Here is a 72,089-nt window from a genome sequence, read left to right on the forward strand (position 1 = left end):
GTTGAGGTAGCGACAAGTTATAAATTGAGCTGTACAGATGACGGAACAGTTGGGGTTGTAGTAAGAAGCAATTATATCCCATAGAAATTTGACATTTTACCAATAACGACAGGTTAAGTAGTGAAGTCCCTAGAAGTAATGCCAAGAGGCAAAGCCACTGGTGCGGATAAGGTAACAACAGACCTGCTGAAAGATGGCGGAGAGATTGTGTTAGAAAAACTGACTCCCTTGCGTACGAAGTATCTCTTGACGGGAAGAGTAGCGGAATCTTGGAATAATTCTAACATCATCTTAACCCATCGAAAAGAATACGTCGAAGTTCTGAAAAATTATAAGCCGATCGGCTTACTGTCTGTTCTCTACAAACTAATAAAAATAATAAGTGTATAGAAATAAAGCGACATTACAGGTCAATCAACCAAAGGAGCAAGCAGGATTTAGTACAGGTACTCTACAATAGGTCATACTCGTACTATCAATCAAGTGATAGAGAAATTCGTGGAATACAACCATTCCCTATACATAGCCTTCATAGATCAGAAGAAAGCGTTTGACTCAGTCGAAACGTCAGCAGTGATAAAGGCACTATGGAATCAAGGCATCGACAAAACCTACATAGACATACTGGTAGAAATCTACAGCGGGCCCATAGTCACTATTGTCCTCCACAAAGAGAGCGACAGAATATGAATAAAGAAGGTGTAAGGCAGAGAAACGATCTCTCCAATTAACCGCGTGTTTACAGGAGGTTTTCGGGGCCCTAGATTGTAAACAGTTAGAAATGAGAGGTAATGGAGAGTATCTTAGTAATTTAGAGTATCATAGAGAAAACTTGGTATAGGCAAAAATCGGATGTATGCCCTAAAATGGACAAAGAAGGCAGAATAACTACCAATATAGATAAGATAGTTAAAATAGCGCAGGAGTTTTACAGAAATCTGTACAGTAGCCAGAACAACCACGACTTTAATACTATAAGAACTAGCAGTAACCCAGGTGACACCCCACCAGTAATGATAGAAGAAGTCAGAAAAGCTTTGGAGAGCATGCAAAGAGGAAGCTGCTGGTGAGGATCAGGTAACATTAGATATTCTGAAAGATGGAGGACAGATTGTGTTAAAAAAACTAGCCAACCTGTTTACGAGGTGTCTCCTGACGGGAAGAGTACCAGAGTCTTGAAAAACGCTAACATCATCTTAATACATAAGAAAGGAGATGACAAGGACTTGAAGAATTACAGGCCGATCAGCTTGCTCTCTGTAGTATACAAGCTATATACAAAAGTAATTGCTAACAGAGTAAAGAAAACATTAGAATTGAATCAACCGAATGAAGAAGCAGGATGTCGAACAGGCTACTCAACAATCGACCACATTCATACTATCAATCAGGTAATAGAGAAAAGCTCAGAATATAACCAACCACTATACATAGCCTTCATAGATTACGAGAAGGCGTTTGATTCAGTGGAAATATCAGCCGTCATGCAGGCACTGCGGAATCAGGGTGTCGATGAAGTATATATAAACATCCTGGAAGAATTCTACAGGGGATCAACTGCTACCACAGTGCTTCATAAGAAAGCAACAGAATACCAATCAAGAAGGGTGTAATGCAGGGGGACACAATGTACCCAATGCTATTTACCGCGTGCTTACAGGAGGTTTTCATAAACCTAGAATGGGAACAGTTAGGGATAAGAGTTAATGGAAAGTACCTTAGTAACCGGCGCTTCGCCGATGACATTGCATTGCTGAGTAACTCAGGGGATGAACTGCAACTCATGATTATGGAGTTAGACAAGGTGAGCAGAAAGGTGGGTCTTAAAATTAATCTGCATAAAAAGAAAAAAATGTACAACAACTTCGGAAAAGAGCAGCGCTTCGAGATCGGTAACAGTGCACTTCAAGTTGTAAAACACTATGTTACTTAGGGCAGGTAACAACCGCGGAGCCGAACCACGAGATTGAAGTAACTAGAACAATAAGACTGGGGTGGAGCACATTTGGCAAGCACTCTCTAATTATGACAGGTAGATTGCCACTATCCCTCAAGAGGAAGCTATATAACAGCTGTATCTTGCCGGTACTTAGCTACGGAGCAGAAACCTGGAGACTTAAAAAGAGGGTTCAGCTTAAATTGAGGACGACGGAGCGAGCAATGGAAAGAAAAATGGTAAGTGCAACCTTAAGAGACAGGAAGAGAGCAGAGTGGATTAGGGAACAAACGGGGATTAAGGATATCATAGCTGAAATCAAGAAGAACAAATGGACATGGGCCGGGCATGTAGCGCGTAGACAGGATAACCACTGGTCATTAAGGGTAACTAACTGGATTCCCAGAGAAGGCAAGCGGTTTAGGGGGGAGATAGAAGGTTAGGTGGGCAGATGAGATTAAGAAGCTTGCGGGTATAAATTGGCAGCAGCAAGCACAGGACTGGGTTAACTGGCGGAACATGGGAGAGGCCTTTGTCCTGCAGAGGACGTAGTCAGGCTGATGATGATGATGATGATGATGATGATGATGATGATGGTGGTGGTGGTGCTGCTGCTGCTGATGATGATCTTAGGAACCTGAGATTAGGTGAAGACATTTATTTCAAGAGTAACTCAGGTGACTTCAGCTCATGATTACTGAAATGGACACGGAGTTAATATGCATGAAACAAAAGTACTGTGCAACAGTCTCGGCAGAAAAGAGCGTTTCACGTGGATGTTACGAATAATTTATAGAAACACATGGCTTGTATGGAAGGAACAGGCTGGTAATGCTGATACCTGAGGTTTAACGTTCCGAAACCACGATATGGTTACGAGAGACGCCGCAGTGGATGGCTTCGGAAATTTTGACTACCTGGGTTTTTTTAACCTGTACCTAAATCTAAGTACACGGGCCGTAAACATTTGCGCTTCCATCAAAAATGCAGCCGCCACAACCGCGATTCACACCCGTGACCCTCAGGTTCCCTAATTTCGGATCAGGAGCCTCAGCTCTTTTTTCAAACGCGGAACGCGTGCGCGTGCTAAGTACTTTGTCGTAATTATATCACACGGTAATTCTGGCAGTAGTGAATTTGCAGTGCCGTAGTAACTAGACCACGGCGGCGGCGCAGAAAGGAGCTGTTGAGGCCTATAAAACAGGTGGTTAAATCACGCGCAGCGACCTCGTTGCCCGCTTTGTTAACCCCTTTACTTCAATGACACTCGAAAAATGGTTTGTATGAGGGGTTGCTGTGTCAAGGGAGTTTTACTATATGTTAGACTACATGTGGTTACTTGAGGCATCTAGTGATGGTGGAGATGTTTCATGTGATATTCGTTGTGATTGCGGAAAATAAAAAAACTTAGCTGCACGATAACGTTAATGACCGAAAAAGAAAAGAAGGACAAACGAACGAAATGCAGGTGCCATGTGTTGTTCATTTGTTCTCTGTTTTGTCTTTTTTGTGTGCATAACCAGTGCCTAATGTGGTTGCTGCGTACTTTTTTCGGCATTTCCATACTAGTGACACAATTCTTAACATAATTATCCACCAAGCCAATACCAAGGAGTAACCACAATCTTCTGCACACAAGAAATGAGGTGAGCAGTCCAAGTGCGACTGAAATGTTTGGATGAAGCGGCTGCACCCCCTTTCAATCACTCAATTTTCAGTATAAATACAATATAATATATAGTAATATATATCATATAAAAGTAAAGCATTTTATTATATGGGTGTGATGTACACGTAATTTTCCAAAAAAAATGAACATACAACTGTCTAGAGAAGCGGTGGTCGTAACAGCTTTATTAAAAACTCCGATAAACTCGTCGTCTGGACCTAAGCCACTCCAGAGGATGACCGGAGACACACTGCATTCTTACCGTATCACGGATTTGCTGGATGGCCCCCAGTTGATGCTGGAGGTTGGTGCTGCGCAGCGCGGCCGTCCACCGCACCTGAGATTCATCTTGAAAGACTGTGTTTTCTTCGCTTATAGCCGCACATTCCGAGAGAATGTGCCTAGATGATGTGTGAGTCCAGCCGACTAAATTGAAGTTATCGCTTCACATAAATCTGCTATTTTTAGGTACCAAAAGCACAATGTGGTTGTGACGCACGCCGTATTGACACTTTCTATCGTTCGATGTTTCTAAGCTTATCAGCCGTCCGATCCTTATTTTACAGGCGTGTCGGCATCTTCGACACCTTGAAAGTGTGACTGAAGTCAGCCAGGAATTGGTCCCACGAATGCTTTCTTAGCAGCGAAGCTCTGTGTACTCATTATTAACGAAGAAATTGTTCGTACGAAAGCTGGCAGTCAATGACAGTGGTTTGAGAAGGTGTCCATACTATGGCATAAAGCGTTTGGGAACAAACGCAACTGTAAACTCCAGTTACTACGGCGGTCTAGTGGTTAAGGCACCCGGCTGCTGACCCGCAAGACGTGGGATGGAACCCCAGCCGCTGCGGCTGCATTCTCAATGGAGGCGAAATGCCCGAGGCCCATGTACTTAGATTGATTTGCCCGTTAGAGAACCCTAAGTAGCCGAAATGTCTGGAGTCCTCCACTACGGCATCTTTCATATCCACATGGCGGTTTTGGGACATTCAACCCCAACAATTATTTTGAACTGCGAGCGCAGTGTAATGTTCTTTGTGTCACATGAAAGTCCCTGCTAAGTGCAACATTTATGACTTGAAATACGCATATTCATTATAAATATGAATGCTTACATTAACAGCAACTTTGACAATGTACTCCGTATAATGTCCTAAACGATCTCAACGAGCATCACCATAATTACGTCATTTATTTCTAATACGTCAAAGGCCACTGAGGTATTGGGTTTTACATGAGTGGGCATAATCTAGTGCAACAGGTCTTGTCGTATTTGAAGACGATTGAGTCATATTGAATCATACCTTGGTGGGGAGTAGATTCCGGCTTTTTGATGTGTGTATGAAGAATCAGGAGGCATAGAAAGCAGCGTGAGTTTGAGGAAACTCACGGGGAAGAGTATAGCTTGATTGGCGATTCGCAGGAACAATGAGGTATCTTTCGACTGACTTGTAGAAGAATTGGCTGAGGAGGGAAAGACAAGTGACTTGACGGCGTGATGCGAGTTGGACAAAGTTGACACGAGGTTTCATTTCGCTGAGCTGAAGGTGTAGAGATACCCGAAAAAAATTGAGAAGAATGGCATATCTCTGCGAAAATTCAAGCATGTAGTGTGCTTACGTGGGTAAAGGTACCGTGAAGTGCATGAACATACAAAGCCAGGTATGGCTAAAGAATAGTAGGTTTGAAGTTTGACAGAGGAGGGTGGTCACTTCAGCACTTTAGTAAACAGGAGGCGTGATAGACCCCCTTCTAAAATATTTCAGTTTTGCAGTTTTGAATACATGCACATATATACGAATGCTTGTGCAGGGACCGTCAAAATTTCCCAGGCCAGGCTGACATAGACGTACACGAGATCATGACTTGAGAACTTTTGACGGTCCTTTACGTACATACACAGACAGCTGAACGCCTGCCCTTTCCGCGTCAAAGCTGATGATCACGCCATCAGGTGTAAGAAACCAATAAAGCAATCGGCAGCGCTTGTAAAGCTGGCTATGTATGGGTGCCATGATAAACCAGCAGTTGTAATAACTCCTGCGTAGCTGCTGCATTTAACAGAGAATATTACAGAGCCACGTATCATGCAATCGTTAGTAGCGCAAGACTTTTTGCGATGCAAACTAAAGGAAACGTTTTCTTTGCGTGTTATGACATCAACCGATTGTGGCACCAAGCGTTGATTTGACGGAGGTCAGATTGTGGGTTTAAAACAACGTTACTTTTGTTAATAGCGCGGGAAAGTACGCAGTCATCTGCAAACAGCTGCATTCTGAAAGAAATTTAACTCGGAATATTGTAGACGTTCTTGAGAACGGGAAGAGACTGCTGTCCGTGTCCTGAAGGACTGTGGTGGTAATTGATGAGAGGAGAGAGCAGCGTCTATATCAGCACAAATCGCTGACGGATACTTACGCACTCAGTCAAAAGGCATATAATGATGGTTTAAGAGCAAAAGTTACAGCAACATACGTGGCTAAGCGGCGTCTTAACGAAATCCTTTTCAAAATATAGAAAACAAAAAGCCAACAGGAGCGTTACTTTCAAGGTTAGAACTACTTTCGTTAACGAGTAAAGCCTTTAAAATGTCATATGAAAGGCCCTTCTGGAAATCATACTCACTTGGAAGAAAGAAAGAACAGAGGGAAGCAGCTTCGCATTGAGCAAATTAGCAAATTTTCATTCATTTTAAATTATACGAACTCGCTAAGGTGATGGAATGAATTTTCTAAGTGGAACCGTTAGATATAAGCAAGACAAAAAGCTTACCATCCATGCGCCTAAATGGCGCACTGATCTGTACCGTTGCTCAAATAAAGCTGTTGAAGCACCGGATGCTAACGTTCAGACAACGACCCGAAAGAATATTTTTGTTCAGTAACGGAACACATGCACTGTAAGCCAACTCTCTAACTAGCGTGCGCTGCTCTGACCTTTTTTTCGCGTCGGTGAAAAATAATGGAAAAGATTAGCGAAACATTTTATGCGAGTACGCATTTGCCTTTGCGGTTTTTGGAAATTAATTCAGACATATGGTGACAACACACAGAAAATATTGTCGCTTGCCCACGATATTTTAAAGATTTTGGTGAAATATTCTTCGCATATAAACATGCACAGCATGAACTTCAAACAAACGTTGAAACTTCGTTAAAAATATTCAACCTAAGTACGAAGGTGGGCAGCTTCCTATTCTGCAGATTGATCTAAGGTGTTGCGAAGCTCCTTCAATCAAAATTCAACAGCAACACAGACAGCAGTACGCTGCCAGGACGAACTCTGCATAACTTTCGCGATCAATCAAAGCAACAGTTTGAGCCACTTCATAGCTCCTCTACTGTCCCATCATCTTTACCTGGCATCGCACCATGTTTGTCACTTCGCCTGCCTAAATTAGAAAGCTTGGCATGTACGTTGTGGTAATCTTCAAACGAACATCGCAGCACGACAATGAGAAGCTTTAATGGCAAACATTGTTCTCGAATGAAAGATACAAATAAAAGTACTAGAATGAGTTACAGTAATTTACAGAGCAGCAGATCAATGCCAGCCGCTTAATCTGTCCGAGTTGTCGTCCACTTTTTCTGCCGCCTTCGGTCTAAAACAGACAGTAGTCCAAACAGGGCGCCGACGAAACAGTGTATACCAGCTTGAAGCTGGTAGAGACCGTCGTAGCTTCCTCGTACATCTCGGAAGTAGCCTGTAAAAAGAACGACAAATAAAGAGATGATCGGATGTGTTTGCTTGTGCCAACTGCATTCACTCCGTTTTGTCTCTTCACGAAACGGTCTTCTTAAATAACGTGCATCTCGCATTTGTTCGTTTAGTGTAAAATACGTTATTTTCTTGAAATGAAGGTTCACCTCTCAGATTCAACCAAATCACGCATACCTAACCTGCAATGTCAATATATTGAACGGCAAATTAGTGGTCTTTGGACGTGGACTAAGGAGACAAGAAGGACACACTGGCTACATTCTCAATTAGAAAAATACTTCATATATATGCATATAGAACGGCAAATTAGTGGTCTTTGGACGTGGACCAAGGAGACAAGAAGGACACACTGGCTACATTCTCAATTAGAAAAATACTTCATATATATGCATCCGCGCCCCCTTTAGTCACGCAGAAATGAATCAACAGCCAATGCAAACTTATCAAACAAATTTCAATTTTGTGCACACTCAGGCGATATCAGGCATCTGTAAAGACCCTTGTTACACAATTGAGCTTAACCGCTTTTATGCCCAACCACAGTTAGTGGAGGTAACCACACTTATCGTAAGCCAGAAAGAGGCGCTGTCAGACGTGTAAAGCACGGGGAAAGTTGAACGCGTAAAACAAACTTAGTTTTAACTTTAGTTGGTGCTGACGTTGAAAATGCATATCGCCATTAGTAGCAACTTATTGCACTAGTTCAAGAACTGCGCCAGTCAGGTGACAGGCAGTTGTGTGTCCCAAGCATGCATCGACGCTGCGTCAAAGACTATGAGGTAAACAATGAGCAAGAATTTTTATTCAATGTTTTGTTTGTGTGTTTTTTTTGTTTTTTAAGCAGTCTCACAGCAGGTACGTCATTGACGTGGCCCGCGACTGCAGAACAGGCGCAGCTGGTGTGTGCAATAACCCGCGACAGTACACGCAACGATTCATGCGAAACATATTCATGCGAAAGTGACGTGCACCTCATTTGAATGTCGGTCACAACAACAATAAAACGAAATACTGCCCTGAAGTAGAACATTGTTTTTATCATGATGTTTTTTTCTTCTTATTGAAAGCTGACAAAAACGAAATGCTAGCATTTCCTCTATTATACTCGTCAGCAGTTTAACGGAGAATATTAGCGGAAATTAATGAGAACGGTACGCTACCGCAAGACGCCATTCTCGTCACACTAGATGTTCCCGCTTTATATACGAGCATACCTATCCCCGAGGGCTTAGCTGCAGTTGAGCTAACATTATCCCGACAGATCGCACAACAATGTACTGAAGCATATTTAACACTACTAGAATTAGTACTGTCCCATAACTACTTCGAATTTGAGAAAAACTACTACCTACAAATACAGGGAACAAGCATGGGTACACCATTTGCTCCCACCTACGCAAATATATTCATGGGGATTCTAGAAACCGAATTCCTGTCTCACTGTGAGAACGAACCTCACACATACCTTCGGTACATAGATGGCATATTTACAATATGGGGACATGGGCAGCACAACCTAGATAAATACACTTCATTCCTAAACTCATTTCATGCAACAATGAACTTCAACTCTGATACCTCAACTCAGCGCAACAGCGTTTTTTTTTCTTTTTGCTTGGGGAACCACCAACTGTTAAGTGTTCGAAATAAATAAATAAAATAAATAAAAAACTTTTTAGACACGACCATTTATCCCAAAAAATGGTGTACTAAAAACAACTCTGTATAAAAACCGTTTGACAAGCAACAATACTTAGATTATAGAAGCCACCACCCAAGACACTGTAAACGGGTATTCTCAAGAGTCAGGCAGCAAGGTTCCGCCGCATATGCATAGAAAACGAGGATTACGTAAACAGACTTACCGCCCTAAAAGGAACACTATCAGAAAGAAACCATCCTAACACACTCCTTGACAAAGCCTATACGGACGCACTGGAACTGAACCTCAATGAAGCACTCAAACCACGCTTTGAAAGCACACCAACAGCAACTACGCCTCTTTTCACTACCAAGTTTTCTAATACACTCTCGATGATAAACAACATCCTCACAAAATACCATTAAATTCTAACAACCATCCAGAAACTTAAGAAATCTTTCCCGAACCACCTAAGGTCGCCTACAGACGCAACGCTAACTTCAAAGACATGCTTGTTCACGCAAAACTTGAAGCAAAGACTAGGACAACGTCTGGTCCCTGTGGCCGGTCCAGATGCTCGGCCTACAAGGAGAGAAGGAGGAGAGGAGGAATAAATGAGGAAGGACAGGGAGGTTAGCCAGTTCTCAGACCGGCTGGCTACCCTGTACTGGGGAAGGGGGTAAGGGGGATAAAGGATGAGAGAAAAGAGACGTTGTAAAAAAAGAGAGAGAAGGTCATCAGACGATCCACGACGCTGTTTACAGTCTGTCTCTAAGACCACTTGCCCGCAGAAAGCGCAACAACGCTCTCAATGCCTTGCGTGCAGAGGACGGTCTCGGCCAGTGTCCTAATACCCTTCCTTTCGACAATTGGCAATTGTCTATTCTATCTAAAGCTTTTGACAGTTCTTTTCTTGGCACGCTGAAGCGGGGACACTCGCAGAGAAGATAGGAGAAAGTCTCTGCGCAGCCGCAGTTGTCACATGTCGGGCTTCTGGCCATTCCGATTCGAAACGAATAAGCATTCGTAAAGGCCACCCCAATCCACAGACGGCACAAAAGTGTCTCCTCTGCTCTGGTTATTCCTGATGGAAGACGGAGCTGTAGGTGTGGGTCCAAATTATGAAGGCGGACGTTGGTGAATGCCGGTGAATTCCACTGAGCGAGTGTCAGTTCTCGTGCAAGTGATCGAAGCCTTGCAGCGGCGTCCGTTCTTGATAATGGTATAGCTACACAAGGGGCATCATCATGAGCAGTTTGGGCTGCTTCATCTGCACGGTCGTTTCCATCAATGCTGCGTGGCCTGGTATCCATTGATACGCTATGCCATGTTGTTTCTCTATAGCACGGTGATGAAGCAGTCGTATTTCAGCAATTAGCTGTTCGTTTGGTCCATGACGATATGGCGAGGCAATGCCCTGGAGAGCTGCTTTGGAGTCGGAGAATATTGACCATGTCTGTTGCGGTTCTTCAACTATGAACTCCAGAGCGGCACGAATGGCGGCGAGTTCTGCCGCCGTGGATGATGTCAAATGCGAGGTCCTGAACTTTATCGTGATGGATTTCTCCGGAATCACCACTGCGCCTGTTGAACTTGTGGTAGTGACCGACCCATCCGTGAAAATGTGAATGCGTCCACTGTGTTTCTCATGCAGAAACAGTAATGTTGTTTGTTTTAGGGACAAGTTTGACAAATTTTTCTTCTTTTGCATTGCTTCCAGTGGATGTAGACACCACAATGGTAACGACGGTCTTGCTGCGTGCCTGAAATTTGAAGCAAAGACTAGGACAACGTCTGGTCCCTGTGGCCGGCCCAGATGCTCCGCCTGCAAACATATACAGCTGGCTACCACCATAAAAAGCGCAGCATCTGATTACATTCACAAGGTAACATCGAGCTTCAGCTGTACTTGAAACAACCTAATATACTGTCTTGAGTGTGCCACTTGTAGAAAACTATATATAGGCGAAACTGGGCAGCCAACGCACGTAACACTGAACGGACACTGTGAAGACACAAAGCACAATTTACGAAAAGACGTAGCTGGTCACTTCAATCAGCAGGACCACAATTTCCTCCAAGCCCAGCTTTAAGTTCTACAAACTGATTTCCGTTCACCACGAAAAAGGAAATACACAGAATCATATTTGATACACAAATTTAGGTCGCTATATTTATCAGGAATCAATGTAGAACGTGGCAATTTGGAATCACCGAAAGCCATAGCATAATTGCGGCAATATTCACAAAAACAAGATACGTTCAGCCTTCAAATAGATATAACAGGTATTACATGAAATCTCTCCAAGCCAACATATCGTACTATTAGTATTCTGTTTAAATTTGTCAATTTCAAGTATAGATATGCTTGTGTCTACATACAACTACGAAGTTTTATTTTCTATAACTTTTCAACCACTGCTTTCTTTCCTCTTTCCTCGCTTCTAAAACCACTCCTGCCGCGCATCGTTAACGTTATTGCCAACCCAGAAAGTTCTCTGTGTCCACCCCCCCCCCTTTTTTTCCCCGTTTGTTAGCCCACCTACCCCCACCCCGCCTCTTCCTTTCGCGTTTTATCTTTTTTTTCTTCTTGTGTTTCTTTCGTCGTTGCTCACTTTCGTTGCATTCTCAATTTCCCCTTTTCTTAGCCAACATGCCGCCAAATTCTTTAGGTGATTCCACTGAGCGGGCCACCTACGAGGATACCGAAAGCACGTTTTCGCCAATGACCATCCGCATTAAACACGTACTCTTCCAACCCCATCCGGCATCGCTTACCTTCGACATCTTGGCATTTAAAAGCACGCCACCCGATTCTACCTCCCCCGCACCCCTTTTTTTTTGTAACCACTTCCTTGCTGTTAGTACCACTCATAGCTGTTCGGGAACAGGCGTAAGCCGCTATCCTCGGCAACCCTTTGTAGTGTCCGGACGCGGTGACCGTCTGCAGGCTTCGAATTTTGAAGTCTCTTTTTTTTCGGGTCTATAGCGGACACTACTTTGCAGCACACCCCTCCTAGTTTGCGTGTTTCTTCTTTCTTTTTTTTTACCTTTTTTCCTCCTTCCCTCTCTTTCTTTTTTCTCCCCCACCTTCAAGAGCATTTTTATCTTGAAATAAAGCGAGAGCAGCACTCCTCTGCTGTATAGTTTTTTTCTCTTTCCAGACGGCGATTGCCAACAGGAACACACGCCACCCCCATAAGATGACGTCACTACTAATCCTCTTAAAACTAACAGGCAAATGATGACAAGGTGCTTTTGACGAAGATAGGTTCTCCTATCGAAGCGTCCGCCAGCCTATCTGAGGCACTTCTACTCTTCAACCTGACCATCACACTACGTGTTTCCATCTATCGGCTCCGATATATATTTTTGAGTACAACATAAGTACTTTTCAGGAAGGTGGCTTTTTGATGACTCAATGAAACAGATGATTGACTAATGCAGCCGTCTGTCGCTTTCTTAGTATGATGCTTCTACATTTTCAGCATTAAGACGAAGTTGCGGCTTGGTTCATGTTGCATTGGTGATTCACTTGCGATAAAGCAACGTTACGAAGGACTGATTACAAAGAACATCTATAGGACACAGTGTTAACATTATGAGCGCGGACTTAAACAATTTTTTTTACTCTTGAGCAGTAGATATAGATAAAAATTCTCAAATGCTCGTGGAAAGAGATTTGTACACTCGACCCCGCCTACGACATCCATCACGAAATTGATTTGATTGAGCAGGATCTGAGTGTCAGTGATTTTAAATGAAAAGAAAAGAAGAATGAGCCCCGTAACTGTCTCTTAGGAGAAGGACACCTCAATAGTAGCTTACGAGCGATGGGTTTAAATGAGGGATTAAAAGGTGATGATTGATTGATATGTGGGGTTTAACGTCCCAAAACCACCATATGGTTATGAGAGAAGCCGTAGTGGAGGGCTCCGGAAATTTCGACCACCTGGGGTTCTTTACCGTGCACCCAAATCTGAGCACACGGGCCTACAACATTTCCGCCTCCATCGGAAATGCAGCCGCCACAGCCGGGATTCGAGCCCACGACCTGCGGGTCAGCAGCCGAGTACCTTAGCCACTGGACCACCGCGGCGGGGCGAGGGATTAAAAGGTAAACAGACAGATAGACAGAGGAAGGAAAGAGCGAGGCGCAGGTACAGCGAACGCCAGAAAACGACGGAAGTAAACAGGAGATAGGAAAGATGCACACGGTCGCAGAAGTCCGAGGACGGAGCACTACTCGGCGAGAGCTCTTGTCGGCGTCAGGATACGGCGTAGGGTGAGCCCAGTCGGCCAGAGCTGCGCTGTCGTCGGAAATCGTGGGGGCACAACTGGTCGGCACAAAATACAGCGAGCGATTCTGAGCAGGATGGCTCCCGGACGCATGTTTCAGCGCTTAGTGTTGTCTTCGCAGCGCTTTCGAAGCGCACGAGAGCTTGTAATAAATACATTAGGAATTCACATGCCAGACAGGCTATACTCAAACGCCAAGGCGAAACGTGCGTGAGTCCCTTCTCCCACGCCGTCTTTTTTTTTTCTACAACCAGGCACGCGCATCTCGTGGACGCGCCAGCAATTTGAGAACACAGACATGCCATAAAAGCACCTTCGTACACTATTTTCTCTGTGTCGCACCTTGTCCTCTGCACAATTGTTGTTTTTCGAATGCAAAGCATTTCTTTGCGTACTCTAAGACTTTTGGTGTCTATCTATCTATCTATCTATCTATCTATCTATCTATCTATCTATCTATCTATCTATCTATCTATCTATCTATCTATCTATCTATCTATCTATCTATCTATCTATCTATCTATCTATCTATCTATCTATCTATCTATCTATCTATCTATCTATCTATCTATCTATCTATCTATCTATCTATCTATCTATCTATCTATCTATCTATCTATCTATCTATCTATCTATCTATCTATCTATCTATCTATCTATCTATCTATCTATCTATCTATCTATCTATCTATCTATCTATCTATCTATCTATCTATCTATCTATCTATCTATCTATCTATCTATCTATCTATCTATCTATCTATCTATCTATCTAGTCGCTCACATGTTAGTGCTCTCGTAATCACCCCAATATTTTGGCGTGAACCAAAATTAAGCATGAGTGGGTAGGATGGTTCGACGAATATGACGCGCTGGGCAGAACATGAATAATGTCATCCCGTCACGTACGTCGCCAAACACTTCCCGCCTGGCAGTGGCACCTACCCGTGGGCGTGCATGTACCACTTGTATGCGAGTATATGCCACAGGTGATTGAAACTTGGAATCTACCCATGGATGACGAGAATGCACATGGGTAATTTTAACGTGTGAGCGTTCAGAAAAAGCATACATTGGCAGTGTTGACTGAACGAATGCGAAAATTATATGTAATGGTACCAGCAGGAACCAAACCCACTAATTCTGCGTGGTGATCGAGTATTCTACCACAGAGCCACGCCAGGTCTCCGCACTACTCAAATAGATCCTAATGCTCGTGAAACGTCAATTGTGGTCGCAGTGCTGGCTACCATATTTTATAAACATTACATGTGTAGTTGTAAGATACAGCTGTCAAGTCGGGTTGATGTCATTGTACTTAGGTGTCATGCGCTAAAGTTGATTTATGTAGCAGTGTCCAAGGCTGCCATCCTTGCGAGCACCAGCATTTCACATCAGCTTATCGTTTCTGGTGTTGCTAATACTCATGTTCCTGCTGGAATTGTTACGCAAGTGCAAAAAACTGGTTATATAGATATGTGAAACACTTCAACATATATCCGTGCGTGCAAAATTTATAGATATATTTATTTATTTATTTATTATTTATTTATTTATTTATGTGCAAATACTGCCAATCCCAAAGGGATCATAGCAGGAGGGCATATACAATCGTTGAATACAACATAACACAAATTGTGGTACAATGGAAACACCAAATAATTATAAAAAAGTGCAACACAAGAGCGATTAGTGGCACAATATTATAAAGAAAACAGGCTCGCATAATAAAAACGTAGGCAAGGGAAGAAAAGAAAGGAGAAAAAGCGAAAAAGAAAAAAAAACATTGTGAGACTATTGTGTAAGCATTTTTACACAGTGGTGTTTTAGAGCGAGGCGACAAATGCATACTGTGAGGTTTCTGGTATTTCAAAAGAAAAAAGTAAGAGAGACAATGCATGAAGAACTGTGACAGGTGTAGTTTCATACATCAATAGGAGGGGGAAAACGACAACAAAAACAAAAAAAACTGTCTGACAGGGTTCAAGGTACGCTTTCAAGTGCAGTTAAGAACTGTGTTAGTGATGTGCTTTCTATGATATGTAAGGGAAGGTTATTCCATTTTCTTATGGTCAATGGAAAAAATGAATTTTTGAAACAGTCGGTATGGAAGGTGTATTCAGTGAGCATCTGCGTATGGTTATGTCTGGTAGGGCGTGTTTGTAAGCTTGTTATGAAGTTTGTGGCATCAATATTTACTTTGTTATGAACTATTAAGTACATAAATTTCAGTCTAGCTATTCTGGCTCGGCGATGAAGAGTATCTATACCAGTAGTTTCCATTAACACCGTAGGTGATTCGTGTGGCCCATACTTGTTAAAAGTGAACCGTATTGCCTTTCTTTGTACACCTTCAAGTTTAGCGATGTCTTGTTTAGTAAAAGGAAACCATACTATGTTTCCGTACTCTAGTATCGGTTGGACAAATGTATTATAAGCCTACAGTTTGGTATCCATGGGGGCTAAACGGAGGCGGCGTCTGATGAAAAAGAGTCGTTTGATCGCGGTCGCTGTTATGTGGCTTATGTGGCTACTCCATCTAAGGTCCTCAGTTATTGTTAATCCCAAGTATTTATGTTCAGTAATGGCGCTTAATTTCGTGTCATTAATTATTAGGCGTCATTTCAAGAGGTGTCGCTCAATAAGAAAATTACAACACTAGTCACCTTGACTCCACATGCTTCGAATAACATCGGCTTCAAAGGTACGTGGTGTATGCCGAATTTTTCGAACTGAATACGCATGTGGATTGATTACAGTGAGTAGTCAAATCCCTGGGGTGGGTGATCTTTTGACATATATATTTGTGTTTTCTTAGCAGGCTAAGAAAACACAGGTTTTAGCAGGCTATAATATGATGGTGGTTTAATATAAATAACCGTTTTACCACCACGATGACACTACCGTTTTACGATCACTCCACTGTGGCTTAAACAGCTCTTGAGGGCGTTGAAGTTCAAGACTTGGGTGAATATTTTGAACCATAATCTAACAGGACGTCGTTTCTCTATTTTAGATAGCTGAGCAACTATGAAGAGGGGTTTATCAAAACAGAGTGAAGGAGGGCTAGTCAGAACCAGTGAACCAATACATCCTTGGAAAAAACAATTTGACACTAAATCAATTATGAAACCCACATAAATAACGTGACGTCATTGCTCATAAAGTGTGCTTCTGGGAAACTGCTACGATTCTTATCATTTAAAATGAAACTACTGGCATGCGCTAATATGATTCAAACCATACTGAAATATGGTGTATTCCTCTGGTTTCCACAACAAAGAAATTCATAATTCAACTAGAAGGCGTACAACAAACGGTGATTCCATTTGCATTGAACAAACATAAACGTACTGATTCACTAACAGAACTGCTAATAAAAGCTAGACTTCTAAACTTAGAGAGCATAAAAAAATAGCGAGAGTTAAGTCCCTAACGTCTTCGTTTTTATGGATTAAAACGATCTAGGCGTTGTTCCAAGATTCTGTTACCCTTCCTGTCAAGAGACACTTTGAATATAAGTTGGCCAGTTTTTCGAACACAATTTCTCAGTCATCTTTTTGTAGGTACGTTGTTACCTTATCTTTACCAGCGGCTTTGCCTTTTGCATCCCTTCTAGGGTTTTCTTTACTTCCCCTATCGTTACTGGTAGGATTTCGGATTCCTCTGGGCTATATTGTTTCTCACGATATCACCCTGGTTGTTTAGGCTTCTGTACAGCTCTCTGTGAAGCTCTCCCACCACCTCAACTGTCCTATCATTATATAATTAGGGGAACATTAGAGTTCAATCAACCAAAGAACCAAGCAGGACTTCATACAGGCTGCTCCACAATAGACAATATTATTATACTATAAATCAGGTAGTAGAGAAATGCGCGTAATGCAATCAACGTCTACACATAGCTTTCATGGATAACGACAAGGCGTTCCACTGAGTCGAGACATCAGCAGTAATGCAGGCACTACGGAATCAGGGCATCGAAGAACCCTACATATACGTACTGGAAGAAATCTACAGAGGATTTACAACCACCATTCTTCTCCACATAGAAAGTGTCAGCATCCCAATAAAGCAGGCTATACATGTAAGACAGGGAGAAACGATCTCTCCAATGCTATTCGCCTGGTGTTTACAGTAGGTTTTGCCTAGATTGGGAAGAGTTAGGGATAAAATTTAGCGGAGCCTATCTTACAGACCTGCGATTTGCTGATGACATTGCCTTGATGAGTAACTCAGGAGACGAATTACAGCTCATGTTTACTGAACTGGACTATGGAAGCAGAAGAGTACGTCTGAAAATTGATATACAGAAAACTAATACGCAACAGTTTCGGCAGACAACAGCTTTTTTTGGTAGGTGTAGATACGCTGAAAGTTGTAAAGGAATATGTCTACTTTGGACATTGCGGAGCCAAACCACGAGAGCGGAATAACGAGATGAATAAGAATGTGGTGGATCACATTCGGCAAGCATTCTCAAATCATGAATGGTAATCTGTCACTAACACTCCAGAGGAAGGTATACAACTGCTCCATCTTGTCGGTACCTACGTACAGAGCAGAAACCTGGAGGCTCAGTACAAAGAGGGTTCAGCTCAAATCTAGAACGACGCAGTGAGCAATGAAAAGAAAATGATAGGTGTAACCTGATGAGACATGCAGAGAGCAGAGTGGGCCAGGGAGCAAACCGGCGGTAATGACATCATAGCTGAAATCAAGAAGAAGAACTGGACATGGGCCGGGCCCGTAGCACGTAGTCAGGATAACGGCTGGTCATTAAGGGTAACTGGCTAGATTCCCAGAGAAGGAAAACGCATGAAAGGGAGACAGAAAGTTAGATACGAGAAGCTTAAACAACTGCACTCTTAAAGCTCTTCTATAGTGTCCTATTTTCTCTTTTTAAAGGGGCCCTGTAACACTTTTTGAGCAAGGTGAGAAAACACTGCCGATCCATAGACAAGGCTATCGAGAACATACGTTCCAAATATTATAGCGTTGCATGGCGACTAAGAATTTACAATAAATTCTGGAAGTCACCTTAAAATCGTTTTCTCTTCTCGTGACAAATGACGCTACAGGCTCAAAATCACTATGTCCCAGGAGTAAAATCAGTCATTCGCTGATTTAACCAATGGTGCACTCTGTCGTTGCGGGGGCCACCGCAAGTGGCCGCACTTGGCTGCGTATGCGCGCGCGATCCCATGAAAAAACCGCGCATTTGAAGAAAAAAAGAAAAAAAAAGTGCTGTAGATTACCAGGCATGCTACACACATTTTTTGCCACTGCGCCATCTTTCCCTGCTTTGCTTCCAGTGCTTTCGTCGGGACGAAAAAAGAAAAAGATGAAATTTCAGCGTGCGACAAATATTTGTAACTCTGCTCGTACTGGACGTAGGCTGAAAATTTTGTGACGTCAAAATTGTGAGGCACAAGGCTCTTTTACTGAAATTGTCTAATCGCTACTTGGAAAACGATTGCACAGCCTTTTTAAATATAAAAAAAAACATAAACGGTGCTTGCGTGACTCGGGCCTAGTGACTTATGTGTTGTTGTTGTTGTTTGATGTTTTATGGCGCAAGGGCCATTTCACGGCCAAAGAGCGCCAGTTCATCTTACTAAAAAAATGGGCAATGATTGTGATAAGCAGCTGTATAAGGGCCATAAAATTCCTCGCGGTAAGGCGGGTAAAAACATACAAGTAATAAAATCATGACCATGCCGTGAAAGGTGTGTGTGGGGTGAATAGATGACAAAAGTTGGTGATAATAAGAGACGATGGTGGATATGTATGGCATTAGCACAAGTGCCTCACTCGTTCATACCCTTGCGTCCAAGGGCCGTGAGGCAAGTGCTTTCTTGTGTAACCACCGCAGCAAAAACCTCTCTGGAGAGGTCATGCTACGGGATGCCCGGGGATATGATATGAAAACTATGAATTTCATTAAAAAACGCTAACAATGATTTGTGGCTAAAAAGCGGTTCCCTACCGACGAACATTGCAGGGTGTAAAGGTATATGTTGTCGGTAGGGTAATGGAAAGTGTTGTTTTCTTACAGTGTCCAATTGTTTGCACTCAATTAAAATGTGAAGGACTGTCACTGCTTCACCACATCTGTCACACAATGTTGGATCGCCACCAGACAAAAGATATGTGTGTGTCGTGTATGTGTGTCCTATCCTGAGTCTCGTTAGTATTACCTCTGTATGACGCGATTTCGATACAGGCAGCCAATGACCAAGGTGTGGCTTAATAACGTGTAGTTTGTTTTGTGTGTGTGTATCCCACTTGCTCTGCCAGTAGTCCCGGAGGTTTCGTTTGAGAGACGGCTTAAGATCAAGGGCCGGGATTGATATAGATGTAATGGCGGTGCTCTCATGGACGGATGCAGCGAGCTGATCCGCCCTCACGTTGCCTTGAATCTCACGGTGCCCTGGCACCCAGCACACTACAACATGTTGTTTGAGTGTATAGAGTGTGCATAAAATAGAGTAAAGTGAGACAAGGACTGGGTTTTGTGTTTTTTAAGAGTGTGCAGAGCCGTTACTACACTGAGGGAGTCTGTATAAATTACTGCTTTTTGTATTTGTAATTGTTCGATGTGTTTAGCTGCCACAAGTATCGCGTAAGCTTCCGCTGTGAAGATACTTGTGCGTGGATGTAGAGGGCCAGCATCCGAAAAGGATGGGCCGACAGCAGCGTAGGACACAGAGGAGATAGTCTTAGAGGCATCTGTGAAGAACTCAGGACGTGTGTATTTGTGTTGAAGTTCCAAAAAGTATGTTCGGATATGGGCAATGGGTGCATGTTTTGTAACTTCTAGGAAAGACACATCGCAGTCTATAGTCTGCCACTGCCACGGTGGCGGGTATGCTACAGGAGCCATTAAACTGTGTTCAAGTGACACTGCAGTTTCTTGAGCTAGACACTTCAGGCGAACTGAGAATTGATTGATTGATTTGTGGGGTTTAACGTCCCAAAACCACCATTTGATTATGAGAGACGCCGTAGTGGAGGGCTCCGGAAATTTTGGCCACCTGGGGTTCTTTAACGTGCACCCAAATCTGAGTACACGGGCCTACAACATTTCCGCCTCCATCGGAAATGCAGCCGCCGCAGCCGGGAATCGAACCCGCGACTTGCGGGTCAGCAGCCGAGTACCTTAGCCACTAGACCACCGCGGCGGGGCAGGCGAACTGAGAAGGGCTGCCTCATCGAAGGCCTGTTTTGAAACAGAGTTGAGCTCGACAAATCATTAATTGTAGAGTATGAGGGGTGCTCCTTGTCTGCTTTCACCTTAAGGAAGTAAACAAAGGACATGTAGGTTCTTTGCAGATGAAGCGACCACTCATTTGACTCAACGTAAAGGCTTTCTACGGGGCTGGTGCGAAAAGCACCCGTAGAAAGGCGGATGCCCAAATGGTGTACGGGGTCCAGCATCTTCAAGGCACTTTGAGTAGCAGACTGATAGACAACGGCCCCATAATCTAAGCGGGTGCGAATGAGGCTTCTATAGAGGTTCATGAGGCATTGCCTATCACTACCCCAAGTAGTACGTGACAACACTTTTAAAACATTCATGGCTTTTAAACATTTTGTTTTTAGATACTTGATGTACGGCACGAAGGTCAACTTGTTGTCCAAGATTAGGCCTAAGAATTTATGCTCGGCTTTCACGGACAGACGTTGCCCGTTCAGTCGAATGTCAGGTTCCGGGTGCATGCCTCTCTTTCGAGAGAACAAAACACACGTGCTTTTTTGTGGGTTCAGTCGGAATCCGTTTTCCTCTGCCCATTTGGAGAGCTTGTTTAAACCTAACTGAACCTGCCGCTCACACAATGCCAGATTGCAAGACCTAAAGCCAAGCTGGACGTCATCGACATATGTGCAATAAAACATATTGCGAGGGATGGTCAAGCGCAAGGAATTCATTTTTATGAGAAAAAGTGTGCAGCTAAGTACACCACGTTGTGGCACGCCTGTTTCCTGAACAAATGTTTGGGAAAGAACCGTGCCCACTCGGACACGGAATGTACGGTTTGACAGGTAACTTTTGATTATGTGAAACATTCTTCCGCGCACGCCAAGGTGGGAAAGGTCTCTTAGAATTCCGAAACGCCATGTTGTATTATAAGCCTTTTCGATATCGAGGAACACAGAGAGAAAATATTGTTTATGGACGAAGGCGTCTCTGATCTGTGCCTCGATACGAACAAGGTGGTCTGTGGTGGATCTACCTTCTCGAAACCCGCACTGAAATGGGTCGAGCAAATTATTTGTTTCAAGGAAATGTTGTACAAGTCGGCAGTTTATCATTTTTTCGAAGACTTTGCATAAGCAGCTTGTAAGTGCTATAGGCCTATAACTCGAGGGTAAAGAAGGGTCCTTGCCCTTTTTCAAAATGGGAATAACAATAGCCTCTTTCCAGAAGGTAGGAATAGTGCCAGAAGACCAAATAGCCTTTTACAAACAAAGTAAGGTTTTTCGGGTTTCGTTTGGTAGGTTTTTTAACATTTCATACACCACACGGTCAGAACCTCTGGCAGAAGTACTGCAGGAGTTTAGAGACATTTGCAGCTCAGCTAGACTGAAAGCTTGGTTATATGCCCCGGATCTAGTGCATTTGTGTTCAAGTTTCTGCTTTTCTATTCTTGTTCTGTATTTTTGGAAAGTGTCAGTATAGTGGGATGAGCTGGACACCTGTTCGAAGTGTGCACCGAGGAAGTTTCCCTGATCTTCCAAGGTATCACCCCGAGTGTCCACGAGTGGAAGTGTGTGTACTTGTTTTCCTGCTATCCTACCGACCATGTTCCAGACTTTAGCCTCCTGTGTGTATGAATTGATCCCTGACAAAAACTTCTGCCAGCTTTCTCTTCTGGCCTGCCGACGCGTTCTCCTGCCTTGGGACTTTATTTTCTTGAAGGTGTCAAGATTTTCAGCTGTCGGTGAGTTCCGAAGCAGCCTCCAAGCTCTGTTTTGCTGTTTGCGCGCGTTTCGGCATTCAGAGTTCCACCATGGCACACGCCGTTTTCCTAGGTGCCCATTTGTTTGTGGGATGCATTTTGTTGCAGCATCAATCAAAAAAGCTGTGAAGTAGTTAGTCGACAGCAACATCAATGCTTAAAGTACATATGTCACTCCAATCTATACGAGCGATGGTATGAAACCGTTCCCAGTCGGCTCTGTTTATGAGCCATTTGGGAACACGGGGTGTACACTCAGTTGCTGTAGTTGTGCTCAAAACTACGGGAAAGTGGTCACTTCCGTACAGATTACTGACGACTTTCCACTGGAGTAGAGGCACAAGAGATGGAGACACTATGCTTAGGTCTATGGAGGAGTAGGTGTTATGTGCGATACTATAATAGGTTGGTTCTTTTCTATTTAGGAGACATGCGTTCGACGAGAGAAGGAATTGTTCAATCAGTCGACCTCGCGCGTCGCAACGAGAGTCTCCCCATAGCCTGCTATGCGCATTGAAGTCTCCAAGGAAAACATAAGGCTCCGGAAGTTCATCAATTAAAGAGTGTAGATCACGTTTTTGCAGCTGATAGCTAGGAGGGATGTAAATAGTGCAGATTGTGATTAGTTTATCAAAACGAACCGCTCGAACAGCCACTGCCTCAAGGGATGTTTGGAGTTGTAAGTGTGTGGTCCCGAAATTGGGTCCCGAAGGGTCCCGAAATTGGGTTCCGAAGGGTCCCGAAAAAGGGTCCCGAAATTGGGACCCTTTTTTCTGCCTGTGAAATAAAAAAAATACAGCTCCTTCGCTATCGAAGATACGAAGGTGAACAAAGCTTTGTACAATACACACACACACACACACACACACACACACACACACACACACACACACACACACACACACACACTCTCTCCCCTTATTTATTTACTTACTCATTTATAAAGAAATAAATAAATTTATTTCTACCGCATTGCGCAATGCCCCTACCGAACAGTTTTCTTCATCACACGGAGAGTCGGACCTTCATTCAGGTGCAACCGTGAAGCGCAACAGTTCACCTCCCACAGACATCAATGACATGCAATACACCTCGATAAAACATCAGACTGACGTGCCAGAAACAGCTTATCAGGCAATCAGCTGTTTAAGGCTGTGATCAATAGAGCACCAATTATGTAAAAATGGTGCATACCACTTTCAAATAGCCCCGCCGCGGTGGTCTAGTGGCTAAGGTACTCGGCTGCTGACCCGCAGGTCGCGGGATCAAATCCCGGCTGCGGCGGCTGCATTTCCGATGGAGGCGGAAATGTTGTAGGCCCGTGTGCTCAGATTTGGGCGCACGTTAAAGAACCCCAGGTGGTCAAAATTTCCGGAGCCCTCCACTACGGTGTCTCTCATAATCTTATGGTGGTTTTGGGACGTTAAACCCCACATATCAATCAATCAATCAACCACTTTCAAATACTTGATGCTCTCACATACGAGTGCAGCTCATGTGACCGGCGCACCTGCAGAAATGTGCAAGTTACAAAAGCTTCGTTTGAAGATACTGCGTCGCTTTACAGAGTTTACTGAGGGGGAAAGGTGGCGGCCCGTGCAACTCTATTGCGCACGTCTCTAACAAAGCAAATACGTTGTTTCACCTTCAAGCCGTGTAAGAAAACTTGATAAAAAGATCCATCGAATTTTTATTTAATATTTATTGTTTTTGAATACTCAGAGGAAGCGTCCCCATTTTAACAGCCAATGCGCAGAGCGCGCTACGAAGGCGCGTACGAAACAAGAACGCTATGAATAAAACAACAATGAAATAAAATAAAAAACAAGAGCTGTACTATACTATGAATCTCCCATCCCGTGCAGTACTCGTAACTTTGTTAGTTTGCCCATGAGATCGGCTACTTAGATTTATTCGTCTCTCAGTCGTTGTCATTCAGAGAGCTGGCGAAGGGAACAAAGCAAAAATGGACGTGAGACACTCACCTATGATATATGGGTTGCACAAGAGTAGAGGTAACAGCGTCACTCCAGCGAATCCCCAGCCGGTGGCGACGCTTTCGATTCCAAAGTAGTCGGCGACAACCACAGGCTTCATGGCAACCAAACAAGCGAGCAGCATTGTGGCGCAAGCACTGACGATAATATAAGCAAGGAACGAAGGAGTAGCCGGTAGAGCCAGCATCGTCACTGCAAGCAGAATGAAACTCGCGGACACCAACGCTGTTCTGCTCACATATCTGCTGTCGCCAATTAGTGGAAGCACAATACGACCAACGAGTTCAGACGGTGAACAGTAAGTCACAGAAAGGTCGGCGTGGCTTCGGGAAGCTCCCTTGTCAAGCGCATAGTCTACGATGGTTGCTGGAAATACTGCCACAGTGTAGTCAATAGCCACAATTGCCAACACGCAAGCGTAGAATTTGGGCTTTATTACTAGGTTACGGATCTGTCCAATAAACGAAGAAGGAAGATAAGGTTCCTGTCGAGTACATTGATTTGTTTGATTTGTTTGTGTGACTTCATACGCAAAAGTTGCAGTTTGTGCTTCTGTGCTTCTAGCTTCCGTAGCCACCACTTCGCTTGTGTTTTCTCGCTTTCCCAGACGCTTCAATTTTCGGAGCCAGCTTTCGAACGAAATCATGTTCTTCGCATTGCTAGCTAAGTACTTGTTCCTGCTGTTACTGGACGAATGCGTCACAAGCACTTCTGGTCTTGTTGACCGGTTGCACATGTTCTGATTAACACATACACCGTTCGGTGTGGCAAAATTCATAAGCTCGGTGGTCCCGGCAACGACAATTGTGGCACCATCAGGGTGTGTTACAGGATTAGTAAATGCGCTTTCTGGTGGAGCAGGCTTAATCCACGAAACGCTCGTCCGTTGTTGCGCAGATGTTCTGGCCTCATGATTCCGAGAGTTCGTTTGCCACGGAGGTTCTTTCAACAGTAATGTCAGGGCTGTTACGTTCATGGTGAGCGCCGCGTACACCAGCATGCATCCTCTCAAGCCGTATGCATTTCTCAGCGACGTGAGTATCGTGGGAAACAGCAACGATGCCATCGAGTATCCAGCAAACTTGATGCCGCTGGCTACGCCGCGGTATTTGTCAAAATACATCATGACAACGATGATCAGGGTCACGCAGACGACGCCCACGCCCAAGCCTGTGGCATTGAGAACAAGAAACGACAGTATGTAAGTCACACTGTTCTATTAATTTGCCTTTGTGGTAGCATGTGCAATGGTATAAGCTGTCATCGTTGGTTATTTCGTAAATGTGGAAGCGCTTTTGCGGCACAGCCCGTTGAATTTAAGTAGAAGTCACTGGAAATCACATAGATAAGTAATCAAGCACTTCTTAAGAAGCTTTATTTCTCACATTTTGTTGTTTCCTTTATTTATGCAGCATGTGCAAAGTTTGAGTACTTCTCGCTTCGGGAAGACAAGGTAAGGCCATTGTGTGGTCGTCTGCTGTTCACTATCTATCTATCTATCTATCTATCTATCTATCTATCTATCTATCTATCTATCTATCTATCTATCTATCTATCTATCTATCTATCTATCTATCTATCTATCTATCTATCTATCTATCTATCTATCTATCTATCTATCTATCTATCTATCTATCTATCTATCTATCTATCTATCTATCTATCTATCTATCTATCTATCTATCTATCTATCTATCTATCTATTTATCTATCTATCTATCTATCTATCTGCTTTCTCAGATACAGGTGATATTCAACGTAAAGTAAAAAGACGTGTGATAGATGTTCACAGATTTGTAAGGTTTTATTGCCGCCACCCTTAGTCATATCACTTGTTCATTAAGCAATACAGAATTCTTGAACCAATGCGTGCTGTGTCCGAATGAAAGTGTTTGAGCGCGCGTGACGGATGCTAGCGGAGAGGAAGCGCACCGGCCGTCTCTCATCGCGTGAAAGACTCATATGAGGACGGGCCACGAGCCTTCGGCTCCACACTTGGTACAACCGGAGGGTGTCTCACGCGCTCTTTACAGGGATGAGCACGCGGCTCATACCTTTGTGTGTGCTAGTCGCACCACTCATTTGGCGATCAAGTGATTGACAGCGCGAAGATAATGTCGCTCGCTGCAGCAATCATGCTTTCTCAGGCCACCGTTCTGTTGAGCCAGACTAGTTGTTCGGGTTTTAAGAACCTGAAACCACGACGTGATCGTGAAAGACACCTTAGTATAGGGGCTCCGGAAATTTCGACCACCTGGGATTCTTTTACGTGTACTTCAATCTAGGTACGCAGGTCACAAGCACTTTCGCCTTCATCGAAAATGCGGCCGCCGTGGCCGGGATTCAATACTGCCACCTGTGGGTCAACAGTAGAGCACCATAACTACTAGACCACCGTGGCGGGTTACGCCAGGTGTGGTGCAACAGGAGTGAGAAGCCGCTAACTTCACTCCTAATAACATTCACATTTGTGGCTGTCGCACTCAACGCTCTTTCCTCGTGGCGAAGCATGTGAAGTGTTTATTTTTTAGTGAACTGCATGCTGTTTTGTCTAGGGAGTACCAATCTAAATTGAAGCAAAATGGAAAGGCGAGCTACTTGGCACTGAGTCATACTTACAATGTATGAGCACTAAGACGGCAGGGACAAGCAAGGGCAACACACGAGCTCTTACTCACAATTGAAGGATTGATTGCTTCAACAGGAACTACAGGCCAAAACTTTATCCTTGCCCGTCACTCGCGCATAGGCCCCTTTGGTCAAAGCAAAACGCTGAAGATGTATAGCATGTGCTCCCCTCATATCTCATTTGCTCAAGCAGTGTCATTTCTGTCAGATAATGTCAGATGAATGACTGATGCAGATGGACGCTCTAATTTTACATGAAATGTTTCCGTATGTTTGCGTCTCAGGCAATCTCAGTTTTTCACATCCGCACTCAGTGCAGTGCGTGGGCAAAAATACAGGCGGCCTTCCTTGAAAGGAAGACTAGTTCTACCTAAAGCTTACATTCGCACATCGGTCTGTCTGGCCGATGTAGGCACGTCCATGAGACAGAATGATGCAATAAACAATGTTCGTGCTACATGGGATGAATCTATAACGTGGGTAATGGTGCAACCACGTGGCAAGACATATTCAAGCTTCTACCGACTATCAGACATAGCCTACTTATTTTTTTACTATCATAAAAGAAAAAACAACTTTAACCCACATCGTTGAGCTGATTTTTTAATACGATGCGATAACACGTGTCACACTACCCTAGAGCAGCAGAGCGCGTGGCTGTCGACACTGTTGTTTGCTAAGGCTTCTACGTCACGTCAGCTGCAAGCTTCTGTTCATGCTTTAATTTTAGCACAAATGCCTTGCACACAGTATGACCACATTTGGTACAATTATGGCGTCAGTGTTTACATATTTCTGCACAAAGCGGCAGCTGGTGTGGCCGGTTGGGTGCTGTAGACAAGTGTGATTTAATCTGCACATGTGGTATACCCGCCACCTGGTGGATTTGATCCGGAATATACGAAAATCAAGACCTTTTATGTTCTTGGTGAAATTTTGCAGCCAGCTTGTATTAATGTGGCAGGAACAGCTGCATCTTTCAGGTGACATACTTTTTTCATTTAAGCTGCGCAGAGCAAAAAGCTGGCATGACCGATCATTTGCCGATTTCAGTCATGACAGAGCTATTCCAGCTTTAGCCTTGTGTGGAAGGAACTGCCGCTTTGGAGCGGTTTGGTAGACTACTGGCAAACGTGGATATACAGTCTGTTGAGTGCTGATGAGAAGTGCGGTTGGCCGAAACGGAAGTTTTGTTGAAACACCGAGATCACATGGCACGTGATCTTTCGATCACACAACACGTGCAGCATTCATATTACCTTTATGATGTCTGTCTGCATCAGTCACCCATCTTTCGTCTTATCTGTCAAATAAGTGACACCGCTTGATGAGAGCAGCTTGTTGGAAGGGGATTACATCCCACGTATCTTCAGTTTTTTTCTTTGATCAATGGCGCACAAGCGTGGGTAAGAGGCGAGGATAAGGTTTCGGTGTATGTTGATTTTTGGTGTACCCTTAAGTGACAAGAAGAGAGTGGAATGGGTCAAGGAACAAACAGGGGTGAAGGATATCATAGTTGAAATTAAGGAGAAGAAATGGACATGGGCTGGGCACGTAGTACGTAGGCAGGATAACCACTGGTCATTAAAGGTAAATAACCATTCCCAGACAAGGCAAACGCACGAAGGGGAGACAGAAATTTAGGTGAGCCGACGAGATTGAAAAGTTACAGCATATCCACGGAGTGAATGACGATGAGTGGGGCGAAGCTTCAGAGTGTTTTATCGGTAAGCCGTGAATTGTCCATCCGTCCACCCGTCTGTCTGTAGGTCTGTCTGTCTGCGTGTCTGTCTGTCCGTCTGTTTCCACGTTCGCACCTGCTGAGTGAGTCATACAACTGGGCGGTCACGTACCAAGTGAGGCATGCATGTACAGACCCACGGCTTAGGGAGCTTCACCCCTAAATGTTCGCAGGTAATGATATTTGCGATTTAACATCTCAAAACTACCCTATGATTGATTATGAGAGACGTCGTAGTGGAGCGCTCCGGAAATTTTAACCATGTGGGGTTCTTTCCCGTGCACCCATGTCTGAGCACATGGGCCTAAAGCATTTTCGTCTTCAACGAAAATGCAGCCACCGCAGCCAGGAATCGATCCCGAAACCTGCGGGTCAGCAGCTGATTATCTTAGCCACTAGACTACCGTGGCGGGGCAAAAGTTCACCGGTATACCATGGCAGCAGAAAGCCCAAGACCGGGTTGATTGGTGGATCGTGGGAAAGGCCTGTGTCATGCAGTGGGCGTATATATAGTCAGGAGTGGTGGTGGTGGTGGGGGGGGGATGATGATGATGATGATGATGATATTTTTGTTGTTGAAGCAATGAAGCCTTCAGTTCCGTGTAAGCGCTTATAAGCACTGAAATAACTTGGGGTAACAATACAGGTGTCGCTGAAATTTTGTTCAAAACGAATATTCTCTGCTTATGACCTGCTTCAATTCATGCAACACGTGCTGAGAAAATGTTATGAAAGATGGTCGATACACACTATTTGTTATTTAGGTGATTATGTATTTGAATTTCTTCAGTAATTATTATGCACTGATTGAAGCAACCCATAATAAATTCATTTATGTTTTATGACATTGGTGAGATTAAACATTGGTGAGATGCCTTGTCTAAAAAGAAAGCACCTGGTACGTCGCGCGTCCTACGTACATGCCGCTGTTTTGTCCATTGCTGTACCGCTAGAGGAATTTGTCACTGACTTGCGACTACTCCAAAATTAGTACTATTTGCGGTGGTCGGAGAATACAAAACAAGCCTACAAACTTTGTTTTCATTTTAACTGGCTTTACGGCACGCGTTTTCTAAGTAAAGAAAGACACCAGTTGATACCCAAGTATTTAAGTTGCGCCTTTAGATGCGTAATATTTACTTTTTGATTGACAGTGTTCCTAAGTATGAACTCAGCCACAAGATCAAGATGGGTGGGGTTGAGCAAATGGTTACACTTTCTCCGGGTGGCTTAATCGATTGACAGAGAGACAGGCAAACCGAAATTTCTGCGTGGAAGTATTCCAAGGAAGACTATAGTCTTTAAAAAGGAGGCATACGCATAGCCCAGCCAAACGGCCATCGACTGATACCGGTAGTAAGCTTAAGTCAAAGTGCTCGTGTAGGCCATAGCCTGCAAGAAGCAACGCCTCTTTAGAGTATCAAAACGCTTGTAGCGCATTTCGACCACAAACCCGACATAGAGTTGTGGTCAATTATTATGTATGAAAACCGCGCCACGACATCACGAACGCGCTATAACCCACGAGTATAACATCGAGATTCCCCTTAATGTCGTTTGAACTGTATACGGTCGTGTGAACTGTACACGCACGAGCATGGAGCACGGAGCTCGCCAGCTATCCGTGTGTCATGTCACGAAGGTGTCCGCAAACCATGCAAGTCGAATGGCGCGCACTTTACGAAGGACCGTTAGCGGTCCTGCCACGCGAATGCCTTCACTACTGGCAGACACCCAATGTGCGCATGCAGCGTGGGATGGCTTCGTTGAATGCAAAATGCTATGCAAGTTTGCTTTTCTCAGTAAACAGATAAACTAGTTGTTCATAGGGGTAAAACGGAAGAGGATTGTATTCGTTTTGGCTGCTCGTAGAACCCTAAGGTGTCTTTCACGGAATCTCAGCGTTACGCGGAAACCATCTCGAGATATCTTGGCCTGGAGACTGCTTGTAGCAATTCACCAGCAATTTAACCGCTGAAGTGCAACTAAGGCGCCAAATTTATGGTGCGATGAAAAATATATATAGCAAAGGCTCTTTTCACAAATAATGCTTGACATGGACCTTTAATCATGTATATAAACAGCTTCTAACATACACTATTCTTTTCAGACGTGCAGTCATTACTTGGGTGGAAAGGGAAACACTGTGTGTATCTCTGTGCGTATATACCAACGCGGCGTAACTCACCATGAATGACTCCCAGCGTCACGGTCATCCAGGCCATGTTGGGAGCGAAGACAGCTGCGAGGATTCCTGCCCACAGGAATACGCTGCCAACGAGGCCTAATTGGAAGACAGACAGGTGCCGCTGCAGGCATGACACCAACAAGCCTGCAATGACGGTGAGTAAGAGGGAACATTATACCAAACTCCGAAAATCAGTAATGTGCATGTTGAAGGTGCTCGGTAAAACAAGCCAATACAGGTTTTATGACTTAACAAGGTTGCTCACTGAAATTCTGCGCCTCTGTGTACTATGCTTGCAAATCGTTCTTTTCGGTAGTAACTTGCATCATTTGCATACGCATTTACTACTAAAACTGGGTCAGTATTGCCAAAGGCGTTTTCACAAGAGAACCTTTTAAGCGTGTATTTGTGAGGTGTGGCCACATTAGTGAAACGTAGTACACTTTCCTTTATTTTATTACTTAATCGATTGATTGATCACCATAAAAACTAGCGTTTCATGCTCACGGCCACTGAAATTTCCCGTTATTTTTGTTTCACTCTGTCGTGAATGCCACTATGGTCCTGCACTAACGTATACGTACGAATGATATTGTCAACCTTCTGTGAGCTTCGTGCTTCTGGAATTGTGAGCTGCATCATAGTTTAAAGACATCTCGTAGTGGCCTCGAACTTTTCATACATTCTTGTTACTATACTAGAACATATGGGGGAAGACATGCTGTAGATACGTAAAAAATTAATCGATTGATCTCAAACTTTCACAGAAAGCTTATACATACCAAGATAGCTTTTAGTGCACGTACCTGACGAGTGGGACACGACGGACATCACGCTGGCGGGCCACGATGCTGCCTCTCTTGTGACGCCAAATTCTTCAATGAAGGAGACGTAAAAAAACCCAGAGTTCATCATCATCACCGTTGTGAAGAGGGCAGTGAGGCTGGCTGCCCCTGCTACGTCCCAACGGCGGTCCATTTTTTTTTCACGGGACTTGATTCATGGGCGCTGCATTACAAATACACGCATCTAAATATTTCTCATTGGAGCCTCGACGCACTCACATTACGTGTAATCACTTTAGCTGCACTAAACCGCAATAGTATTTGACGTTTATAAAGACAGTGCGTTTTAGAGGGATTTAAACAGCACAAGACTCACTGGCCAAGACGCAGGACCCTCCTCAGATGCCTACATGAAGAACAAAACATCACAAGTGGCCAGAAAGCAGAAAAACAACGCCTTGCAAGACGAAAGTACGTCGCTACATTACCCAGCGGAAGCGGCAAGGAGGCCCGCGACTGGCACCGCCTACAAACATAAACTCGCACACACATATGAAGACTACATGCGACTTTCCCACAGGTGATTCCAACAGGGATTTTTCTCGGGTGTAATGACCAGACAGCCACACTTACACATATGACTTACCTATGTACGGAGCAGCCAGCCCCAGCAGTATCTAAGTGGGTGCGTTCACGATACACACGAACGTTGTCATGCGAGGCACATTTTTTTGAGCTGGCACTGAGCTACCAACTGTTGACCTTAGAGCAGGACCAGCGAGCCACCGCGGCGAGTGAGGCTGTGCAAGAAGGCTCCCCCTCTACAACTTTCGTGGTCCTGTCGCTGCACGTGCTCCGGGGTTTTTGTCCAAAGATTGAGTAGTTGCTAAGGTTTTTTTTTGTAAATAAAAGGTATTTCTCTAATGATATAAATTTACGAGTGCTTTTGGCGCTAGAAGGAGCATTCCGTTTTCTTTCCCAGGACCAAGGGCTTCCCTATTGTCTGCTTCCCTTCCGCTGTAGGAGAAACGCGTGGATCAGTTTCTGCGCAACTCCGTCTCCGCAGTTCTTGTGGCCCTTGTTCCAAGCAATAATGGCTTCCTTCAGACGAAGTATCTGAAAGTGATCCAGATGGAGCTTAGAGCCGCTACGTCTTATTTCCCCAGCATCACAGAGGTCCGCCAGTTTGGCAGTGCTAGTGGTACGGTCGCACTATTAAAATGATGCAGATCAGCTCTTAGATGTCATGTGCTATGCGGTGACGGCCACAACTCGAGTAAATACCAAGGCAAAAAAGAGAAATGATGTATTTGCAATGAACTGCACTATGGCGATAAAGGTAATTGCGTAGCAAGAGCACAAGAAATACAGATTCTTGAAGTCGTGGGGTATAGGTGTTGTTCCCAAAAAGAAGCCATAGAAAAATACTGGGCAGAAATCAAGCGTCACCAGTATTGCAGCTCGACTTAACTTTGTAATGGATGCGTCGTTTTTTCTGTCTATTGCGGATGTAGTAAAAAAGGCTCTAGAAAAGGCCATGGAGTGCCTGGCTGCACACATTTGTGAGCCCCTGTTACAAATTATCTCTAACCAGATGACTCCCATACTTGGAAAACTGAGAGGGGCAGACATGGCTTCACAACATGCTGAGATTCCGCGACCACTAAGTGACACTAAATCCGACACTGCACCATTGCATTCTCAGTCTGCAATAGGTATCAAACGCCAAAGTGAGGACAAAAATGCAGAAGCACTGGATTTAGATGACATAGATTTGAAACCTAGATTACCAAAAAGATCTAGATCCCCTCTGTCAAAGAAAGCTCAGTCAAAGAACAAAGAAGTGTTTGAAGGACAAGGAGGACCTGTCAAAGTGAAATTTCTTGAAAGAAAGCTTACTAAATAAGGCAGTAACTGGATCAGTTCTTTCGAAAACGTAGGGTCGCTCAATGTCCTCCATTGCGATTGTTGATCAACTCATTCTGCAACTAGAGATTTCCTATATTTGACTTCTGAATTCACTCCTGGTAGTATTGCATTAAAAGAACCATGAATACCTGTGCATAATTTGTTTTAGCTAAACGGCTTCCCGTCTTTCCGACTCGATCGTCCACTGGGAGATGGGGGTTTAACTTTCTTTATTAATACTAAAGTTATTATAAAAGCGAAAATATCCTACAAATATATGACGTCAGAATGTGAAATATTTGCAGTAGACATTACGTATCTAATTTGCCTTTTTTTTCACTTTACTTGGCCCATGTTTTCATAAGGGGGTGAAGACACGCGAACCTTGAATATAGCTACATGGTCATGGTCTAAAAACAAAACTGTAGTCGGAGATTTTCTCTACATCACACGTGTTGGGTTTTCTCCACATCACACGTGTAACAGTACAAGGATGTACCTTTACGTCGGACCCAGACGTTTTCATTTCGCTCAGTGGCCAAGGTTTCACACACCCCAGGTAATGTTTGTTCAGAGGAAACTAGAAAGTTTAAATGTGGACATTGAAAATGTGATTGAAACTAGTGGTTTTAATTGTAATATTACAATGGAATATGATGAAACTCAACCCGCCCCCCCCCCTCCAAAAAAGGTAAGTTTAAGTCTATCAGGTTTTTAAATAACAGATTAATTGATTGTCTGGTCATACAAAAACAGATAATACCTTAGCCACAGATAATTAGGTGAATAGTGAAGAGGCAGGTGTATGAATTGTCTCTGATTTGCTTGGCTGGTCTTTCTGAGGCTGTTCGATTTTACTCCAGTTCTAAAATACTGAGCTCGTGGAGGTTATTTTCGCACTTCAAACACTTCCGTCAAATGAAAACGGTACAGTCACAATGACAGATTTCCTTTCAGTGTGTGCAGATCTTGCAGCTTCTGCAAACTCTCGAACTCGAAAGACAACTCAGATCGCTAGTACCGTATCAGCAGACACACCTAAAGGTGCTGTGGGTCCCAGGTCACTGCAGATTAAAATTAAATGAGCTGGCGGTTTCTTTGCTCGAGCAGCGGTAACAAGTGGTTGACTGTTATTAGTTACGACACAATATTGTCAGTAAATATACAGTTTTCAACAAAGCCCGTATCTGGTTCCTATCAGTGCTGTCGCTTCAGTTCGAAGTTGTCGTTGGGGATCACGAATATCATTGGAAGCCAACTCGGATTTAAAAGAGCGGCTCTTGAAGCTTGCTTAAGCCGCAGCTCATCGGCTATTACAGGACTTCAACACAAGCATGCCTTTCCTTTCAACACACACGAGGGAACTTACGGTACAGGTGTGGGTGCGTGCCGACTCTGGATGCAGGCAGTTGGGTCGGAGGCATTCTAGCTTTCTGTGGAAACTCAAACAATGAGCGCCGGGCGCTGCAATGACGACCTGATACGGCAAAGCCACCACGTGCAGCTGCGGTTGCGAAACATCACGAAATCGCTTCGAACGACGCATGTGCAGAACATAGCCTTGGTGGAACTTTCAGGCGAGTGAGTTTTAACCGCCCTTCATTGCTGCATCGCAAACACAAGCGTTGAGGCGAAATCGGCAGCGTCAAAAGGTTTATGGCCCCCACAAACGGCGAGCATCATGGCTCGACCTCTTTGGGCTGTGCACGCACTATACTGTGTCGTGACCGTGACCCATATTCAGGACGGTATTATCGTCCTTGGAATTGTCTAGAGTGTTAAAGATAAGCATGTATTCTGTCTAAGCGCTGGTTTTGCGCGTGTGTATGTATGTGTGTGTGCGTATGCGCACCTGAATGCGTGCGTGCACCTGCCTGCCTGCTTGCTTGCACGCTTTTCTTTTAACGACATTTCCATGCAGGGTCATCAGAGAGGCTCCACAAGTTTAGGCTGATAGAACAGAGAAATGACTGTGGCGAGACCACCAACAAGGGTGATTTTCAAGGAACCTCAGAAGCAAGCGTAAAGAAACTTTTTTTCACACGTGAAGAGTAATACAACGTCCACAGTTTATTTCCCATGCACGTATATAATGGGCCACTAGATGATTAACACGGTACGCATATTTTAAAGTAAAATCGGCGTCTAGACCAGTGACTATGTAACTTTTTTGTCAGCGTGAGAAGTCTGTTTTGATTATCATGAGGGAGAACTTGAACCGACACTTCTTTCACCGACAGAAGCTCCTGTGGCCATAGGTAAATTTATTTGGACCTTCAGACGGGGGTCTCTTAAGAAGCGGTTTGGTAGCTGGCGAAATTTTCCACATTCATAGGATTATGATCAACATGAGCGTATCGGTGGATGGAATAAAAGTTTGATATATCGTCTGTTTGATAATGAACAAGCGCCTTTAACCGACTGCTTGGTGCTTCGGTGGATGGAGCTCTCTGTCTCAAAAGCGCTCATCATCCTTGCTGGCTAGTTTCTTGCGTTGAAATGTAACACTGGTATATTATTCGGTGAACCTAAAGATGCGGCCTAATCACCATATTTGTACTTCTAAATGATCCGAGAATATCTGCAAAATGTTTACCTGGGGCATTGTAGGCAAGAAAATGAGTTTAAAAAAGCCACCATCTCTCTATTCACACTGTCTCAGTGCATTTCAGATAAGGAAGACGTGCTTTTATACTTTTTTCTTCAGACGCAGAAGAGGTGGAGGGAGTAAGGGGCTAGATAATGAGGTAGGCCATATTAAAGTATGAATTCGCATCGCTATTTGAAAGCTGAAGAATTAAATTCCTAGCACGCCGCATGACGGCCACACTCTTTCATTTGTGATAAGGACTCGCACTTGAAGCATAATTTTTTTATGTGTGCATGCGTACTAAGTGTGCGCTATAACGTTTGTGTGGCGTACGCAATGAAACATTCTTTTGTGTAATCTGTTACCCAGCATCAAATCTAAATATGTTTACCCGTGTCAAACGGTCATAGCTGGTCGTGACGCATCTGCAAAGGCATGAACATGCACTGTCCAGATAAGTGCTAGTGTGCACATGAATAGTGAGAACAGGAGTGGGATGAAGAAGCAAAGACTTTAATTAGTAGCCGGTATATCGATCCTGGCAACGTCTACAGGCAATCCCACCACCCGGTTGCCCCTGGTATGACATGTGCGGCCCGTTAGCCACCTTTATAGCGCCACGGCTGGCCCCGGCCCCTAACCGCATGGCACCGAACACCGAAGTGAGTGTCGATCCTTTCGAATTACAGGGGAAGTCTCTGTGACGGCAGGGAACCTTAACAGCTCGTTTTTTTTTTATGGAACCTTAATGGGAACCGATGAATAGTGCAGCCAAGGCAGCCAAATGGGACGTGGAGCACCGACATCAAGTTTACTCATGTCAAAATGTTTGCGTCAGCGAATAGCTATCGACCCCATGGTAGCGATTTGCGACCTATAACGCAACTGAAGGACGAATAACTATCACGTTTATTAATTTGTATCACTCATATATAGCATGATTGAAAACGGCCGCCTATTCCGCAATTTTTAGGGCGGTACCAGTGGCGCTACTTCATGGTCACCACCATAACGCGCCACTGCGAACCACTTCATAGATTACGCCTTCATAACCTTCATAGGTTACGGGAAGGCTTTAGATTCAGAACAGATATCAGCAGTCAAAAAGGTGCTGAGAAACCAGAGCGTCGACGACTGATACATAATCGTTGCAATGCATTGAAGTATTTCTACTTTCCATCAGTTATTGCACAACGGAATAAATTACCACGTGGTGTGGTGTCCTCAAAATCTGCTCGCTCGTTCACCGCCAATCTTGAAACATATTTTGATCAGTAAGTAACAACGTCGTACATAACGGTGCAACTGTTTATGGAACGTGTTAGATTCTATGCCATCCACAGTTTTAGTTCCTACAGTTATATCTAATATCTGCTTTTCCCTGTTAGTCTTTGCTATGTTTTTTTCTTATTTTGTTGCAATATTTAGTCCTGTCTAGTAGCCTGTGCAGTTATCCTTTCTGGTTTTCTTTTCTATTAAACTTTGTTGAAAAAGCAGTTAACGTACCGGCAGAACGTAAAACGAAGGGACTTAGCGTTTCAAGGGCAGCTGCTCACAGAAACGTCCAGCGATGCAGCGCATGTACAGGGGGTGGAACTTGAATCCAGCGTTGATATTGCCACCGGGACTATAACTAATTTTGTTCTTCGGTAGATGGGTAAACATGTAGTAACCAAACCGTATCTTTTTTCGGACCCACTCCTGCGAGAGCCTGTTAAGAATTACAGTATATTCAAATAAATAAATAAGTAAATAAATATTCAGAAAAAAAAAACAACAGCAGATGAACTGCCCCCATAATGCTGTATAAAGAAAGCGACAAAATACCAATAAACAAGAATGAAAGACAAGGGGATAAGATCTCCACAATGCTATTTACCGTGTGCTTACAGGAGGTTTTCAGAGACCTAGAATGGGAATAGTTAGGGATACGAGTTATTGGAGAGTACCTTAGTAACCTGCGCCTCGCCGATGACATTGAATTGCTAAGTAACCCAGGGGATGAATGGCGATTCCTGATTACTGAGTTAGACAACGACAGCAGCAAGGCAGATCTTAATATTAACATGCATAAAACTAAAGTAATGTGCAACAGTCCCGGCCGGCAGAAAACAACACTTTGTGATAAGTGGACAGACGCTGGAAGTTGTAAAAAATTATGTCTACTTAATACACCTGGTAACCGCGGAGCCGAACCAGCCTCAAGGGTCTCTTATGAACGGCGCCGGTGTTGAAGGACTGTGCTGCGTCCGGGCGAGCATGACATTCGCTTTATTTAGTGGACTGCAAACTGATAATCATCCATCTGATATTGATCGTCGTCTCTAGATATTGTAGTTTTCATGTGTGCTGCTCTTGTTTTGAATAATTAAGGAATGCATATAAATAGTTCACCTTTGTATTGAAACAAATATATAATAGCTTCATTTGGAAATATATTTATGTTGGTTTAAAAGCATTAAAAAGTTTGTTCTTTCTTTGGAAAAGGCCCCTGATTCCTTCACACCGGCGATTTGGGCAAGCCATATAATAGAGGCCCTATCTCGTGCCACGACTTGGTAAGAGCTTGTGCTTCGGCCTCAAGTCGTGACAATGCACATTGCGAGTTTGTCGGGAACGTTGACTACACTGGCGCTTAAAGGGTAACGCATGGTACAACGTGACATCAGCAACCACTTCAGAGCGCATGCACCAGTATTAGAGAAACAAAGCGCAATTTAAGGTGGAACGTCTTGAATTCCATAGAGAACTTTGAAATTTTATTCATTCCAACATTCCATCATTCGGGATGCTGAGAGCTGGGGTCAAAATGCCTCTTCATGGGCTTGACTAGGAGCATGACCCCGCAAGAAATGGCAGGAATACGTCAGCGTACAGAGCATTAAAACAGCGTACGGAGTGTGAAAAACACCACATCTAGTTCAAATTTTACGGAGCCTATAGCCTGAGCGCAGCTCAATAAAATAAAATGCAAAAAAAACACTGCCATGACATGAATAAGATCGTTAGTAGTACTGTAACAGACATAGCACAACCTAGTGTCACCAACTTAGAACCATAACCAGACTATAACTTTACCTAGCGTATTCCCCCTTGGGTCGAGCAACACTTGAATATAGCTTGCAGAATCGTATTAATAAATTGTATTGTTTATTATACTATTTCAATGCCAGCGCTAACGCACGCTTCTCAACGGGAGCTGTCGGCCCACTTTAGTGCAGGGATTGGTCGTCAAGTGACGCTCTATGACGGGGAGCACTTCTTACAGATTTTAGAGTGTAAAAAGTTTCCCGGAGGAACTGCGCAGTTACCCCAAAAAGGGCTGTTTGCTATTCCAAAAGACGAAATGTGTGCAAAGGATGGCACACGGCACGGCAAGGAGGGGCACTTTCCTTCTTGTGGACTAAAGTGCCTATTTTTTGTAGTAACTGCACGAATATTCGCGCCGTGTGCAAATGACCCATCAGTGCCAACACAAGCCTGTTTCCTTCAGACGGTGCCGTAGCGTGGTGTGGTGTAGTGGCTAGTGTACGCGCATGCGGACTGAGTGGTATAGCGAGTTCTAAGCCCGTGTGTTTGCAGTAATGTGATGTTTTTTTAATGTGATGCTTGCACATCGATTGTTCATCTAATCAAATGTCTGCATGAATTTCCTAATTGTGGGTAAGTCAACCAAAAACTGACTTTTCTTTTGCGCAAAGTAACTTTTGCTCGTTTGAGCAGTAACGGCGAGGACGCAGTTACTCTTTCACCGTTACTCTCAAAATAGTGCAATTGGCGTGCCGCGTTAGTTACTCCGCTAAAGGAGCGACCTCGATACCCCTTTTTCTCCTTTACAACTTAGAGTGTAGTGCTCAGAAACACGGCATCTGATGCCGCTCTCTTCACTTGTGTCAAGGACGCAAGCGAGCCACGTGCGAGGGCCGTCATCTGTCTGCCGCTATTCATTAACACGCTAATTATCTTTTTATGCAGTTCCAGAGCGTGTCGATACGATTGATGTTATTTACGATTAGATAAATAAAACCAGAGACTCATGGTGTAATGCTTTGTATTAACCAGTAATCTGAGCATGTACAGGTGATAAAACTTCCGTTTTCAATAAAGTAGCAGGGAGGTTCTAGTCACTACAATGTCCAATACTATACTCAAACAAACGGGCGTCTTGTGTGGAGTTAGCACCTATGTTTTTACCGTTAACTGTCAAGCGTTCGTCATTGTCTCCCTCATGAAGCCAATGCATGTTTATAACCACAACGTCTCAAGCTTTATTAAAACGCAAATTTTTGCGGTCAGTTAAGTAGCAGTGCAGTTTAGGGCAGTACAATGGCCAATACTATACTCAAACACACGGGCGTCTTGTGTTAAGTTAGTACCCACGTTTTTACTGTTAACTGTCAAGCGTTCATCATTGTCTCTCTCCTGAAGGCAATGCATGTTTATAAACACAACGTCTCAAGCTCTATTAAAACACAAATCTTCGTGGTCGATAAAGTAGCAGCGAAGTTTAAGGAACTACACTAGATAATACTGTACTCGCACACACGGGTGTGTTAATCTGAGTTAGCACCCACGTTTTTACCTTTAACTGTCACGCGTTCATCAATGCCTGTCTCCTGAAGCGAATGTATGTTTCTTAACACAATGTTTCAACCTTTCTTAGGACACAAAGATTCGTGATCGATAGAGCAGCGGTGAAGTTGAAGACGCTACAATGAACAATACTAAACTCAAACACACATGCGACTTGTCTTGAGTTAGCACCGAGGTGTTTCACGGTTAACTATTAAAAGTTCATCATCGTCTGTCTCCTGAATTGCGCTGCTGTTTATCGATCACATGCGTCTAATTAGCCCTCCAATACATTCTAAACCTACTCCTCCACCTTTGCACCTTTCTTGGTACACGCATACTTTGATGACATAACTTACAGGATCAGTACCACCACAGCGACTCGGATTCAAGCGACTGATTCATAGGCGCCGGCGTCTCCTCTGGGTATCACAAATATTGGGTATGCTCACTGCTATCATGACCTTGTCTCAAGTCGTACAAATGCAGCTGCCGCAGCGAAGCGATACGGAAGCTTACGAACGGGGGAGGACACTCTAACAGAGCCCTGCCGTCAAGCATGCATGCTGTAGCTCACAGAGCGGCTATAGTATGGTGCAACACTATGTATTACATGTAGCAACCATGCGCAGTCATCGCCGTTCTGAAGGCGTGCAGCTTCCGCATTTACAAACTTGGTTTTGGTTTTTTTCAGGGAGCATTTGGGTGCAAGCTGTGTGTATAGATAACTTAAGAATTATTTGCAATATTATGCTTATTGTGCTGTGCACAAACTACAAAAAATGACAAAAACATCGCTTTTTAAGAATATGGGCAACCTTCTTCGATTCTCGTGGTTCGACGGTACCCACTTTATAAGTTGCCGTAAGAAGCGTCCTGAGATGGAGTTAGCCGAAAATTTTCCGGTGGATCCCACGCATTGTGGGAATCGTGCTTGAGTAAACTTAGCAGCAGCCCGCATATCGTTGTCTTTCCAGGCAAGTTGACTGCTGCGCTGTTGTGTTGAGAGTACCTCATCGTGCGGCATGATATGAATAACGTCATGAAAACTAACCTCAATACTGCTGTTACTAAGAAAAATCTACCTCCATGTAGCCTGAAGTACTTGTCACTTGCAAGGCCCTCATTTTACGTTCAACGTGCCTCGAGCAACTTGTACATAACTTTCTATGCACTCTCGGCTAGAAGCCTGCATGGTTATCGGAAACTTTGTGAAAGTTACTTATTGTCTAAATGTCACAATATTACTAAGATAACAGCCAGTGGTTACTGAGGCAAGAAATTGTGGGTAAATATAATGGGTAATTGCTCTGTTGTCTCTTAATTCTTGCCAACCTACACAACGAGGTGTAGGAATGAAAGGTGAACAGCGCAATTTCACTATAAATATGCGAGTGCAAGGTCGTGTTCACTTTTCTGAGACGTGATGATTGATACTGCACATCAATTGAAGAAGGTGAATAAATTGCATGCTGTTTTCTATATTCCGCAAAAAAGTACATGGTCGATCGGTTCTAGCTTAGAATACATTGGACATGACAGGTAATTTAGTAATTTCTTCATTGTAGATTAATCAGTTGGTCGTTCATTCTGGCTTATTTGTCTCTAAACGTAGTGTTTCATGTGTCACCTCCAAATAGAATGTAGAATATATCCAGTCGCACTTTGGTAGTGCACATACAGGTATGGTCCGAGTCACCTAATGGAGCCAGTGTTACCTTCTAGCACCCCACCTGCTGCGATTCGTAGTCCTGAATTCGAGATTGTTCCCGTGCAGTTCATCTTCTTTGAGTCTGTAGGCGCAGCCATGCCCTAAATGTCACTATTGTTAAAGCTGTGACTCGATTATCTTTATTTTCATTTCTGTTGTCGTAATAACTCGGTATAATTCAGAATTAAGCGGGCGCATGGCTTAAAGTGACACTAAAGTCTACTATTAAGTCGACGTTGATGGTTGAAATAGCGGTCTGGAGACCTCGTAGTGTTACTTTTGTGCCAAGGAGGGCCCTATTTTGAAAATAAAATCAGGTTTTAGTGGTCCGCAGCGAGTTAGCGCACTTCAAATTACCCGCTTCAAGAAGCGAACCGACCGGACCAATTCACGTCACTGTTGCCCGTGCACTACATTGCCCGGCTTTACTGCGCTAGTAGCAGCAGACCAAACGCAGCGGGAGCCACTGCAGCAACAACGACCATTATCATTTACCTACCATGGACCTTTCCAGAAATTGGCGCGCTCCACCTAGGCTGGCTGCAAAGCATTATGGGAAGCCGCTGAGCCAGCGGAGTGTCGTCTGCTGATGTTTCTCTGTGGTCTGCTCGCGAAAGTGTTGGCTCACCTCGTTTCCCGCAGCGCGCGAGCGTACGAACGCATCCTTGCGGAAATATCGCGCTTGATAACTCTGATTCAATCTGCACTCATAGAAGAGGCACAACGCAGAGCAACCTAAAGTCAGCAAACTTATTAGAGACCCGAGAAAATGCTAACGTACACGCGAAAGAGCCCATTGAACTAGAAACATTACTCGGCTTTCGCGGCGAGCCCGTTCAATTCGTTCATCGTATTTCCATGTATCGGAAGCATTTCTCTTTGGTTCTATTTTCAGCATGACCGCACAGCTTTACTATTAGTACTTTTTGTTAAGCACTATCACTCGTGATTTGCTTCCGTAGGATACACGGTGTAAGACTATGGCACTTCGCGCATGACAATCAATGTGAAAATCCGACCCCTATATATGGGTTTGAGCCACACTATGCTGGTGGATTAGAATTCTGATTGCCTGTTTCAAATGTTGTGCCTAAGAAACTTTGCACTTAAGACGCCGAGAGTATAGTAAAAAACCAGCTACCAACACGCCCATAGAGCGGACATCAAGTGAGTACTGTCGTGTGCGGAGATAACATAGTTACATCAAAGTGTCGCACTTCATAAAGCAAGGATATTCTGCACATTTGACGTCGCAGTATTTTTTGTGAAACAGCACAAAACATTCCATCTCTGTGTCGTACCTGTTAAGAGCTTAAAACTTTACGACCTGACAGCGCAAAGGGTAACAATTGGAAGAAATATATAACAGAATGGGCGTTAGTGTGCAGAATTTACACAATATTTTACTTTACTGCTTGAGCTCCCGTGATCCAGTGTTTCACTACAGTTTAAGATTATGCTAATTTAGTAAATTGTCATTTCGATGCCGATAGCTCTCCAAGCCACAAAAAACATACAGCCGTTCCTATCACATCTGCCGAAACGGCCATGAACAGAACTTCTAAAGGACTCACCTCAGGCGTATTCAGAAGCAAAAATTTCGCAGAATAGAGCATTCTCATGGTGATAATAAGCATTCAGTGTCTGGTCACAGTATGTTCAGGCCAGAAAACGTTGATAAGTATTGCTGTTTAAGGCTGGTAATGGTAAGGCTGTGACTTTAAAAGCAATAGTAGAACCGTCATTCAGTGTGGGAAATGTACAGAATACCGCAGCAGCGCTTACCTCAGTTGGCAACGGCTGCGAGTATCACTTTTTGTATCCGTAATATACAACTAGCACTCCTTGCCTACACAAAGACCCCCTCCCCCCCCCCCCCAAAAAAAAAAAAGAAACCGAGGTGCGCGAAGCCACAATAGGTGAGGCCACTAGTTTTATGGTGAATGAAAAGCAGATACAATTGAAGATAACCAAGCAATAAACAGCAAAATAAACACTAAGTAATACTGCAATAAAAAAAAACTTCCAGTATTTTTATAGATTTACCCAAGATGACTTGAAGGCGAAAGCCGTCTTTTTTTCTTTTTACTCACTCAGTTTATTGGTTCTTCTTCAAACCTTTCGAAGGTTTTCTGCACGTAAAGTGGCTTTGAACTGGTTTTATGAGCGGAGGCATTCAAAACATTAGGACCTCAGGTGTTTTTTTTCTATCTTCGTGATTGGTGGGCCGATCACACATGCAGTTCAAAGCGACGATTTCGTGTGATGAGGTGATCATTAGATCATCATGATGACTTTACACATTATGTGTAAGGTCCGGAAAGTTACAGAATGTCTAAGGTGTGTGACCGTGCACATTCTGTGATCCGTGATGCCAGGATGGCGTCCTATGGTGACGCGATTACGCGATAATTTTCGCGCCGCTCTTGTTAACGCCACCATCACTTAATGTCATAGCCAACGACGGAAAAATTTAGCTTTTAGGCGAGAACTGTAGGTGCCTCATCAAACGTTAAACTTGGCCGTTGATCATCCCGTGGTGACAACATATATGGCGTGAGACACCGCCAAAAATTGCGACATCATTAACACGTCAGCCTTGCCGTGGTGGTCTAGTGGCTAAGGTACTCGGCTGCTGACACGCAGGGCGCGGGTTCGGATCCCGGCAGCGGCGGCTGCATTTCCGATGGAGGCGGAAATGTTGTAGGCCCGTGTGCTCAGATTTGGGTGCACGTTAAAGAACCCCAGGTGGTCGAAATTTCCGGAGCCCTCCACTACGGCGTCTCTCATAACCATATGGTGGTTTTGGGACGTTAAACCCAACATATCATCATTAACACGTCATGTGACTTCACGTGATCACGTCATCGCGGGATGTCCAAGATTGTTCACGGTGGTCTGATCATAGAGGCAATGCAAAACCTCATTATGCGCAGCAATTTTTTGAAGGGTGGTGTGGATGGTGGTGGGTGTGGGCCTCGGCATGGGGTGCAAAAGGGGCACTTACCCTACTCAAGGCATGCCAGCATTTGCCCACGCACTAGCTACACCTGTGCTCTCCCCCAGCCGCGATGCAAGACGGGTTCGCACTCATGGTGTCAACCTGCTGGCACTCATGGACTGGCGGGGTAGACTCTGCACATCGGCTGACAATAAAAACGAGATGGTGTTCACCTATGTGTCCTCTTAGGTGAATGCGCAAGGAACCATGTGATTCCTTAATGAGGCATCTAACGGTGTCGCCTCTGTAACTTCGCGTATTACGTGGTGTGCTTCAACGGTAAAACCCCAGCTCCGTAATCACAGTGAATGGGAACTGATATATCTTGACAAAGGTCAAACTTAGCTGCAGCATAACAAAAATTCAAGTACTGAAGTATTACTGAGCAATGAAACGAAACGTCCGATGTCTTTCGAGTCTTATGACACCCGCGAACAGAGCAGGTTTGTCCACCACTTTTCTTCTTCTTCGGCATGTTCTGTGATGATTTTGGCTATTTGTGACGAGCGCTACAACCTAGTTGACGAGCGTGAAAGTCGTAGCACTCAGAAGTAGCCGTTTCTTAACGAGAGCAGCACCTTACGCCAGACAAAACCACTCACGGCACGTGATGACAGCAGGCGAAAGCGGTAAAGCGTCGTCTGCTCTACCCGCCCGGTGCTCTGCTTTCCCATAATGCTCCATTCCTGATCCGCCAGGGGAAGGCGTGGCGCTGTGATTTCTGGAAAGGTCCATTGGTATGGTGGCTAGATGGGAAGGTGGCGCGTACGCGGCGCGAAAGGCGATCCGCCGTTCCATGACACGTAGCGGTGGCGCTGCGGCTCGTAGTAAGATGCCCCTCCGCCGCGGCCTTCTATCTACTGCGTACACGGCGCTCATTTCATTATCGGCTGCTCGTTTTGGAATGAGCACGACAATACATCTAAGCCTTCAAAACCGCTCTGATGCGGTACAAGTATCCGATACTTGCGTTATGGTCCCGGTAATCTTATAATTTATTTAACTGCACTCACTTTTGGCTAAGAGTGTTTGCTTTTTGGAACCGGTAGCCTGTCGTCCTAGTGTGCGCTGTGCGACTGAAGTTCATAGCACCCGCACTGGCTAAAAATATGGCTGGGCTAAGGTGTAAGACTATTGCCGAGATATTGCAAAAGTTTGATTGCCACTGCTAGTGTCAAACGACACCGCCTTTATTCACTACAGGCGGACTTCAGAGATTAACACTTATTTTGCATACAAGATTAATTTACAATAACATATTCATATCTGAGCAACATACACGAAGCCAAAGAAGCAAGAAAACGCATTCCACATACACAAATAAAACAAATTGAAACAGAACATATAGCGAAACGTAACACAAACAGAACATACAATAAAATAAAATATCACCCACAGTTATATTGAATAATCACAGAAATTTTGCCTTAAACAGTGCCATATTAACGGAATGCAAATACAAATAGTGTGACGTATCTTGCAAAAAAAAATGAAGAAAAAGCATCTGCTAGTACTCATGAGATTTCTTTGGACACTGGAATGATGCATGAGGAGTAGATGACGTCAAGACTAGAACCAGTTGTTTTACAAGATGAGACAATACAATCCACAAACACAACCAATAGCAGCATTGTTATCGTGCTATGGCACTGATGCAAAAATTTTCTGCTGAAAAAAAAAATTCAAAATAGAAGCACTCATCCACATTACAATACACCTCTCAATTTCAGCGATTTCATTCGCTTCTGCCTTTCACTTCGTAAAGAATTCTGGCTTTTCACTTGGAAATGAAGCCTAGTTAACACGTAAAACTTGGTTATCTTGTTAGTGAGAATTGTACTGTGCTTAGCACATCCAACAAGAGTCAGCTTTGCGAGCTGAAGGAATGAAACTAACTCAATAAGGCTATCACTGTTCACCTGCTTTAAACTAAAGCAGCGTGTAAATGTGTTTTCAAGTGTTGTCACAAGTGAATTTAGCTGCTCTGATGGGTATAAAAGGCCGCCCCTGCCTACTGCTTTAGTGAGGGATGCTGTTTCTAGAGGTGACCCATCCTTTTCTTGAAGCAGCTGGCGGCAACAATCCGTGCACTTGGTGCTGCCAATACTTCGTCTTGCCACATAGCCAGCCATTCAATATATGAGCCTCGAGTCGCTGGCTTGCACAACCATCGAAATGTGGCCGAGGAGGTCACAACCATGCAGCACGTCATGAGCCTGAGAAAGATTGCGTATGTCAAGAAGATCATCGATTCTTTGCTGAGGAGTATTGCTGACATCATCAGTTCCTACCAAGTTTCTCAAGAATCCTGAAGACACATTTCCATGTGTAGGCGACTTAACGAGGTTTTGGAAACTTAGTGTGTTTACTGAGATTAAAAACAGGCTCGGAGTAGGGTGGTCATTACACCCTGACATTTGTCGCACAATCCCAAAAAGCCTTTCAATTGAGTCTTGGCACAACCGGCTTGTCATAAGGTAATATGGTACTTAAGCTTGGTAACTACATAATCCAACAAATGCAGAGTGCTCGAAAGAGTGACCTTTCCTGCAGCATAACAGAGCACAGCCTTCAGCTGTGCTCTGGCTTAGATAGCCTTCGGATATAGCTGCTCTTTCCAGGAAGCTTTCAATAGAACCATGATGAGTGTTTCCTGGCCTCAGAGCACCTGATCTGCATCTCGATGTCATGGCCTCGATTATTCCTCGCATTCTTTCGCTAAAGCCGGAAGTGGCAGCTACATCACCATGCCTACTTTCTATTTCATTCTTGTACAAGAATAAACCTCTGAGCACTTCATCACTGAACAACCGGAAAGCAATGTTGACTCTCATGCTCTTAAAGTCATTGGGTCGCACAACTGACTGGTTCACGTGTGGCATTGCTTTAAGTGTGGTGTCATGCCTGTCGTCGCATCTTCTAGCACAATCTATATGGGCTACACTAACACGTCCTTCTGCCAGATTGAAGTCTTTGCGCACGAAACCATTTTGCACACATTTGAGAAGGTGGGCGAAGTCGGAAATGAAGTAAATAAAACGTTCAGCATCAGTTGGGTGCTGCCTCCTGCACACTGTCTTGCCCTTTTTTCCACACACACCAAACGAATGCCACATGCTCCTGTTCCAGGCAGTCCCATCACACGTTATAAAATCTACATGTAGTCCAGCGTTCTCACACAATACCACAGCTTCAAGTATGATCTTGGAAAGTATATCTGCTTTTACATTGCTTTGTGAAGCAAACACACCAACAATTTGGTGCCACTTGCCACTAAACGGTTGAAACATCACCACAAGACCATGGTCACAAGTGAGCATGCGCTGGTCTTCAGGTGTGAATTCACCGAGATCCACAAAGCCTTCAATTTTCCCTTTGATGCAAGGCTGAGATTTTCGGAGAGCTTCAGTTCATCAAACAGAAGTCCGCCATGGCATTTCGAATGGTCCATTGTTTTGGTTTTCTCTTTTACAGCAGCCAACAACTTGCTGCTCAGTCCAAACCCACTTCTGTACTTTCTCAGGAAACAACGAAGGGATGTACGCGAGGGCAGAACCATGATTTTGTGCTTTCTTATGTGTTCGTAGAGCCGGGGGCTGTTCATGCACATTCCAATACCCATTCTGCCTCATATTTCATCCCTTTCGTGCTTTTGCGCTTGCATGCTGCCAGACATGCTCTGACCTGTTGCTGCTGCTTTACAGGCAGAGCTTGCAATGCTTTCTCAAACATTTCTGAGTTGATCTGCGCATTTTTTTCCTTTAGGTTCTGGATCACAGACTTTCCTTTGAGAATTGTGAGCCTGCTTCTTTTCAGTTGCACAGTTCGAAGCTTTAGCTTGTATGACGCTCTCCGACCACGAGTATTACCTCTCCTTCTGCAGGAAGCCTGATTCTGCAGGAGCTTCCGGAGATACTTGCACTGTGGGCATGCCTGCTTTGCTGACTGTGCAACACCGAAGCAAGAAGCACTGAATACCTTGCCACCATGCGTCTTCTCTTTGCGCTTTGGGTTGGGGCTGAACTCGCCTTCTTCTCCAAATCTTTTGCATGGGATGATCTTATCAACATGTCGAAGCAGATCTTCAGCCATAGCCACGTCACTGATCTCAAGTGAATTTACTTTTGTGGCTTGCACGAAAACGTTCGTGTGAACTGAACTGCCATTCGCAATGAACAATACCACTTTTTCAAAATACAAGCTTTCGCGATGCAGTGCACATACTGTGAAGGCCGTGACATTGCACTCTCCAGCAATTGGCTGCCGCGTCCAGTAAGCGCTGGGCAGTCAGCAGTTCTCCACATCAGGCCGCACTGGGGAGATTACTTCGGGCGACGCACTTCTTTCTTCTAAAACGTCTACCTCGTCAGTACACGCTGCATTACTTGTCTCGCGTCTCGGAGACTTCACAGGAAGGCCACACGTCAACGTTTTCGACTTTCTTTTCTGGGGTGCCTTCTTCGACAAATACTGAGGGGGGTTGGGGAACACAGTCGGAATCGCATCGGTTGTCAGCACAGGTCGATCGCGAAGAATCGTCATTGTCATGCCGTTGATCGTGTGCGTAAACGATCGCACAATATACTGCTCATCAAAATGCAGCTCACAGATTCTTGAGCTTGCGTCGAGGACTTCATCTGCACGTGGCACTGCACGCCGCCATGCTTTGAAGCGTTCAGGCTCTTTCGGCACGGAAAACAGCGACACACGTTGACCAGATCTCCTCGACGAGACGTAGCCGGACGAACAGCCCGGTGCGAAGCAGTGTGTCTGCGTCGTTTTCTTCTTCTTGACGCCCGATTCCACAGCGTTGGCGGTAACGCATGAAAACTTGCACGAACAATCAACGCCGTGTTTTGTAAAACGGCGCGGAGGAGAACGGGCGAAGCACACACGACTGAACGCGGCACAGGCACAGCACGAAAGAAAGCACGTGAGCGCTCCGCGGCGAGCATCGAACTGCCTGCAGCAGCGCCGCTGTGTGGCCGTGGCCGTTTCATGAAGCAAGGCAGCGCTCTCTCTCTGCCGCCGCAATGCCGCTCGTGCCACCTCCCCCTCTAGCCTTCATACCATTGGCATCGAGATTGCAGACTTTTTTTTTTTGTTGTTTCAACTGCACCCCACTAGATCGCACCACCTGTTTCGTGTAACCACGAGAAAATTGAATTTCTGAACTACTCGCGCCATTCGTCATAGTAACGTCCGGCGGTTCTTTTTTCCATGAATGAAACAGAAACGAACAAGCAACATTTTATTGCGTCTCTTGATTTGCGGAAGGTTGTTTAATTAGTGCAGTTAGATTGAATACAAGTGATTTATGGTAGGCGTTCCGTCTGATGTCATCAGGATCATTTTGAAAATGTCCTACTGCGGCACTTGTGTTCTTGTGCATTTACCTTAATTTCTCCGTAAGTAGGGCACTGTTGTTGATAATATTGTCGTTGTCATACATTGAGGTTTCACTCTGACGTAAATTGTTATTAGACTTTAGTGTCCACATAACGAAAAATGCGTGATAAAAACGATCTTGCCATCTAGTAGATAATGGTAATGTTTCCGCAATTAAACATGAATATACTTGCAGTTTTTGAATAACTGTGTTTCCATCAACGCAAAAGCGAGCGATCGATCTAGCGGAACTGAATGGTGGCACAAAATTCGAAAACACAATGGCCAACCCGTCATTGCAGTCATCAAGTGAATGCAGAGCTGCTTTGCTTCTAGTATATATGTATTGCAGTTGCGTGATTTTGGAGACGTTGTCTTTCAGCATGTCTTTGCTACAAGAATTCACTTGTTAAACACGCAGGAATGGTGGTGTGAAATGAATTGTAGGTATACAAAAAGCCGTGTGGGCGGCAGCTGGCCCGAAACCTTCAGAAACGAGGTTGAGACACCAATAGACAAGTGTTCACTCGTTCAAGCCTCGGTCGAGACTGTTCATCAGTGGCCACCAAGAGCAAGCTGAGAGCGTGGCTATGTCCAGTGTTTTCTCTCTTTATCGACACGCTCGCAGCAAAGGCTTTGGGAGCGGCGCCCATTAAACCAGCATTCCGCAAACACCGTCCTGTATTCTGCAATGCAGAACCCCCCAAAACTTTCTGTCCACTGTACGTTCAGTGCCCTTTGCAGCACGCCAGCTTAGACATTGACTTTACCAATGCACCACCTTGGGAACCGGTCCACTTTTCTTGGCGTCAACAATGGTGGCCTGGCGGTTCTCACTATTTTGCCACCATCACTACTGCCAGGGTCGGCAGCGAAGTGCAACTCTACTATTGACGTTATCCTTGACGTTTCCAATCAGGTCACCTGACCACCACATCTCGCAGCGACCGGAAGTTATGGGGGTCTCGCACTCAGATATGGATGTACGACAGGAACGCGCCAGGTGAAAATGCTGAGAAACCCATGAGAGACCACTTGCAGGGAAATGGAAGTGGCAGGAAGGAACATAAATTAACCATTATAAGTGCAGCGTGAAACGGGTCTCTTTTATTTCTCTCTGGTAAATCATGATCAAAATAAAGAAACCTGCCAGCTCGATTCAAATGGCTTCTCAGTTAGTTTTTTGGTCTGTAACCTTATTTAACCTGTTTTTTTTCTCTAAATACGCAAGTCTATTAAAAGCATGCTGGCGGGCTTATCTTGTATAAATCTCCTACAAAATCTTCACATTCATATCATGGAGAAGGTGAAACAAAACTAAGCCCCGCCAAATCGCAAAAATTGTTATGCGATCAAACAAACCAATTATAAGAGGCGGCTGTCGCGGGACATATGGCACCTCCCAGAAACGTTTATACTTATTTATTTATTGAGGATGGCATTCGCGGATAGTCACTTGAGAGCAGTTGCTCTACAGTGCTTCTTCATCAAAGGCATCATGCGTTGACACAGTCTTGAAAGATAACTTATTGTACACATACGTATTTCGTAACAAAACCTCAGAAAATAGCGTTATAGGGAATCACAGAAGTGAACACTTCTTCGCGGGGTTCATGGGAGACGAGTACGGACAATGGAACGCGTCGGCGAACGCCTCGAGTTCATCAGCGGCATCACGCAGCGGAGCCGGGCTGCCTGCCGTGAATCACTGTTCGCTTTGCCGTCTGTCTCACACAACCTTGCGCAGTGGAAGGCGTAGAAGATTTGGTCGGCATTGAGGGGGCTTCCATGCAGACTCAGAGTGCGCTCATCATAAGGCAGCGCGGTGAATGCCGAGTGGGCCGCCAGAAGCCCCCAAGAAATCAGACAGGTTCTCGGAGTCCAGCCGCTCGCTGGTCAAGCTGACGTGGAAGAGCTGCTTTGTCTGCGCACGTGCGCAGAAAGGTGGCGGGCGCATCAGTGGAACGAAGGAATCGCATTGCGACGCAAATAATTTAGAGCGGGATGTTAGCGCAGAAGCGTTCATGATCAGTCAATAACTCGAAGGTCAAGCAAATGAATTTTCGAAGGACCTCCCCCATGACAGTCAACAAGCCTTTTCGGTTAACACAAAAGACATTCGATCCCTCCCGGTGCTCTGTTGTCGTTAATTAAGCATGTCATAGATGATTACAGTGCGACGCGCTTAATGTCAGCGAGTCATATTTTAGAGATTTGTCAATCATCTATCTTAAAGTTTTATTTTTAGTGAGAACGCTTTCTATATTTCAACGTAAAAAAAAAGATGTATCGTCCCAAGTATTCTTACTGATTTACTTCTAACTGCTTTTAGCATTGCCTTGTCTACAACGCTAAATAACACCGAAGTGTGCAAAGCATTTCGCTTCATTGATGGCTTCCTATTTTTGATTGACTGTGCTCCAGTGTACATAGAAGCGAAGGTTAATCAGGTGTTGCCAGTGATTAAGGAATGTCTTGTAGCCCTTGAAATTACCTGCGAACTACCACAAGGGGGCCCTATTTGTTTTTTTTTGTTTCTTGGAAATCCTGCACTATTTCTTGGAAATATACACATGCCGGTTGCATGGGCCGCAGGAAAGTCAGCCTCTTCTTTCTTTTGTCCCACGCACTCAGAGCTTATTAGAAGAGGTATTGCGAACTTATGATGTTTTAATAATGTCCTGACAAAGAGGCGTCGAGTTTCGAGACTCAAAGCAAGCGTCTCATCGAAGCAGGCTGTCTCATCCACAGGTGTCTGTTGCCGAAGGCATTTTGAAAGACTGACGTAAAGAAAAGAGGCAAAAAGTTTTGGAGTGCTCGGGCTGCAGGGTAGCTTTAAGTTCTTATATGCACACTATTTCTCACAACTTGAAGAAAGTGGCCCTGTGGGCTAGCTTGCGCGTTGTTTTTTCAGCACCCGAAAAACTGGGGAACTTCTGCCAGTTCACTTGCCAAAATAACGTAATAACGTCGCTCATTCAGCTTGTAATAAGAAACACCAGGTTATATTTGTTGATTATGAGCGTGGTGTATTATCTACAAGCTTGCTTTATCGTGCGGCAAGTACTATGTAGAGCAGACTAAGCGGCGTCTTAGTGATAAACTACGAGAACACAGCTACAACGAAAGAAATTGACTTTCAGCGCGAGGCTTCCTAGCAGCGCACTGCCAAAGTAGCGGGTGTTCCTCTAATCTGTACACTTGTATCGTTATCGGCCGGTCTTGGAATGAACTCAGACGTGAAATAAAACAAGTCAAAACTATAGCAGATATGGGAAACGTGTGTGTGCATTTTCTCTTCAATTTCTTTGAGGGACATTGAAATGACGTTTCTTGAAATAAGACCACGCGCAAGATGAGTAGCGTTTTTTTTTTTGCGATTGGTGTGATTGGAGCGAAATAAACAAATGGAAGTTTAGCACCTGCCTTTCTCTTTTCGTCGGTGTCGTGTTTTCTTTTTACTTGTACCGTGCTAATACAAGCTAAGTTCTTTACTCAAAGATCACCAAACATGAAAATGTGTAAAAAACGTTTCGTCAAGTTGCGGCTCTGGACATTAGGTGACCGGTAATATAAAAATCGCAGGGAACTGTGGGATACGATGGCTTCCGGTTCGACGCACCTTGCGGGTTTGCAGCGGCACGCGCGCATGTTTGTACCGCTCCGTTGAAAAAAAAAAGCATGCTTCTGTGCAGTTTCAGTGCTTTAGAAGTTATTTTTTTTTGTTTCTGCTAATCATGACTGCGACGATGACAAGCTACGAAAGCTTTGAATGGTAAGTAAACTTTTTTACCGCACTAAAATGATCTGCAATGCTCTTATGTAGCTCTAGGTATACTGCAGTCAGTTTCGCTAGCAGATCACTCGATACAGAAGACAGTTTTCATTGTATGATACGTTACTGTAGATAAAAAGCACCATTTTAAAGATATCCGGGGATGGGGGTGACTGTAGCAGTGTACTAAAAGTTCATTTCGGGATCGCTGCTTCGGCCGACATCGTCGGTATATCGGCATGAAGCGCAGCACTTCTTGAGAACGTAATTTCCTTTTTTTTCTAGCCTTAAGCGTGCTATAAGATGCATTTCTTAGCCGATTGATTTATTGATTAATACGTGAGGTTTAACGCACCAAAACCACCATATGATTATGAGAGACGCCGTATTGGAGGGCTCCGGAAATTTCGACCACCTATTTCTTAGTCGAAGCCAGATGCTTATTGGAACGCTAATCTTGATCAAGCTGCAGGACATGGCAGCACATAAACAATACAGTCGACACAGATGGCACCGAATAATCGAAACCCTGCGCGTGTTTAACGCAGTTCTTATTTTGTGTGCCGTCCTGGAACACAATTTAACCAATATAAACGCAAAAGAACTCGTCCAGAGCTTCGTCTAAACTTACTATTCAGTGAATCTTTCTCGTTTTTTTTGTCATATATTATATGAGTGTGATTGCCGGCGCTCATCTCGTATGGCAGGTAGATTTCGCTTGCGCGTTTCCATAATATCTTTGCTAGGCGCGCCTGCGCGACAGTTTATTTCTCCATATAATATCGCAGTAAATTCATGCGTAAGTTTTTTATTAGTGCGTAATACACACGTACATGTGATAAAATGGTCTTCGCACACTCTGACTTCAATGTTCGATACCCAAAGTCTACTTGTCGCTGTGGCTATCTTCACAGCCGCGGCCCACCTCATTTTTTTTCTTCGTTTCATGGGAATGAATACATGCATTTGCCTTTCACGCTCGAGTTGGAGCGGCCAACAGCTGAACAACAGACCATGGTTTATCAGGACGAAGATAAACGGGTGACCGCGCGCGTGAATCCCGAATAATCTGAGGCTGGAGGCGAAGCGGTTCGCCGTCGTCTGCTCTTCTCGAACCGGAAGGCGGCAGCAGATGACGGATCCCACAATCCCTCGCTCTTTTACAGGTCACCTATTGGGTCGCGCTGCCACGAAACATATATGTTGTTGCAAAAGCTGCTTCAGGAACAGGTGGTAGGACTGTCCGCGCTTCAGAGGTGGGACGGTCGGGGCCACTGATTTTGTTAGCGCGTCTTGGCATTTCGCACTGTACTAGCTGCTTACGCCACATCAAGACCTCGCGGGGGTTCCTTTAAAGCTTCGCTAGAGCATCAATAGGAAAGTGCGCCGAAGTGATGATAGGCCTATTCACACCCACCTGTTTCAGTGACTTCCGCAAGCAGCGAGGGATGGAGGCAAAGTGCTCGGCCACGTTGCTTCGATTCCGCCAGACTGTGGTGCCTTGTTCACGCGTGAATGTTTGCAAGCCCAATATCTGCACCATTTCGCGAGCGACGACCTGCGACATACGAAGGGAAGCCACATACTTTTGTACAATTAGAGAACACGTTAGTTAACACCGTTCAAGCGTGCATGTTTTAGGATTCCTTCCGTGGACGACCTGGCTAGTCCTTCTCAGAAATTTTCGCCTCTAGCAGCTACTGCACGCTCAATCATAGGCTAACACTATAAGATAACCAACTTCCCGTTTAAAATGAAGCTTTCAGAGGTTATGAGGGGAATTGCAAGCCAAACACACCACACCTTGAGGGGTCCCGTATTTCCTGAGTAATGCGTGTCATATTTACTACGGTATTTAATGGCCATTTCAACAGTAGCACTCACTAGCTTTTTTTGCTACTTCATGGAGGACTTCTTAAGACTCTGAAGACTTGTGCAGGACAGAGAGAGACACAAGCAGTAGTACCTGCTATCACGTCTGGTCCGATAATCAAGGATTGCCATCAGAGGGCCTTACACAGGGCCTTGTATGCTAAATACCGAGCTGAAACCCTGCGAAAACAGCTAGATTTAAGGAACGTTCACGCCTGCGGTATACCTCGTTTGACCCCTTTTCATCCCTGCAGGGAGATCAGAGAAGCCGCGTGCGCAAAATGTCCTTCTAGGTTACTAAAACCAAACAAGCTTTATTTCTACGGTAAACCCTTGAATGATGTATAAAGGCCCACTCAACATCTATGACTTCATGGCAAGCTGGTCTCTGAATATCGAGCAATATTGCTGCCCCCCCCACCTTTCGTTTATGCATTTTTTATTCGCCCAACAAACTTTCTCTCTTAGTAAGAGCCGACATCCAGCAATCAAGGTAGAATCATTTTCTGTGGCTTATAGTTTTAAATTTAAATAATGCATCCTCTAGGATCGCATTAAGCATCCCGTGCCCATTCAGAGTACCACGTCACTTTTGACGCAGCTTAGCCGCTGCGAAAGCATGGTGATCGTTATAAAGAGCTTTACTTGGCTTTGGCTGATCACGTACCGAGATTACTTTTTCCTCAATACACGACACAACTCTATCGAGCGGACATTCATTTCTAACAGCTTCGTAAAGCATACACACTCTCCACTAAATCGTAGTCGAAGGCCGCGCGTAAACTCACAGTGCCGAGTCCTCCATAGTTAACGGAGGCCGGGCCGTCGTGGTAGAAAATACCAGGGTGCAAGCTTGCTGCAGGGACAATAATGGCGTTGGCGGCAGGAGCGTAGGAGATGTTTGCCTTCACTGACAAGAACCGCAGGTCTTGCTGATCGTGAACGAGACACCTTGCGTGGAGTTCGAGGGCGGTGCGCCAGTCACGAAAGAATCGCGTAGGCTTGGAGTCCTCGAGTTCGTCTGCAAAAAAATGCAGAGTAATGAACGCTCTTTGCGATGAAGCACGGTGGACGTGCGAGTGCTTTTGTACAAGTAAATTTAACTTATACATGTTCAACGAGCAAAATGAGCTGATTTCAAGTTTATACTGTAATTATAATCTGACCACAACGAGTAGGCGCTGTCGCAGAAGTGTTGTTATGTTGGAAGGCCCTACACAAATGTTGGCACATTGCCACGTGTGGGCTGCGAAGAAAACGAAGACGCCAGTGCCGTTGCGCCACCTATAGTCGCCGGAATGGTCGAATGGTATAAGTAATACGATTGTCTGGTTGGTGTTTATTCTACTTTGCTAGCTCCAAGAAGATGCATACATGTACTTGGTGCACATGCTCTGGACAACAAAGCAGAAACGAAGTATCTCCGTAAAGGAACCTGCACTATGCATGCGTAACCGCGCCTATTTTGTTTATTGATTTATTTTGTGAGTGTCACGTGTCTTGTTTACCTGCACAAACTACATTTCCCTGACTGACATTCATTAATTACGCATCCACCCTTTCTCTCTTCAAACGTCTGCAACTTCTACCAACAAGAACTGAAACACGACGCCGTTGAAGCGGCCTCGTGCGCCCCCGAATGTAGAATGGGCAGAAACGCTTTTTCGGCGTGGCTTGTTCCTTGAACGCATCTGTCTAATACAGGACTTTGTTTTTCAGAATGCCTGCTGCCTCGCAGCACTGCGATTACACTGAACAAGAGCTAATAACGTGTGCTCGATGGTTTCGCAGTTGCTCATACGAACTCTCTCCAATTTAAAGGGTACTCAAGGGAAACAATAACTTGATTTAGATTTACGAACTTCTCTTTGATAACTCGAATTCCACATGTTTCATTATCATAAGTTCAATATTATCATGAGAAAATGTACGTTCAAGCTTCGTTTTTCCCATATAGCACCGAATGTGCCCCGCGTAGCTTCACTAACTTTAAAAAGAATTTTTCGTATTTCCGCGACATTGGCTTGATGAAATTTTCCTAAACTTCGTACGCTAAATCTACGGCACCTACAAATGACAATGTACTTGAATTTCATCGATTGGGAATTACGTAGGTCCCAGAAGACAGCTTCGAAATTTATTACGTCATGGGATTTGGGGGGGGGGGGGAATCTCGAGGTGGCTGCATCACACGTTTGCTCGCTTACCAGTCGTGGTGTCCCCTTAAGAGTCGTCTATTCGGGATTATGAAATTGTACTTTAGTAATACGTGAAAGATTATTTTGCTCCTTACCGTCCCTCCAAGCCCTTTTAACCCTACATGGTTTGTTGAGCAGTTCCTACAACGTGTTCTGAAACTTTTTTGGGTAGTCTCAGTACATCTACGCTTCAAGTTAGTGCTGGTAGATGTTCTATATGCATCGCCATAACAATGTTTCAGCAGAGCGAACACGAGTACCATAGTAGTCGTTCAGATCGCTTGAATTGGGCGTGCCGTCCGGGTATCCGATGAGTGCGGCCATCTTGGAGATCCTTTGCTCCGTCATCTTGTAAACTTCGTCTCCAATCCCGATCAAGGCGTACAGGAACCTCTTGAAGGCATCCTCGATGTTGCCGACTATGTCCTGAGCTCGGCGAGTGGCTCCGGCGTTTGTGTATAATGCGAGCAGAAACAGGAGCGCAACGACATGTTATTGTGTCTCAGTAGGTTATAATCTGCGCTAAAATTAGCCCGAAAAAAATAGCACATGCGGATAGCCTCTACATTAGAACAAGACAAAACGTCATACAGCGCGAAAGGCTCAACGTTTACATACACTGCTTTATTTAGGGACGAAGCCCATTAAGACCGCACAATGTCCGTAAACCACCGTTTGTCGCCTATATACAGCAGATGTAACGTAGGTGCAGACGAACAAACCGAAATATACGTGATCGACGATAAGGTCGTTAGAAGGCTGTTAATTAGAAGAAACAAAATGAAAGACCATAACACCGTAAAAACACCTATATTTAGCCGCCCATTAATCAAAGCATATGACTCAGCAAAACATTAACTAGAACAAAATAGAAGGCTGTCAACCAGAATGAAATAGAATGCGATGATTGATGATTCCATGCACACTAGTTCACCCTACCAGCAGCAGTCACTTCGTGGATATGTGTGGATTTTTTTGTATATTTAGCCTTCACAGCATTCGTTCACAATTGCAGAGCTATACCACGACAGCTGTGTTCGTATTTGAGAGGTTTTCTCTGGATCTTGGTTTTCTTGAGAAAACTTGTGATTCACTAGCTCATGTGGTTCTATCACGCTAGGGGGCCAAGTTCTCCCCCCCCCCTCCGTATGCATTTTCATAGATCCGCTCTTTTCTGAACAATCGTTTCCAGTACACAGTTGTCGGTATGTTGTTCTGCCCCTACGAACGTGATTCCTGCATATAGTACCACAAGAATCCATTTTAGTCCTCTACTCTTTCTCATCTTCATAAATGACCTTCCTGGAGGCATTTCATCTTCTCGACTTTTTGCAGTTCACTGCGACCTTTATAGTCGCATCGCGCATCAAATCAACCGTGATAATAATCAAAATGACTTTCATTAAATCGAATCCTGGTGTTTCAATTCATCAATGAAACTCGGCATCTCGAAATGCAGAGTTATACAGATGTCCCGTTACCACTCAAATAGTAATTACACGTACTCTCAAAACTTGATCGTTTTGTCCTGCGTCGAATCATATGGTTACTTTATTTTATGACAACAAAGAACAAATTGACATGGTCTGATGACATCACAAAGCTTAGCTGCCGTTACTACTAAATCACTTGGTTACATGAGACGTTCATGTCATTGTATCTCTCATTCCCGCGATAACTGGCTTATGAAACATTTATCCTAAGTAAGAATGAATATGCCTCAACAATATAAAGCATACATCAAGCGCGCATCATTGCATTTTACAATTTATACAGAACCGTGCGGCCAGATTCGTCTCCGTCAGGTACGGCTGAGATGAAAGCATCACAGCCATAAAATTATCCTGGGACTCAATTCATTGTCATTTCATCTTGGTATTGCAAGGGTGTGCTTGTTCCATGAGCTTAATTATAATTTTTCTTAACTCCACGGCAAACTCCTTAACTTCCCAAACCGTACATTCCATCGCCTTTTTATACAACTCTTGCAACATCTAGCGGTTGCACGGTTCCACGTCTTCTTGAAATCACTCTGTTTCGCCGATAGTCATTGCTGACTGGAACATTTCGCAAGGCATAGTTGCGACCGTGTGTAACCCCATTGTGTTTAGGCAGTTGTTTACTGATCACCTCACGCGGTAGCGTTCATTGTGACCTTACACTATATTCTGTTTTTCCTCTTTTTTTTCTTTCTTTTTTATGCCTCGTTTTGATTGCAAGTTTTGCTTTGCATCTAACCAACTATTGCATTTCTCTAAAATATGTGTGCTAACATTTATGTCACATATGCTTGATTTTTCATTTCTATGTTATGCCCGCCCCTACTTATTATACCTGCAGGACCTTTAAAGGAGAAATTAATTATGATGATGACGATGACGATGAATTGCATTGCATGATTCCCTGTGTACTGTTACGTGCGTTCCAATGCACTGCGACAAAACGCTCCGGTATTTCAACTTTCCTTTACAGAATAATTGATTTATTATTTATTGTCGCCCATTGTGCAGAATACATTATCTCTTTTTCAGAAAAAAACAGTAAACAAATAGTCTGAAAAATAGCAGTTCCATATTTACGCAAGAAACTCTCCCTTCCTTGCTGCACCGAAAAAGAGGACACACATGTATCCCCATTTGAAGTATATGCTGTTATTAGGCAGTGGGCATGGCTCCGCCGTCGTAGACGCATCGATGAAGAAGAAGCGGATTCGGCGCGCGAGATCCTAGCAACCCTGAGGTGTCACACGTATACCTGTAAATATTGCAAATACACTCCTTTCTATCTTCCGTGTATTTGTAATCCCCGTAACAAATTAGTGGACGTGCGGGGTAACGAAGCGCACTAACTCGGAACTCCGCAGTGGTCGTCAAATCGGAGTTTCCGTGATGGAACACGGGGCTGATCCCATGGCCACCTCTCTATCAGCCTCGACAACGCCTGCACTACCCACGGCAACGCCTCCACCGGCCCTATCCCACCCACGTACGTGCTGACGCATCCGAAGCACCGAGGAACGTTGTGCGGTACGGACGAAGTTGATGTTGACGATGGGATAGCTGACTACGAACGTACCAGTGCGCTCAACCAGTGAGACCCGACCCTCATGCTGGACAACGTGCTTTTTTACCTGAAATGCACAGCTAAAGTCTGGTACGAGAACCATGAAGAGGAAATCGGCCGTTGGGACACATTAGAGAAGCTTCGCGACTTCTTTGGGAAGCCCACCGGTAAAAGGCGGCTGCAAAAAAGGAGTTGTGTATACGTGCTCAGACGTCCACAGAGCCGTATATCTCACATATACAGGACGTGATGGCTCTGTGTCGTAAAGCCGACAGCGAAATGTCAGAGTCTGATTAGGTTGGCCGCGTCCTCAAGGGGATAGCGGACGATGTGTTCAACCTGCTAATGTGCCGGAACTGCGCGACCGTCGAGGAAATTATTCAGGAATGCCGGCGTTTTGAACTGGCCAAAAGCAGGCGTATTTCAAGATCATTCACTCGACTGCCCAACACCACTGCGACGTCCTCCTACGAAGAGGGACTGACCTCTCGTCAGCAGTCTTCATTTGCGTCTGAAATTACGCGAATCGTCCGGCGGGAAATCGAAGCTATTACACCTGCTCTTCTCACCAACGGCCACGTCGATTCGCAAGTACCTAAGGTTTGGTTGGTACAGTCGATTGTACACGAAGAGCTCACCAATTTTGGCTTCGATGTCTGCGCTGTTGCTCAGTCTCGACCAAATGGCTTTCGTTCAAGGTCGCCGCATTGCCCCCGGTCACTTCCCCAGTAATGGTCTTACCCCCAGGTGGTCAAAATTTCCGGAGCCCTCCACTACGACGTCTCTCATAATCGAATAGTGGTCTTGGGACGTTAAACCGCACAAATCAATCAAGAAACGGTCTTATCCACGCTCTCGCAATTCGGCCAAATGGAGAACTACGGATTATCGGCCGATATGCTTTAACTGCCACCGCATAGGGTACGTCACATGGTATTGCCACAACCACTGGTGTTCGTCCCGAACACAGTATAACACTGCTCGCCGCGGCGACAGCTACCGCCTTTTCCAGCCTCCTACGCCGATCCCCAACAACTACCGCCGCCTTACACCCTTCGATTCCAACACCTTCGATGCCCCTGATACGCAGCACGGTCGCTCATTGTCGCCTCGACGTCATCAGTCTCGTTCGCCACCTGAACATCGCCGGTCGTCCCTTTCTCCTCTACGACGATGCCCAACCAGCCCGCTCAATTCTCTTCTGGGAAACTAAGTGGTGCAGCTCTTAGAGATCAAGCTGCATCCTCGATACCGACCTAAAATCCTCTCCATGTACTGCCGACACGACGAAATTTGCTTGACATCGACGTTGACGGCCAGGCTGTTTCTGCACCTATTCACACCAGGGCGCATTTTTATGTGATGAGTGACCGACTTCATCGTCGCCTGAAGAAATTTCTCACACCGGCTGCTTCTGCATTATTTGTGTCGCCGACGGAAGAAGCCTTGCCATCACAGGAATTGGCACAGCACGCATCACAATCGCCGATCACCCCATCTGTTCTCTTTGCAGTTACTGAGCAGTGCCCCAATGACCTGATTCTTGTATTGGATTTCTTGTCCACTCATGGCGCTCTCATCGACTGTTCAACCGGCGTTCTCCAACTTGAACTGCTTCGACTTGGGGCTGTGCCGTCCTGACCGTCCCTCCGCTTGTGCGTTGTTGATTATGTTGGGCTGTCACCGCAAGCCACCACGTTTGTGGCCTTAACGATATCACCAGTTCTTCCTTACGGTGACTACATAGTGTCTCTATTAATGGATATGCTCTTGGCCCAAAGTGTTGCTGTGCCGCATACCATCGTGACTATCGTGAAACCGCATTCAGCTTCCGCACCTCAACTTTAATAGTTCGACCCAAGTTCTCCCGCAAGGCATTTCGTTAGGCCATGTTTCCCCACTTGATGCATGCCACATCGTGGCATTAGACCCTGAAGACTGCTCGTCCACTATTGCAGCCAGCCGAGCAAACGCACCTACCGACGAAATCTCGATGATGATTGCCCCTGATCTTCTGCCCTATCAGGCTGCGCAACTGCACTACGTTCTGATCTCCTACCGAGATATTTTCGACATCGATGACCGCCCTTTGGGTCAAACGTCCGTCGTACATCATCAAATACATACCGGTGATGCTAGTTCTGATAGACGGCGACCGTATCGTGTTTCCCAGTTCGAACGCCAGGTCATACAATGACAAGTCGAGAAGATGCTCTCAAAGGCAGTCATAGAGGCCTTTTCAACTCTATGGGCGTCACCTGTTGTGTTAGTAAAAAAGAAGGATGGCAGTTGGAAATTTTGCGTTGACTACCATGCCTTGAACAAGATAACCCACAAAGACGTATATCCGCTGCTAGAAATTGACGACGTCCTTGACTGCCTTCATCGCGCGTGATACTTCTCATCTATATATATGCGATCGGGCTATTGTCAAATTTATGTCGACGACTTAGACCGAGAAAAAACTGTATTGTCACACCGGACGGCCTTTATCAGTTCAAGGTTATGCCTCGTGGGCGGTGCAACGCTCCGGCAACGCTCGAACGTATGATGTACTCTCTCCTCCGTGGTTATAAATTGTCCATTTGCCTTTGCTACCTCAACGATGTGATTGTTTTTCCCCAACATTTGAAAGCCACCTAACTCGTTTGTCGACCATTCTGGTAGTTTTTTGTCGAGCGGCACTCCAGCTGAACTCGAAAAAGTGCAATTTTGGCCGACGAGAAATCACTGTCCTTGGTCATCGTGTAAGTGTTGCTGGCATCCAACCGGATACTGACAAGATTAGCGTTGTCAAGAACTTTCCTCTGCCTTCGACTACCAAAGATGTTCGTTGTTTTGGGGGCTTATGCTCGTACTCCCGACGTTTTATACGCAAGTTCACTACAATTGCACGACCACTAACAAATATTCTCAAAAATAACGCGCCTTTCTCATGGGGCCAAGACCAAGCAGCCGCGTTTTGCTCGCTGATCGACCTGCTCACTTCACCATCAATATTGCCTCACTTCGACCCGTCCGCGACGACTGAAGTTCGACAGACGCCAGTGCTCACGGCATCGGTGCCGTCCTCTCTCAACACCAGGGGGGCCAAACGCGTGTGATTGCGTATGCCAGCCGTCTTCTCTCCACATCTGAGCGAAATTATTCGATAACGGAGTGCGAGTGCCTTGCGTTGGTATGGGCTGTAGCGAAATTTCACCCCTACTTGTATGGCCGGGCTCGCCGTTAGTTCGGACCACCATGCTCTGTGTTGGTTGTCGTCGCTCAAGGACCCTACTGGTCGCCTAGGTTGCTGGGCTCTACGTCTCCAGGAGTATAACTTTGACGTAATTTATAAGTCTGGCAGGTTGCACCAAGATGCCGATAGTCTCTCGCGTTATCCGGTGGACCCTGCTAACCTCGCTGTCCATGAGAGTGATTCTTGTGTGCTCATCATATCTGATTTGTGCGGCATCGGCACAGAGTAGCGCCGGGATGCAATCCTCAAGACGGTCATTGAGCGAGTATCTTAAGAACATTCCGACGCTTCGCTCCGTCAATATGTTCTCCGCAACGAAATTCTGTATCACCGCCACATGAGGCCTGATGGCCCGGAATTACTGTTAGTTATTCCACGACACCTGCGTGCCACCATTCTTCAACATCTGCATGACGCTCCGACGGCAGAACGCCTTGGTTTTTCACGCACCTATCACCACGTGTGGCAACGCTTCTGTGATGGTTAAGGACGTTCGTCACTGTGTTTGTTTATAGCGGACGAAAAAGGATTAACATCAACAATGGATGCGAACAAAAGAAGCGTTATATTATACACTAGAGAACGAAGTGTCAGGTGAAAATAAAACTATATGTCCAACCCTACACGCCACGCGTCACGCAACATGTACGAGAGTCGGACCTCTAGCATGCGGAGAGCTCGCGGCTACGCTTACACCGAGTCCAGCGCGTAGAGTTCTCAGTTCGCAAGAGAAAAACGCTGCCTCACAGTTTGGGTCCCCGTCGTCCCGACATGATGCGATCGTCGACGTGCGCGAGGGCAAAGGTGGCACGGCTGGAGCGGCTGGAACGGCTTACGGCACACGGATGCGCTACCGTGTGCAGCGCCGTTTAGTCAGACGTCGCGGCCAGCAGAACTCCTGAGGTTCAGGGTCAGGCCCCGGCTCACGAGGACCACGCCCGGTAGGCCTCGCCCACGAACCTGCTCCCGGCCACTGCACCCAGGCAGGAGCCGTTCAGCAGGCCCCGTCCTTGCACCTTGAACAGGCCGGCGGACTCGACCCCGAACGAACACACCGGAGCTCGACCTGGCCGACACGTACGGGTCCCACGTCCGGCTCAGGAACGCTCCCATGAACTCGTCCTCTCGAGCGGCGCACTGCTTCGTCTGCCTTCGTGGCCTCAACTCTCGAGCTGCAGTGGCGGAGATGCCTTGACCAGCGCGACCTCGGACCTCGTTTCCAAGCTTTTGATCACCTTCCGGGCGTAGCGGTTCCACGTGCGGGTTCTGGCCAGCACAGCACCGTCTGTGCCGTGCTGAAATGCTGCTCACTACAGCTGCGGTGCGGCAGCTCACTCACCGGCGTTCGTCGCCTTGGCCAGGGCACAGCCAGGTACCCTCGGGTGCGCACTTCGTGAGCTCGCGGCCCACTTCCGAGGCTGGTGCGTCGCTCGGTACGGCTCGGCACCACTCGGCGATCCTTGATTCAGCCAGCAACTCCCCTGGCATCTGAATCCTCGGCCACCCTGAACCTCGCCCGGCTCCATGGTCCTCCGTACACACGCCCGCGTCTCGCCCGGCAGAACATCTCGCTCGTCCCTTGCCGAAGTGCGACGCTCTGGTGACACTGGCGCTTGATGGCGTAGGTGCGACTACGGAGCAGTCAACCCGCATAGGAGACGCGATGCTCCATGCGGGGAATAGCCAGCCCGTCCAGCGAAGAGCGTGCGCCGAGACGCGATGCTCGACGCAACCGTGACCATTAGCCAGGCCACGTTCATCGCTGTGTTCAACGGCTGACCGCGGAGACGCCTCGCCGAGATCCGCGATGCCCTCGGCAAGGAAGAGAACAGCAGGCCAGGCCGCGCCCCGAGATGCAGCACTCGTGCCGGCAATGCCGCCCAAGCTGGTGGATGGACGGCAGCAGCGTGGACGGCCGCGTTCCCTGGCCAGGACCTCGATCGCCTGCGTCCGACGCTTCGGCCCGCTGTCTCCCGTCTGCCGCTGCTCCGGCTCGTCCCCAGCCACACAGCCTACTGCCACGTAATGGTCGCACGTGGCCCAATCGTGGCACGCCACCTCTATGGACCACCACTGGTCATGAGCTGATTGGCGCACAGTTGACTCGTAATCGCACGTGCCTTCTTCTTCTCTTCTTCATTTCTTGTTGTCGCCTTCGTGCCACCTGCTCTCCGCTCGTCTTCTTCAGTTCTGGTTTGATGCTCCTCGGCGTCTTCAAGTCCTTTCCTTACAGCTTCTTTAGGCCTGGGCTGTATAAATTTGTGTGCCGCTATGTCACTGCTTGCGAGCGCTGTCAGCGTCGCAAACGTCCTGCTCTTCTTACGGCTGGCCTGTTCCAACCTATCAACATTCCCCCGGAACCAATCTTCCGAGTCGGCCTCGACTTTCTCGGACCTTTCCCAACGTCCGTGTCAGGCAACAAATGGATCGCTGTCGCAACTGACCATGCGACCAGATACGCTATGACCCCTGCTTTGCCAAGTAGCAGCGCTACAGACGTCGCAGACGTTCTACTGAATGACGTCATTTTGCGGCATGCGGCTCCACGCCAGCTTTTGACAGATCGTGGTCGCTGTTTCCTCCCAAAGTTATGGGCAAAATTCTCCGTAGCTGCTCTACCGAACATCACCTTACTACTGCCTACCCACCCCAGACCAACGGTCTCACAGAGCGCCTCAACCGAACTCTTACAGACATGTTGCCCATGTACATCTCTGCTGATCACCGTGACTGGGACGCAACGCTCCCGTACGTTACGTTTGCATACAATTTTTCGAGGCACGACAACGCCGGCTTTTCTCCGTTCTTTCTTCTGTACGGCCGGAACCCTGCGTTGCCATTCGAAACACTCCTTCCTTCTGATACTACCGAACCAATGGTGTATGCTCAGGACGTTGCTTCTCGAGCCCGCGTCGCTCACCCAATCGCGCACACCAGGCTCCCTGCTTCTCAGGCCTAACAAAAAGTCCGCTATGATGACAGGCAGCGCAACGTTGACTACCCTGCTGACTCTCTCGTCCTACTTTGGACGCCGAATCGACGTGAAGGCTTGTGCGAGAAGCTCCTCCTACGATACACGGGGCCCTACAAAGTTCTCCGCAAGGTCACCGACGTCGACTACCTCATCACTCCCGTTGAACCAAACTCGTCTTCTGCCACACCACCTACTGATGTTGTTCATGTGTCACGACTAAAACGGTACTATACTGCCAGCCCTGATTGACTTAGCGGCGCCGTGACGGTGCTTCGTCTGCCGGGGGTGATGTTACGAGGCCGTGGGCATGGCTCCGCCGTCGTGGACGAATCGATGAAGAAGAAGCGGACTCGAAGCGCGAGATGCTATTAGCCCTGGGGTGTCACACCTACCTGCAAATATTGCAAATACACTTGTTTCTCTCTTCCGTGTGTTTGTAATCCCCGTAACAATATACACAGAAGATGGCCGTGAACAGAACATTCTAGGATGCTTAATAACCAGTTCAACGCACAGGAAGTGAGAGATGGGTAGGGAACACAACTGCAAAGTCGAAAATGGCTGGGCCATCTATCTGATAAAGCGAGCTTTTTATAACACTGATCGTAAGATGCATTTCTCGTGTATGTACGATTACTTCATTGCTTTGGTATCATGAATCTGTGTGCCCAAATTTAACGCATTTAGGTGTTACTGAACGCATGTTGGAGTTTTTATCTTGAATTCGATGTCATGTGATGCTCGCTTTCTTTTGAATTGTAAGTTGCCGCACGTCGACATAACTGAAACATATTTTGCATCTTACCAGCAGTTTGCTTTGATGAGCTTCCTACTTTTTTTTAAGCGAGGTTGTATTGACGGGAGAAGCTTCTCAAGTTCTTGCTTTTCAGGAAACCGCTTCTCATCATTAATTAAGTAAAAAGGAGGGCCAATGCACGTTCGCTTGCGGACGGTTCTCTTCGCACTACCACGGCGCTTTTTCATCCAGAGGCCATGGCACTAGTATAACAGTCACAGCCAGCGCGGCGATGCGGGTGCTTGTGGCGGTGTTTTTCGCAGCGCCACCTGGGCAAAGTTTGACGTCTATGTAATGAAAAGTGATTTTCCGTCACAACACTGTAACGCAAAAAAGTTAGGCAATCTTTTTCTTAAATACAGTTGTCTGCAGATTAGTTTATTTCAGCAATAAAAAATACACATTTCTGGACTGTATTTAACGAAAACAATTCTACGCTCAAAGGTTTAAAGACTCGGTTAAACACATGAGAGCGCCCGCATGACACCCAGTACTCGAGGACGCCGTCTTGATTGAGACTACAAGTCGTATGCTAAAGGCTAAGCCCACATAAATACCTCAGTGCACGTACAATCACCCAATTCTGGTCTAACTCCGATCGCCATCGCACCACCAAAGCAGTAAATAGAAACGAGAGTGAAAGAGCGCATGGTGGCTCCAGAACACGCGCCGTCGTTAACATGCGAGCGTCTAGCCTGCCTTGTGGTGTGAGTACAATGCAACTGACTGCCTTGTACGTGCTATAAGCATGATATATTACCATAGGAATATTACTTTTATCACGCGATATCGTTGCTGGAGGAATTCTGTTTGATGATATCTAAAGAAGACGATGAGGATTAGCACGTGAAAGAGGGTGATGAGATCGCTATGCAACTGATTGGCCCAGCCTGAGGCTCTACTGACCTCCGGTTCTCGGTTTCCAGTTTTGAACCCCTCGAACTATACGTCTCTGAATTGAAATAAATGGCAATTCTTAGTGCATCTAAGTGTTCTTCGTACATTTTTTTTTACAACTCCAAGTACGGACTCACGCTGTGATACATTATCAGGACTTAGATGAAAACGCATCCCAAACAGCATCGTGTAGCTACAGCAGTACAAACACAACTTGAGACCAGCAAACGAATGCTTTTGATAAATAATTGCCCAATTCATAACACGGGAGCTTCTACATCGCGCATAACAGACTCAACTCCTTAATAGGTGGTTGGGCATCCACAACTCCGCAGACGCCGGCTGTCATTGTAATGGCTGGCAGCCTACCTCCGTCAAAGCTACTGCAGATGCCCCGCTAAAACTGTGTAATTACTACCTACAAAGGCAGTGCACTTACCGTCATACATTGTCCGTCTCGGCAACTCTGTGGATATGGCGCCCCACAAGCGTGTTTCTGAGCACGGAGCCTTCGCGTACGTTATGGCGTCACCACTAACGAAGATTCGGCTGTCTTGAACTCAAAGACGGCAAGAAGCGCAATCATACATCAAAAGGAAGCGAAAAGGAGCCAGCTTCGCCCTTGGCAACCGTCGCGCCAAGGCCCACAGCGCATGCAAAAGGCGCCGTGCGCCAGCCAAGTGATATGACGCATACAGCGGCGTCTTCATTACGGAACCTAATCGGAACGAGCTTTCCGAGAGTCAAGTGAATCCAACAGCAATGAAAACTCTCTTTTTTTTCGGCTTCTACGATCCAAAAGGCGTCCATTCAATACTCAGATTGGTGGTGCCGTGACCATCTCATATGTCTTTCTTTTTTTTTTACCGTTAAAGTGTGGTCGTTATCTTGCAGGATGTCGAAAAGTACAGCAATGCGGCACCCAAGCCAGTGTGTCAGGTGGTACTTTTCCGTAGTTCATGGGCCTCTGTAGTCAGCAGATCAACACCAATATATAATACATAGAAAGCCAGAATCTGTCTAAGCTTGTGTTCTGCAAAGGGATATCACACTTTCTCATTAGAATTTCTCGCGCAGCTTCATTGCTTCATAAGTTAGTCAGCATGCCTGTTTAGGTGAATAAACAGAACTAAAAATAATAGCACGACGTATTCCAGGCAGTAGTAAGAAGTATGTATCTGGTCACGTCATCATAGACTTCGTCGGTATGAAACTCTGGCTAGAGATAGCTCCCACACTCTATATATAATCTTGCGCAGGCCTGGTTGGGGGCACAATGACTACATACTGATTCACTCCTGGCAATATCGCAGCAACTACACTTAGAAGTGCGTAAATAACGTGGAATATAATTTTAAAGTTTAGTCTTTCCTTTCTCACTTCTTTAGCAAATTACGCAGCTATGATAAAACAGCAATGATACTATGCTGGCACACTGGCAACATCACAAAATATCACTGTGAATAATTACCTCGACTCATTCACTACTCCTTTTTTTCGCATTTGGGACAGGTTGGCATAGGCTGGTACGTGGTTCCCCTTAGAGGCAGAGGGAGAAAAATTATATCAGTAGCCCCCGCACTCAATTTACACATGTTACTTTAAAACAAGTCCAACGTTATCAGGTGGACGCAAATTGTGCCTTACATGACTTCCACATCATGTTTTCATGTTTGCTCCTGGTATTTTTGTCCGTGGTCCCTTGACGTCACGCAAATCCAAAATTTGGTATTTCTTGAAGCTAGCGAAAGGGCCACGAGCACGCTATGAGCGTAGCTTGTAGTGGTGTTTTACATGACCCGTGCATCATGATTATCATATATGAATGTGTCAATTACCTTCGCCGTCTATTCACGGCACGTGATACCTAATAGGGTATATGTGGAGCTAGCAAAACGGCCGCGTTGTGCTATGAGTGTAGCATACAGTCGGATTTACATGACACGCATGTCATGATTATCATGTTTCTATGTCGTCCGTTCTCGTCACGTAATACCTAATTTGATATATGTGAAGCTAGCGAAACGGCTGCGAGTGCATCATGAGCGTGATATGTTGTCATATTCTTACATGACACGCATGTCATGATTATCAAGTATGGACAACTCATATCTTCGTCAATCATTCTATGTCACGTAACACCAAACTTTGTATATGAGAAGCTAGCGAAACGACCGTGAGCGCACCGTGAGGGTGGTGTGTAGCCATGACTTACATGACATGCATGTCATGATTTCCACGTTAGAGTCTGTCACTTATTTATGTTCCCCATGCAGTCATGTCATACCATAGCAGTTTTGCAATGTCATGCGAACGAAATCATTGCAAGAGCAGCAAAACCATGAAATGTAAATCATCACATTCATGACATACATGCCACAATTTTCATGTTATGACTAGTCATAACATGTTTATCATGTTATCATACCATCATGTTATCCCAAGCCAAGTTTGTTATCGATACCAATATCGAAACAGCCAGGCGAGCTTAAAGTCGTAGGCACATAGATAGATAGATAGATAGATAGATAGATA

The 72,089-nt window shown here is 45.2% G+C and overlaps 1 protein-coding gene and 1 long non-coding RNA gene across 4 annotated transcripts; one reads left to right on the top strand and one right to left on the bottom strand.

Annotated features, from left to right (window-relative positions):
• Positions 1–7,045: 7,045 nt before the first annotated feature.
• On the bottom strand, positions 7,046–34,999 carry LOC119185015 (monocarboxylate transporter 9). 3 transcript variants are annotated; one of them, XM_075890477.1, is made up of 5 exons: positions 34,846–34,999; positions 31,590–31,791; positions 30,784–30,927; positions 24,215–25,396; positions 7,046–7,308 (listed from the first exon to the last, which is right to left on the bottom strand). In XM_075890477.1, the coding sequence occupies exons 2-5, from the start codon at positions 31,759–31,761 to the stop codon at positions 7,163–7,165; spliced, it is 1,644 nt and encodes a 547-aa protein (XP_075746592.1). In that variant the 5' UTR covers positions 31,762–31,791; positions 34,846–34,999; the 3' UTR covers positions 7,046–7,162. The 3 variants fall into 3 exon arrangements, with proteins under 3 accessions (XP_075746592.1, XP_075746593.1, XP_075746594.1); XM_075890478.1 differs by lacking the exon at positions 34,846–34,999 and adding an exon at positions 34,515–34,794; XM_075890479.1 differs by lacking the exon at positions 24,215–25,396.
• LOC142804011 (uncharacterized) lies at positions 25,329–35,866 on the top strand. The gene is made up of 4 exons (XR_012894426.1): positions 25,329–25,427; positions 25,639–25,679; positions 30,800–30,938; positions 35,398–35,866. It is a non-coding gene; the product is annotated as an uncharacterized LOC142804011 (long non-coding RNA).
• Positions 35,867–72,089: the final 36,223 nt, after the last annotated feature.

The sequence above is a fragment of the Rhipicephalus microplus genome, chromosome 3 (assembly GCF_043290135.1).
Source record: "Rhipicephalus microplus isolate Deutch F79 chromosome 3, USDA_Rmic, whole genome shotgun sequence".
Lineage (NCBI taxonomy): Eukaryota > Metazoa > Arthropoda > Arachnida > Ixodida > Ixodidae > Rhipicephalus > Rhipicephalus microplus.

Excerpts from the sequence above, each read along its gene's own strand:
- LOC119185015 (XM_075890477.1), bottom strand. The coding sequence starts at position 31,761 with ATGGACCGCCGTTGGGACGTAGCAGGGGCAGCCAGCCTCACTGCCCTC. Across the intron at positions 30,928-31,589 it reads CGTCGTGTCCCACTCGTCAG|GCTTGTTGGTGTCATGCCTG; the intron begins GTACGTGCACTA and ends CCGTCATTGCAG. Across the intron at positions 25,397-30,783 it reads GACGCTGGGAGTCATTCATG|GCTTGGGCGTGGGCGTCGTC; the intron begins GTGAGTTACGCC and ends TCAATGCCACAG.